The following is a 71,778-nucleotide window of genomic DNA, read 5'->3' on the forward strand; positions in this document are numbered from 1 at the left end:
CGACATAAATGGCTAGTTGAAGGGAAACTAATATGATGTAAAGTAGATCCGGGGGCCATAGGTTTCACTAGTGGCTTGTCTCAAGATAGCAAGTATTACGGTGGGTGAACAAATTACTGCCGAGCAATTGATAGAAAAGCGCATAGTTATGACGATATCTAAGGCAATGATCATGAATATAGGTGACAAGCAGACCGAAACGATTCTGCATCTACTACTATTACTCCACACATCGACCGCTATCCAGCATGCATCTAGATTATTAAGTTCGTAAGAACGGAGTAACGCTTTAGGCAAGATGACATGATGTAGAGGGATATACTCAAGCAATATGATATAAAGTCCATCTTTTTATCCTTGATTGCAACAATACAATACGTGCCTTGCTGCCCCTGCTGTCACTGGGAAAGGACACCGCAAGATTGAACCCAAAGCTAAGCACTTCTCCCATTGCAAGAAAGATCAATCTAGTAGGCCAAACTAAACCGATAATTCGAAGAGACTTGCAAAGATATCAAATCATGCATCTAAGAATTCAGAGAAGAACAAAATAATATTGATAGATAATCAAGTCATAAACCCACAATTCATCGGATCTTGGCAAACACACCGCAAAAGAGTTACATCGAATAGATTTCCAAGAAGATCGAGGAGAACTTTGTATTGAGATCCAAAGAGATAGAAGAAGCCATCTTGCTAATAACTATGGACCCGAAGGTCTGTGGTAAACTACTCACACATCACTGCCCTCCGTGATCGAATCCCCCTCCGGCGGAGCACCGGAAAAGTCCCCAAGATGGGATCTCACGGGTACAGAAGGTTGCGGCAGTGGAAAAGGTGTTTCGTTGCTCTCCCCAAAGGTTTTAGGGTATAAGAGTATATATAGGCAAAAGAAATAGGTCGGTGGAGCTGTGAGGGGCCCACGAGGGTGGGGGCGCACCCTCCTACATCGTGGCCACCTCGCTGCTTCCTTGACGTCCACTCCAAGTCTTCTAGATCACGTTTGTTCCAAAAAAGATCCTCGCGAAGGTTTCATTCCATTTGGATTCCGTTTGATATTCCTTTTCCGCAAAACACTGAAATAGGCAAAAAAAACAACAATTTGCACTTGGTTTTTTGTTAATAGGTTAGTCCCAAAAATAATATAAAAAGGTATATTAAAGCCCATTAAACATCCAAAACAGATAATATAATAGCATGGAACAATCCAAAATTATAGATACGTTGGAGACGTATCAAGGCTGCCCACAACCAAGTTGTGGCCGCCCACGACCAGCTCTTGGCGGTCACCACACAAATCGAACGAAGCTTCTCCGGCAACGGTCGGCAACCCACGGCCGAAGAGCTGGCAATCGCCGAGAGCGTTCGAGCAGCCGTTCGTTCCTCCACCGCATACCTTGCGACGACGGAGCACGTCCAAGCCTAGATCACGTCCGCCCACGCCCAGATCGTGGCGGCCTTTTCCAAAGAGATGGTGGACACGGATGGCGAGATGCTTGGCGAGTATGGTGCGATGGATGCCATGTAGCCCCTTTCCCAGGAGACCGTCGGGCGCGAGCTGGACATGGAGGCGGCGGCAGAGATCGACGAGCACCAGCCGTATTAGTACTCTTTGCTTTGTTTAATTAAGAGCATCAGTCTTTAATTCATTAGAGTAATGTTTAGGTTAGCTAGCTCTGTTTAATTGCTGAACTTGCTCGATTAAGTAGTGTGGCTGTGTTGTAGTCTCCTTTGTGTACCCAAATTATGCAAATGACGTGGATGACCACTGTAACCATGGAAATTCGAACCAAAACTTTTGACGTTCAAACTCATCACACACGGGTTAAGCTATCTGAATTGTTTGTGATGTCCACATATCGTACACAGTTCTGAATAAGGGACCGTGTTTGATGACACTTTGCGCGCCAGTTTTTTGGCTGAAGCGATTCCAAATTTTTGGCTTCCGTGGAAATATCTACCTCCCCGCCCCTCCCCTTACCAAAAGCCACATTTCCCCTCTTTCCGCCTTCCTTTCCAAGTTGAAACCTTCACTCCTCGCTTGTAGCGCTGCCGCCTCCTTGCCGGCGACCCTCCTTCACGCTGCTCGGCCTCCTCTATCCAGGAAGGTAATCCACACCCGACCCCCATCCTCCTCCTCCTTCCACATCCCACATGCCCCGACCGCCGGCGCGAGCGCAACACTTCCACCCAAATCACCGACCCCTCCACCAAAAAAGCGCCGGCCTAAGCCATAGTGCACGTAGTATAGCCAGGACCTCAAGGAGCATTTGGCAGCGGAGAAGCAAATCGAAGCCGCACACGCGGATGAGGTCGCGATGGCTGCCATTCGTGCTGACCCCCAGATCTTGAAGGAGCACCTTGCCAATTGCTAGCTACGCCGGTTAAGCATGCTCGGTTTACCCGCTGCGTGTGCTGCTCCTGACTTTCCTTCACAAATTCTAGTGAATTGTGCTATCTAAGTTCACCATGCAATCTGTTGCTCTAGTGTATATGTTCTATATGACGTGGAGTGTGGTGCTCACTTATTAACTCTTTTATTAATTAGTTGTTGTCTTCAATTTTCTGTTTGGTTCAATTCTGCAAATGTGATGTTCAATTCTTCAGGCTGCAATTTTGTATTGTCTTCCATGTGAGAAATAAATCGAATTTATCTTTACAAAATTGTGGGTGCATTCTGTTATTGTATACCATGTGAGGAATAAATTGAATTTGGCTGTAGTAAATACATGAGAAACAAATACAATTGCTACAATTGGCTGTAGTTAACTGTTTGGTTAACTCTCTGATCTTCTATTGGGAGTATGTTATATTGTGCAATGTGGTGCTCAGTTAATGTTTGGTTCATTTGTTGTGGTGTTTAGTTAACTGCTTGGTTCAATTCTGCAATGTGGTGTCCAATTGTCGTAGGTAGAATTTTGTATTGTTGTGCATGTGAGGAATAAATCGAATTTGGCTGCACTTAATACATGAGAAACATATACAAGTGCTATATTTCCTAGTTCTTAATCATGCTTGGTTTGGGTAAATGGGTTTTCCGTGTGGCTTCAATTAAAATGATGAATCTGTAATGTGCTTATTTTTCATCAACATATTTTACTGATAGCATGCGAACCCTTACTTAACCTGATGACTAACTACCTTATATGTGTTGCAGGGAAACAATGGGAAGATCTGAGGTTTACAATCGAGGTTAGCACGTGCATGGTCCGTTGTCTAATAGCACATTATTGTGCAATTGCAGGAACCATTCTAATATTTTGGTTTTTAACAATTTGGTCTTGCACATGTAGGTCCTGCTGTCAAAGATTTTGACCCACTGTTCGACCCTTTTTGCATATGGGGAAATGAGTTGTCCATGAATATCAATCAAATCAAGAAACTCCGAAAGATTGTTAGGATAAAGAAATTAGCGACAAAAAACAACAAGATATTTGTCTACACAATGAAGAAGACATCAATTCATTACAAGATGGTACTAACTATTATACCTTGCCTTTTTTTATTCCTTTGCCCCATTTTCAATATAGAGAAGATATTTATGCACATCCTTGTTTTCAGGCCTTTCCAAAGCAGTTCACTGATGATTTCCTCTCAAACCACCTCTATGGTCAAGAGGCGAGGAAGGTTTTCATACAACACCCACAGTTCAATATTGAAGTGTTCCTGAAGAGGACGAAGGACAGACGGTCAATCATCCACGGGCACTGGCCTAAAGTTGCGAATACCTTTAACCTGAATGAAGGCTCAATATTCGCCTTCCGCTTCAGCAGTTTTCCAGATGAGATGCATCTGTCTATATACCGTCTATGATGCTAATTTCGAAAGGTTCTACATGTTGCATGTGGAACTTGCTGCCAGTGCAGTTGTGTAATGGGGTGGCTGAGTGCTGAAGCTATATCATGTTGTACTCTGATGTATTTCAATTATGAAATTCTGCTTCCTTAATATGGAAATGAAATATATTGTGTGCTTAATATGAAATGTCAATTAGATTAATAAATTGATTATGAATAATCAGATAATTAGCCTGCTAATGGCGAATTAGCCCGCTAATTGTGTTTTGCTATTGCAAACGATTGTTGAAAAATTATCGTGGGCGATGACCTCAGGCAACGCACACAGTTTCTAGGAATAAACCGTGTTGGATCAATGAACAATCACACACGACTTTCTCTTGAAAACTATTTGCGTTAGGCTACCTTGCGCAAACGTTTACCACATAAAAATCATATGTGATGGACAGCCTTTGCCACACAGTTTCTTCTATGGACCGTGTGTGATACATTCAATATCGCAAACGATTTAACGGGAAAAATTGTGTGTGATGTACCTGTGAACGGAAACGTTTTCCTTGGAGCGACTGTGTGGGATGTGCATACGAACGAAAACTTTTAGCGGGGACTGACTGTGTGGGATGTACTTGCAACCAGAAACAATTTCGTCGTATAATTGTATTTTTAGATCTACTATACATATTTCCGTATTTGAGTGCTCGCCGGTCGTACACGACCTCATTTTGCCGAACGTGTGTGCTAGGAGGGCATATCCCCGACGATTTCTGGGTCGTGTGGGAAGGACCCCCCTATCGCCCACACTCACTTGGCGACGGTTCCAGATGCCATCGCAGAAAGGGGTTTTAAACCGTTTGTTTAGGACCGACGCGCACCAATGACTCTATGTGCTTCACTTAAATCTTTTGAGCTAGGCAGTTGCTCTAGTACTTCACTTATATATTTTTGAGCACGACGGTGATTAAATTTTGAAGAAATACTCTCATTCTTCACTTATATTTTTTTTCAGAGTTGATGTGATTAAGTTTTGAAGAAATACTCTCATGCTTCACTTATATCATTTTGAGAGTTAACATGATTAAATTTTGAAGAAACACTCTCACGCTCCACTTATATCATTTTGAGAGTTGATAAGATTAAATTTTGAAGAAACACTCTCATGCTTCACTTATATCTTTTAGAGAGTTGATAATAGTAATGGTAATTTGCACATGATATGAATTTGGTCCCAATATAATGAATATCCAAGAGGGATATAATAAAAACTTACATATAGATCATTGGATGTGATAAGCTTGATTCCTTGCAATAGTTTTGCGATATGAAGATGATAATATGTGAGTTATGCTAGTGAGTAATTGTGCTTTAGTAATAATGTTGGTGTTAAGGTTTGTGATTCCCTATGCATGCATGTAACGTCAATAGTTATGCAAAGAAGTTACATCCTACTTATGGTGCATTATTCAGTGTTAGTTATGTCCAATGCATGTTTATGACCGTTTTCGTTTTTTGGTTGGTCTCTTCTCAATCTATTTGCTACCCTCCACTTGTACAAAGCGGAAATACTGCTTATGCATCCAATTCCTTAAACCTAAAGTTGTGCCAAATGAGTCCACCATATCTACCTGTATGCTGTATTTTCATGTCGTTCCAAGTCAATTTGCACGTGCCAACTCTAATTCTTCAAAATGAATTTTTGTTTTGTGTGTCCGTACCACTCATGAAGCCGCAGGGGCAGCCAATATTTTCCATGCTAGGTATTTTATTCTCACGATGAATGTTTATTCACTTGTCATTGCATGAGAGTGTGACAGGTAATAAGGATGCCTAGTCCCGAAATCAAAATAAATAAATAACAGTAATAATAACAAATTCCTTGCAAAGTGTTGGTATGGAAGGCACTCGTGGATATGACTAGCCATGGATTGTGTAAGAATGGTGGAAAGGAAATAAATTTTATTTTTGTTTGGGAATCGCCTATGTCTAGCGTTGAAGATATTGGGAATTCTCAGTCGTTTTCGTTGATAGGAAAAGCATGCCTCTCAAAATAATTTTATCTCTAATTTAACCTTTTAGCTCTGGCACCTCTGCAAATCTCTGCTTACCTCTATGAAGGGCCTATCTATTTACTTTTATGCAATTTTTATTTTTTGATTCTCCATCTTCTCTTATAAAGCACCAACTAGGGAACACTATTTTCATACTTGTGCATCGGGTGTAGTTAATGTTGAGTGTGTTTCATGAATGGATCGATGACTAAGCATAATAGGCTAGGCATAACTTTCTTTAGTGTTGATATTTCAAAAGACATAGTTGCTTGTTGGTATACTTGAGTATTGATGTTTTCATGTCCAATTATAGACTATTGCTCTGAATCACTCAAGTCTAAACATCCATGCTACAAAAGAAAATATTATATGATGAATGTGATAGGTAGAATTTCACATCAAAAATTCTGTTTTTATCATTTACCTACTTGGGGTCAAGCAGGAATTAAGCTTGTGGATGCTTGATACGTCTCCAACGTATCTATAATTTTTTATTGTTCCATGATATTATATTATAAATTTTGGATATTTTATATGTCATTAGAAACAATTATATATCATTTTTTGGGACTAACCTATTAACTCAATGCCCAATACCATTTGCTATTTTTTTGCATGTTTTTGTCTTTTCAGAAAATCAATATCAAGCGAAGTCCAAACGGAGAAAAAACTTTCGATTAATTTTTTCTGGACCAGAAGAGACCCTAGAAGGTTCAAGAGGAGGCCGGAAGAGCCACTAGGGAGTGACAAGCTCGAGGGGCACGCCCCAAGTGAGGAGCCTAGGCTTGAGGACCCCTCGTGGCACATCCAACCCTAATTCCACCTCTATAAATACTCAAATATTCCCCTAACATCAAAGAAACACCTAAAATACTTTTACCGCCGCCGCAAGTTCCAAAACCATGAGATCCCATTTGGAGGCCTTCTCCGGTACTCTGTCGGAGGGGGAATCTATCACGGAGGGACTCTACAACAACCTTGCTGCCCTTCCGATGATGCGTGAGTAGTTTACCACAGACCTACAAGTCCATAGTTAGTAGCTAGATGGCTTATTCTCTCTATTTGATCTTCAATACAATGTTATCCTCAGTGTTCTTGGAGATCTATATGATATAATGACTTTTTGCGGTGTGTTTGTTGGGATCCGATGAATTGTGAGTTTATGATTAGATCTATCCATGAATATTATTTGAGTTTTCTTTGAACTCTTTCATGCATGATTACTATAGCCTCGTATTTTTCTCCAATTTATTGGTTTAGTTTGGTTAACTAGATTGATTTATCTTGCAATGGGAAGAGGTGCTTTGTAGGGTTCGATCTTACGGTGCTCAATCACAGTGACAGAAGGGGACATGACACGTGTGTATTGTTTCTATTAAGGGTAAAAAGATGGGGTTTATTCATACGTGAGTTTATCTTGTCTATATCATGTCATCTTCCTTAAAGCATTACTCCGATTTTCCATGAACTTAATACACTACATGCATACTGGATAGCGATCGATGTGTGGAGTAATAGTAGTAGATGCAGGCAGGAGTCGGTCCCATTCTCGGACGTGATGCCTATATATGATAATTGCCTTGGATATCGTCATAATTATTTTCTTTCCTATCAATTACCTAACAGTAATTTGTTTACCCACCATATGCTATTTTCTTGAGAGAAGCCTCTAGTGAAAAGTATAGCCCATTGGTCTATCTTCTATCATATATTAAAACTAAAAATACCTTGGTGCAATTTTCTTTTATTTATTTTATTTTGTATTTTGTCTGATCTATCTATCAAAACCTATACAATTTTGAGGGATTGACAACCCCTCTACGCGTTGGGTTGCAAGTATTTGTTGTTTGTGTGCAAGTGTTGTTTACATAGTGTTGTTTGGCTCTTCTACTGGATCGGTAACCTTGGTTCCATAACTGAGGGAATTACTTATCTCTATTGTACTGCATTATCCTCTCCTCTTTGAGGAAATTCCAACGCAGCTCACAAGTAGCATTAAGCAACCATCTTTCTTCTTGTCCTTGTTCAAGATCTTCTTAGCCTTATTCCTAAAGTCGGTATATTGTTGGACATCATTCCTTCCATTGAGCTTGTGGAAGTTCCTCTATACCACATTAGCGATAGAGGTCCCCTCGTTTCCTTTTTCATGCGAGTCTTCGCTCTCGAGTTCTGTTATACACTCAGATGACCGATGATATCCTCTACTGAGAATTTACATCTCTGATGTTTCAGAGTAGTAGCAAAGTTCCTCCAAGAAGGAGGGAGCTTAGGGATTATGCATCCCGCGATAAATTTGTCCAGTAACTCACACTGTATCTCATGAGCCTGTTCCAATACATAGCGGTCCTTAACCATCCTGCTTCCAGCATTGGTTGCGCCAAATTTAGATTCGAGCACCTCCCGCAAGTTCTTGGCAACATGCATATGTAAATATGCATCAACCAGCTTATCTCTGAACACACTTAGAACGGCTCCGACAAAGACGTCGGCGGCCTCCCTGAACGCCTTCTCCTGTTCATGAACAATCGTCCCCATGTGAGTAGCATGGGTGGCGTGATACGTCTCCAATGTATCTATAATTTTTTATTGTTCCATGCTATTATATTATCTGTTTTGGATGTTTATGGGCTTTATTATACACTTTTATATTATTTTTGGGACTAACCTATTAACCGGAGGCCCAGCCCAAATTGTTGTTTTCTTGCCTATTTCAGTGTTTCGAAGAAAAGGAATATCAAACGGAGTCCAAATGGAATCAAACCTTCGGGAGAGTTATTTTTGGAATGGAAGCAATCCAGGAGACTTGGAATAGACGACAGGGCCCCTGGGCGTGCCCCACCCTCGTGGGCCCCTCGTGGCTCCCCTGACCGACTTCTTTCGCCTATATATATATATACCCTAAAAACATCAGAGAACAGAATAGATAAGGAGTTCCACTGCCGCAAGCCTCCGTAACCACCGAAAACCAATCTAGACCCATTCCAGCATCCTGCTTGAGGGGGGAATCCCTCTCCAGTGGCCATCTTCATCATCCCGGCGCTCTCCATGACGAGGAGGGAGTAGTTCACCCTCGGGGCTGAGGGTATGTACCAGTAGCTATGTGTTTGATCTCTCTCTCTCTCGTGTTCTTGAGTCGGCACGATCTTGATGTATCGCGAGCTTTGCTATTATATTTGGATCTTATGATGTTTCTGCCCCTCTACTCTTTTGATGAATTGAGTTTTCCCTTTGATATTATCTTATCGGATTGAGTCTTTAAGGATTTGAGAACACTTGATGTATGTCTTGCATGTGCTTATCTGTGGTGACAATGGGATATCACGTGATCCACTTGATGTATGTTTTGGTGATCAACTTGTGAGTTCCGTGACCTCGTGAACTTATGCATAGGGGTTGGCACACATTTTCGTCTTGACTCTCCGTTAGAATCTTTGGGGCACTCTTTGAAGTTCTTTGTGTTGGTTGAATAGATGAATCTGAGATTGTGTGATGCATATCATATAATCATACCCATGGATACTTGAGGTGACATTGGAGTATCTAGGTGACATTAGGGTTTTGTTTGATTTGTGTATTAAGGTGTTATTCTAGTACAAACTCTTGAATGGATCGATCAGAAAGAATAACCTTGAGGTGGTTTCGTACCCTACAATAATCTCTTCGTTTGTTCTCCGCTATTAGTGACTTTGGAGTGACTTTGTTGCATGTTGAGGGATAGTTATATGATCCAATTATGTTATTATTGTTGATAGAACATGCACTGGTGAAAGTATGAAGTCTAGGCCTTGTTTCAATGCATTGCAATACCGTTTGTGCTCACTTTTATCACTTGCTACCTTGCTGTTTTTATATTTTCCGATTACAGAAACCTATATCTACCATCCATATTGCACTTGTATCACCATCTCTTCACCGAACTAGTGCACCTATACAATTTACCATTGTATTGGGTGTGTTGGGGACACAAGAGACTCTTTGTTATTTGGTTGCAGGGTTGTTTGAGAGAGACCATCTTCATCCTATGCCTCCCACGGATTGATAAACCTTAGGTCATCCACTTGAGGGAAATTTTCTACTGTCCTGCAAACCTCTGCACTTGGAGGCCCAACAACGTCTACAAGAAGAAGGTTGTGTAGTATACATCAAGCTCTTTTCTGGCACCGTTGACGGGGAGGTTAGCGCTTGAAGGTATATCTTTAGATCTTGCAATCGAATATTTTTGTTTCTTGTTTTATCACTAGTTTAGTTTATAAAAGAAAACTACAAAAAATGGAATTGAGGGTACCTCATATGCTTCATCCTTTTAATATCTTTCATGAAAATAAGGATTCTAATAATTGTGCCAAAGTGTTAGAAGAAGAATGCATTAGAATGTTTGGCACTAAATCTTTGAATGATGAGCATGATTGCAATGTTATTAGTATGAACTCTTTGAATATCCATAGTACTAATGATGATTGCACTAGTAATGATGAAAATGTCTCTGATAAGCATGTCAACTTTTGTGGAATACATAGAGCTTGCAAGCACACGCCAAATAGGGAAGATAGATTTTGCAAGAGGCATAAGTATTTGGAAACTAAATGGTTGCAAGAAAGGCTAGATGATTGTGCTGAAAGATTCAATATTTATTGCCATCCTTGTGAACTTTGCAATGAACATGGTCATTGAAAGCTCCAATGCTATTTGTTTCATGATCAAATCGTGTCCAAAAATTGTGATAACTTGATTACCCTTGAGCATCATAAAGAGCTTAGTCTTCTTTTGGGGTATGAAGAAATGAAATGTATAACTGGGGTATTCCAAAATTTAATCTTGATAGATTTCTTGATTTTGATCTAGAAGAAATGTTTATGTATTGTGCGGTGAATTGCATTGAAAATCCTTATATTCTCCTATTATTTCTTATGATGAATACTGATGAAAGGGAAGAGACTTCCCAATATTCTCCTATTATTTCTTATGATGAATCAGGTAACGAGGAGGAGCCTCCTATTCAACCAATCTCATTAATAAGGAGCTCTGAAAAGAGGATTAAACCCACACATGATGTGAAGAAGAAAAAGAAAAGACGGAGAAGCAAAGGTGAAAAGGTGAAAAGGTATCCCTCCCAAATGATGTTGCTCCTATTACTCATTGTGATGATGTTAATTGCTATACTATTGGTGCTATCAATACTATTAATGATGAGAGTGATTATGCTTATGATATGAAAAGGCCCAAGCTTGGGGATGCTATGTTTGATGAGAATGACAAGTTTGAGAATATATTTGCTGCAATTAATTTCTGTCCCAAGCTTGGGGATGCTATGTTTAATGAAGATGATATTTTTAGTCTCCCAAGTTTTGATATGCAAATTTATTATGATGATAGCATGCCGCCTATCTATGATGGTTATATTGATGAAAGTGGGTTTGGAAGAGTGTAAACTTTAGGAAGTAATGATCCCACTATTTTGGAGGGTGTTGAATCTTATTTTGACAATTATGAAAGTGGATTTGGAGAGGCCATGACTTTATTTAGTAATGATTCCACTATCTTGGAAGAGGTTTCAATCGATTATGATGAGAACAAAGTTGCTACTTATGATGATTATTGTGATGACACTTATGGTATAAAAAGTAGAGATGATTATATTTATAAAACTTTTCATGACTATGATTACCCTTTTTTGAACATTACTCTTTTAATGTGGAAACAGTTTATAGTATTCGAGTTTCTTATGATACTCCCACTATTCTGAATGAGAAGAATTTTGCTTATGAGGAGAATAGTAATTTTCTATGCTTGTAGATCATGAAAAGAATGCTTTAGGTGATGGTTATATTGTTGAATTCATTCATGATGCTATTGAAAATTAATATGATGGAGGAATATATGCTTGTAGGAATTGCAATAATATCAAGTTTCCTCTCTATGTGCTTAAAGTTTTAAAGTTATGCTTGTTTTTCCTTCCTATGCTAGTTGATTATTGTTTCCATAAATTGTTTGCTCACAAAATCCCTATGCATAGGAAGTGGGTTAGACTTAAATGTGCTAGTAATATTCTTCATGATGCTCTCTTTATGTTTCAATTCTTATCTTTTATGTGAGCATCATTGAAATCATCATGCCTAGCTAGGGGTGTTAAACGATAGCGCTTGTTGGGAGGCAACCCGATTTTATTTTGGTCCTTTTCTTTTTGCTCCTGTTTAGTCATAAATAATTCATCTAGCCTATGTTTATATGTGGTTTTATGCTTTTAGTTAGTGTTTGTGCCAAGTAGAACCTTTGGCAAGACTTGGGGGAAGTCTTTGCGATCTTGCTGTAAAAAACAGAAACTTTAGCGCTCACGAGATTTGCTGCCATTTTTTATGGAGAGTGATATTTAGTTAATTATTTTTTAAGATTATTAATAGATAAATTCCTCATGTCCAGCAATTTATTTTAGAATTTTTGGGGTTCCGGAAGTATTCGAAACCTACAGATTACTGCAGACTGTTCTGTTTTTGACAGATTCTGTTTTTCGTGTGTTGTTTGCTTATTTTGATGAATCTATGGCTAGTAATAGAGTTTATGAACCATATAAAAGTTGAAATAAAGTAGGTTTAACACCAATATAAATAAATAATAAGTTCATTACAGTACCTTGAAGTGGTGGCTTGTTTTCTTTTACTAACGGAGCTCACGAAGATTTTCTTTTAAGTTTTGTGTCGTGAAGTTTTCAAGTTTTGGGTAAAGATTTGATGGATTATGGAACAAGGAGTGGCAAGAGCCTAAGATTGGGGATGCACAAGGCACCCCAAGGTAAAATCCAAGGACAACCAAAAGCCTAAGCTTGGGGACGCCCCGGAAGGCATCCCCTCTTTCGTCTTCGTCCATCGGTAACTTTACTTGGAGCTATATTTTTATTCGCCACATGATATGTGTTTTGCTTGGAGCATCTTGTATGATTTGAGTCTTTTCTTTTTAGTTTACCACAATCATCCTTGCTGTACACACCTTTTGGGAGAGACACACATGAATTGGAATTTATTAGAATACTCTATGTGCTTCACTTATATCTTTTGAGTTCGATAATTTTTGCTCTAGTGCTTCGCTTATATCTTTTAGAGCACGGCGGTGGTTCTATTTTATAGAAATAATTGATATCTCTTGCTTCACTTATATCATTTTGAGAGTCCTTTAGAACAGCATGGTAATTCACTTTGGTTATAAATTTTAAATGCTAAGAGAAGTTGGATGCTTGATAGATTGTTTTGAGATATAAAGGTGATAATATTAGAGGTGTGCTAGTTGAGTAATTATGAAATTGATGAATACTTGTGTTGAAGTTGGCAAGTCCCGTAGCATGCACGTATGGTAAACGTTATGTGACAAATTTGAAGCATGGGGTGTTCTTTGATTGCTTTCCTTATGAGTGGCGATCGGGGACGAGCGATGGTCTTTTCCTACCAATCTATCCCCCTAGGAGCATGCGCGTAGTGCTTGGTTTTGATGACTTGTAGATTTTTGCAATAAGTATGTGAGTTCTTTATGACTAATGTTGAGTCCATGGATTATACGCACTCTCACCCTTCCATCATTGCTAGCCTCTTCGGTACCGTGCATTGCCCTTTCTCACCTTGAGAGTTGGTGCAAACTTCGCCGGTGCATCCAAACCCCGTGATATGATACGCTCTATCACACATAAGCCTCCTTATATCTTCCTCAAAACAGCCACCATACCTACCTATTATGGCATTTCCATAGCCATTCCGAGATATATTGCCATGCAACTTTCCACCGTTCCGTTTGTTATGACACGCTTCATCATTGTTATATCACCATGCATGATCATTTGTTGACATCGTATTTGTGGCAAAGCCACCGTTCATAATTTTTTCATACATGTCACTCTTGATTCATTGCATATCCCGGTACACCCCTGGAGGCATTCACATACAGTCATATTTTGTTCTAAGTATTGAGTTGTAAGTAAAAAGAAGTGTGATGATCATCATTATTAGAGCATTGTCCCAGTGAGGAAAGGATGATGGAGACTATGATTCCCCCACAAGTCGGGATGAGACTCCGGAAGAAAAAAAGAGAAAAGAGGCCAAAAGAAAAAAAGAAAAAAAAGAAAGAAGGCCCAAATAAAAAATGAGAGAAAAGAGAAAGGGACAATGTTACTATCCTTTTTCCACACTTGTGCTTCAAAGTAGCACCATGATCTTCATGATAGAGAGTCTCCTATGTTGTCACTTTCATAAACTAGTGGGAATTTTACATTATAGAACTTGGCTTGTATATTCCAATGATGGGCTTCCTCAAATTGCCCTAGGTCTTCGTGAGCAAGCGAGTTGGATGCACACCCACTTAGTTTCTTTGATGAGCTTTCATATATTTATAGCTCTAGTGCATCTGTTGCATGGCAATCCCTACTCCTTGCATTGATATCAATCAGTGGGCATCTCCATAGCCCATTGATTAGCCGCGTCAATGTGAGACTTTCTCCCTTTTGTCTTCTCACACAACCTCAACCATCATATTCTATTCCACCCATAGTGCTATGTCCATGGCTCGCGCTCATATATTGCGTAAAAGTTGAAAGAGTTTGAAAAGGGTAAGTATGAAACAATTGCTTGGCTTGTCGTCGGAGTTGTGCATGATGAGAGCATTTTGTGTGACGAAAATGAAGCATGGCCAAACTATATGACTTTGTAGGGATAAGTCTTCTTTGGCTATGGTATTTTGATAAGACATAATTGCTTGATTAGCATACTTGGAGTATTACTATTTTTATGTCAACAATAAACATTTATCTTGAATCTTTCGGATCTGAACATTCATGCCACAATAGAGAAAAATATATTGAAGAATATTCTAGAAAGCATTCCACATCAAAAATTCTGTTTTTATCATTTACCTACTCGAGGGCGAGCAGGAATTAAGCTTGGGGATGCTGATACGTCTCCAACGTATCTATAATTTTTGATTGTTCCATGCTATTATATTATCTGTTTTGGATGTTTATGGGCTTTATTATACACTTTTATATTATTTTTGGGACTAACCTATTAACCGGAGGCCCAGCCCAAATTGTTGTTTTCTTGCCTATTTCAGTGTTTCGAAGAAAAGGAATATCAAAGGGAGTCCAAACAGAATGAAATCTTCGGGAGAGTTATTTTTGGAACGGAAGCAATCTAGGAGACTTGGAGTAAACGTCAGGGAAGCTTCGAGGTGGCCACGAGGCAGGGAGGCGCGCCCTACCATCCTGGGCGTGCCCCCACCCTTGTGGCTCCCCTGACCGACTTCTTTCGCCTATATATATCAACATACCCTAAAAACATCAGAGAACAGAATAGATCAGGAGTTCTGCCGCCGCAAGCCTCCGTAGCCACCGAAAATCAATCTAGACCCGTTCCGACACCCTGACGGAGGGGGAATCCCTCTCCGGTGGCCATCTTCATCATCCCGACGCTCTCCATGACGAGGAGGGAGTAGTTCACCCTCGGGGCTGAGGGTATGTACCAGTACCTATGTGTTTGATCTCTCTCTCTCTCGTGTTCTTGAGTCGGCACGATCTTGATGTATCACGAGCTTTGCTATTATATTTGGATCTTATGATGTTTCTCCCCCTCTACTCTCTTTTGATGAATTGAGTTTTCCCTTTGAAGTTATCTTATCGGATTGAGTCTTTAAGGATTTGAGAACACTTGATGTATGTCTTGCATGTGCTTATCTGTGGTGACAATGGGATATCACGTGATCCACTTGATGTATGTCTTGGTTATCAACTTGTGAGTTCCGTGACCTTGTGAACTTATGCATAGGGGTTGGCACACGTTTTCGTCTTGACTCTCCGGTAGAATCTTTGGGGCACTCTTTGAAGTTCTTTGTGTTGGTTGAATAGATGAATCTGAGATTGTGTGATGCATATCGTATAATCATACCCATGGATACTTGAGGTTACATCGGAGTATCTAGGTGACATTAGGGTTTTGGTTGATTTGTGTCTTAAGGTGTTATTCTAGTACGAACTCTTGAATAGATCGATCAGAAAGAATAACTTTGAGGTGGTTTCGTACCCTACAATAATCTCTTCGTTTGTTCTCCGCTATTAGTGACTTTGGAGTGACTCTTTGTTGCATGTTGAGGGATAGTTATATGATCCAATTATGTTATTATTGTTGAGAGAATTTGCACTAGTGAAAGTATGAACTCTAGGCCTTATTTCAACGCATTGCAATACCGTTTGTGCTCACTTTTATCACTTGCTACCTTGCTGTTTTTATATTTTCATATTACAAAAACCTATATCTACCATCCATATTGCACTTGTATCACCATCTCTTCGCTGAACTAGTGCACCTAAACAATTTACCATTGTATTGGGTGTGTTGGGGACACAAAGACTCTTTTTTATTTGGTTCCAGAGTTGTTTGAGAGAGACCATCTTCATCCTACGCCTCCCATGGATTGATAAACCTTAGGTCATCCACTTGAGGGAAATTTGCTACTGTCCTGCAAACCTCTGCACTTGGAGGCCCAACAACGTCTACAAGAAGAAGGTTGTGTAGTAGACATCATGGCGCAGAACACGTTCATCGTTGTGAGTGGTTTTAGTCTGCCCACACTTAGCACGGCCTCGTAAACAAGGCCGGTTTCAATGCAATGGGAAAGCCTTGAATTGAAAATTGCCTACACATATTAGGTTTTTGGAATTGTTGAGGAATTTCACGAATCTTCAATTAACTTAATCCAGAAATAAATCATGAGCATGGCAATGACAATATTAAACATATACTGACATTTGATCACATACGCACATACTAGACACATTGCAGAAAGATTTACACAAGTAACTAGGGCAAACACATAAAAAAGTAGGAGTGGGGTAAACGTGTTATACCATCCAATAGGCCAGGATGAAGCGGCGGCGGCAGCAGCGGTCTCCTCTGTGCGACCTTCTCAGCAATGAGTCAGTCGGCTTCGGTAGCGGTGGACAAGGTGATGACAAAGGCGATGTGGACGTAGACAATGCAGTGGACATGGACAAACGGCCGCAAGCAACCACGTAAGAGACGCTCCCCGAAAACCTAATCGCCCCTCTCCCGTACATAATCTCAAGGTGCGAGGTTCCGGAGGCCCACTCCCCGTACATACAGGCATGCGGTGGACGGGATGGGACCGTCGGCGGTAGCATCAGCGAATGGAACAGCAATGGGCAGTGCGCATGGAGGTAGCAGATGTAATATGTTCTTCATGGTGGCTAGGGTTGGCCGACACCTCCTGTATATAGACATGGCCGGGTGGAGAAATGTGGGCTAGACCGACGTCCAAGTCAGCAACAGCCCATGGTTTGATGTCTCAGATCGTGACTCGTCTGTTCCTAACAGACAAAAATTACGAACATTGAGGGGAATTTTGGCTGAGTACGAGATGGCCTTGGGGTGACCCGCTCTCCCCATATTTGTTTCTGTTTTGTGTGGAAGGTTTCTCTGCTCTTCTTAAGCATGCACATCAAGAGAACAAGATCAAAGGAGTGTCATTTGGGAGCACTGGCCCCCATGCAACACACCTGCTTTTTGCTGACGACAGTATAATATTTCTGGAAGGATCTCAAACGACATTACGAACATTGAGGGACATTTTGGCCGAGTACGAGATGGCCTCAGGTCAGAAAGTAAACCTTGAGAAATCTTCCATATTCTTTGGGAAAGGGTGCAAAGATGAGGACAAGGTGGGACTCAAACAAGCTATTGGGATCAACTCCGAGGCGTTGAGTGAAAGGTACCTGGGACTCCCAACACTGGTTGGTAAGTCAAAAGAGGGTATGTTCAAATATGTAAGGGAATGTGCAACTAGGAAGGTGTCTGGATGGAAAGGTCAAGGACTGTCTAAGGCGACAAGAGAAGTCCTGGTTAAATCGGTGCTCCAGTCTACTCCAAATCACACCACGAGTTGTTTTCAACTCACAAAGAAGATGTGTGGGAACCTGAAATCAATCTCTTCAAAATTCTGGTGGGGTGCAGCAAATGGTGAGAGGAAAGTGCACTGGATTTCTTGGGACAAAATGTGCCATGCTAAGAGAGAAGGGGGTATGGGCTTTCGTGATCCGGAGGCGTTTAACTAAGCTTTGCTTGCCAAACAAGCCTAGAGGATTCTGCAGACCCTTGACACTTTATGCGCCCGTGTTCTTAAGGCACGTTATTTCCCGGAGGGGTCTATCATGTCAGCCACGTGCCCAAGTGGGGGCTCCTTCACCTTCAGAAGCATTCTTTATGGGAGGGACCTGCTGCGTGAGGGACTGGTATGGAGGATCCGAGATGGAACTTCTGTCAATGTGCACCATGACAACTGGATCCCGAGGCAAGGAAGTCTTAAGCCGTTAGGACAAATCCACGTCCAGGGCGTCACAAAGGTGGCCGACCTACTTGGTCCAACAGGTGATCGATGGGACGAACACAAGATTCAAGAGATGTTTTCACCTGATGACGCATGCGATATAAAACAGATTGTGATGGGAGGACCGGGCACGGCCGACTATCTGGCATGGAATTTTACGAAGAACGAACAGTTCTCAGTAAAGTCGGCGTACCACCTGCGAATGAGCATTAAGAACGCTCAATCCGGACAGCCGGGCTCGTCATCATCGCTTCAGAAGCACCGCACATGGCTAGCACTCTGGGGCACAAACGCTCCGGGCAAAGCGAAGATCCACACGTGGAGGTTAATGCGCAATGGGTTGGCTGTTGGAGCTGAATTGCACTGGAGAAGGATTAAGGGCGGGGTGTTTTGTGTCGCGTGTGGCAGGGAGGAGACCACCTTTCATCGATTCTAGGGCTGCCCACACTCAAAACTCTTCTGGCGACTGATGAAGGAAGATCTGGATGCCCCCGTCTTCACTGCGCCGGAGATGGACGAGTCCTTCGCCGCCATATCGGCATGGATGCAAGAGTGGATGGCCAAGGCAGGTGAGGAGGAGAGAGAGACGATGGTTCAGGCGCTATATGGACTGTGGCTTGCGCGGAAGGAGGCGCGAGACGGCAAGCGAATCGCGGAGGCGAGGACAGTGGCCGGCAAGGTGATGGCTCACATCAAGGAATGGAAGGAGGTGCACCACAGAACTACCACGCGAGGAGGCCCAAATGTGGTTGAGGCGTGGAGGCCACCGGCTACGGGTTGGATAAAAGCCAACGCGGATGGAGCTACAACGAAGACAGGTCATAGCGGGGGTGGAGGAGTGGTTCTACGGGATCACAATGGTGCATACAGAGGAGGGGCGACGGTGTTTCTCCCAGGCATCTGTGACCCTCAAATACTTGAGGTTATGGCTAGTAGACAGGCGGTCCGCTTTGCAATCCAGCAGAGTTTCCAGCGCATACATCTCGAACTGGATAGTAAGGAGGTGGTGGTAATGATCACTGAAGAAAGGAAGAATCTCTCCGCGGTCAGGCCACTTGTGGAGGAAGTAAAGGCACTCCTACGAACGACTCAGGACTACAAAGTGAGCTGGGTGAGAAGAACTGCTAATGGTGCAGCGCATAAATTAGCAAAGGAGAGGATTATCATTGCTAGGAATAATGTGTGGCCTACTGTGCCACCAGATTCGATCCTGCAGATTGTTATAGATGAGATTCCGGATTTTGTTTAAGGTTAAGTTTTGTTGTTTTGAAGCAGATGAGACTGCTTTCACGACTTGGGAACTTGTGGACCTGTGTGTTGTTTTATTGAATAAATGCTTTACCCCAAAAAAACAGACAAAAATTAAGCACAAGCGCACGAAGCACGACGTTATGCGCGCGCAGTCTAGCTGGTTGCCACCGTGCGACCGGCCGAAAATCATTCGCTGTTTGTTTTCTTTTTTTTCATGAGTTGGGTCTGTTTTGTGTGTCCTGTCATTGGGCACGGTGTGTTCGGCGATCTTAGGTACTCTTCGAGTCACCCGGCTTACATGTTACGTTTCTTATTTTTATATACTCCTTGATCCTTGAAATTCATATATACGTCCGGATCTGCGATTCACTGTTTTCTTTGCCCTGTCTTTTGCAAGAGTTTGAGACTTACAGTCCTGGATGAATGTTTAGACCTGGGAGTTTGCTGGTGGTTGGGGGCTAGTTTGGCTCTCGATCCTTTCTGTTGGATCTGTGTCAGTAGTATCTTGTAGCCCGTGAACGCTGTGGTTTTCCTTAATGAAAATCAGAGGGGTGGAAGGCCTTCTTTTATTAAAAAAAGAGCTAATATTACTGAGAGTTATAGAACTTACGCTGGATGTTCAATTTAGTGTTAGAATTTTGAAAATACGGATTTATAGTTATCAAACTTGACTTAAGCGTGTAAATACGGTCACAACACGCGTATGTGAACGAATCTGGGTGTACGGCCCCAGCTGTCAGTGAGTGTGTGATGTATTTTTGCCCAAAACAACCTTGTATTATTATTTTTGAAAAAAGGGGTCAAATGTTGCGATGATTTTTTGCACGAAAAAGCATCACATTTTTTATTTATGGAGTGCTCATAAATGAGCAAATTAACAAACGCGTCCAACAATCAACAAACGAGCCCCGCTACAGCCACTACAAAAGTCCAGTTCTACTGTCTAAAATGGATAACTATGTCTATTGAACCAAGCCTATTGTGGAGCTTAAATGGTTGCACATACTCCAGCCTCTTTTGCACGCGCTACTTTCTTTAAGATAAACTGTAAAACATAGGAAATAAGTTATGCTCAAATATCTGTGTGTTAAAAATATACTTACAAACAATGATTAGTAAATAAAAATTTAAATATAAACATGTGTATTATATAAAAAAATGTTTAGTTACTATGGACATTTAAATTGTTTATTAAATAAATATGATTAACGTATACAAAAAATAAAATGTGAAGTTAATATGGATTTTTTACTCATGACACCATTGAATATCCCTATCAACAGTTTAGTTTTTTAATTAATATGTTTAATGTATCCTAAAACATTATGTAATTTCAATATTGGACAAGATTAAATATCCATACCAGCAGTTCAAATTTTAGGTTTTGGAATATTTTAATTATACGAACACTGGACTATTGTATTATTTTAAATTATACAAACATTTTTTAAATTTCATAAATATTTTTTACTATATATAAATTTTAAAATAATAATTCATGAACAAAATAAATGTAGGTTATTTCATTGGTGTTTACATTATTTATAATACATGAATATTTAAACAATATTTTTATTACTAAGATCATAATTGTAGATGGTAAGTCAATTATGAAGAATATTTAAATGTCTTATTTACTTATCATCATTTGCATGTATATTTTTAGCACACAAATATATGAGCATAACCTACATTTTACAGTTATCTTAAAGAAAATAGCGAGTGCAAAATAGGCTGCAGTACCTGCAGCCTGTTTTAAGGTCTACACGCCGCTTGGTTCAATAGATTTTGTTATCCTTTGTAGAGAATACAACATGAATGGTGTAGCAGTTATAATGATTCGTTTAATAATTTTTGGTTGCGTGTTGGAAACCTGGCTTTTATGAGCAGATGGGGCCGTACATACTAATGCGTCTATATACGGTGGTAGCTGAATGTTAATAACCACCTTTTATGTTAATTTGCTCTTTTATAAGTAGTACAGTGATCTGTCTTTCTCACAAATAAAAAAGGTGACGGGACGTGCAAAAATTCATCGTAGTGTTTGGCTTTTCTCAAAAAAAGTAATACAAGGGTGTTCTGTGCAAAAATGCATCACTCACTCATTGGCAGATGGGGCCGTACATACTAATGCGTCTGTATACGCGTGTTGTGACCGTATCTGAATGTTTTGTAAAGTTGGATGACCATAAATCCGTATTTTCAAAGTCCTAGCACCAAACTAAACATCCAACACAAGTTTTGTGACTTTTAGTGATATTACCTCTTAAAAAAACCGTACGGATCTGTTCTGATTTGGAGCTTCATGTACGTATATTAATTATTGTTCCTGCCACCGTATTCCTATATGTCTTACACGCACGCCATACGTGTGCCAGCTTTGGAGTCTTCCTGTACGTCTTATTCGGAGTTTGACCAGCTCTGGATCAGCATCGTTTTCCTCGCTCTAGCAGCAGCAGCAGCCTAGTTTGAGGTCATTATGCGAATGATCAAAGCAGATTTCGCAGGCGTTTGCACCTTTTTGCCACTGCGTACTTGAGTCTTGTCAGAACCTGCATATAAGATTTTAAAAGATGAAATGGACAAATAAGAATCCAAGGTAAGATCAATACTGTGATGCTCTTGTTTATTCAGTTAATCAAGAAAATTAGAGAATTACCGAATATGCTTGACTTCGGCGGAAGCCAATTTCCTATTTTCTGTGGTTTTTTCACTTCTAGCTAAATGTCTGATGGATTCTCCCACCCAACTTATTCTCTTATTTGATTTTGCCTCTTTCAAGTGCAATATTTTCTGTGTTTTTTCACTTCCAATTGAGTGTCTGCTGGATTCTCCCGCCAAACTTACTCGCTTCTGTATCTTCTCCTGATATATAGCTGGTGGAGAAAGTTTCAACAGAAGTACACTTTCAATATGAAGAGACTTCTCAGCTTTCTGGAGACTTCTTAGTATTTCAAACTACAAAAGAAAATATGGCAAAAACTTTAGCATGTACTCCCTCTCTATCCTTTTATAAGAAGTTTAGACAATTCAAACAACGCCCAAAACAGTTCAATGTCAGTTGTTCAAAACGTCTTATAAAAAGAACGGAGGGACGAAAATGCCGTTTGGAGGACGAGCTCCATGCAGCTCGCTATCAGGTTCGTCAGTATCCCCATCGAGACGCTGCAGCGCTGCATTTATGGCATGTATTTTAGCTAGCAGCTTCAACCACACCACCGTATTCTGTATTTTCCTACAGTGACATCCCATGTCGTACAGGGCTCGCCAACAGGCTGGTTAGACGTGCGATCCACCCCCCATCATGGCCATGCAGTGCCAGCATAATTCACAGACGCTCACGAACATGGGCACGCCAACGCGCTCGTGTTCATCACGGGCTGCTAGCCGTTGGAGCCAGCTAACCTGAACCCAAACGTTGCAGCTGCCCGTTATGGTATCCGAACGTTGGTGATTGGATCAGACCGTTGGGAATCATCTTTTTATACCGCACACGAACAGGAGCGGTTGTGTCCATTTAGCATACCCAAATGGAGCAGCAAGGAGATTTCCTAGGTGCCTTTGGCACATCACCCACCCAGCTGTTCCATTTAGCACATTTTGAGCAGCGAGGAGATTTCCTAGGTGCCTTTGGCACATCACCTCTGGCAGGGCAGGTTGTGCTCTTGTGCCCCTGAATTCTACATATAGAACAGAACCTGCTCCTCTTCGATGGTTTGTTCATATGGGGCCTTGTCGCGGCTGGTTGTGGGCCGCCCAGCCGGTCGTTTCTTTGATGGCGCTGGAAACATATCTGTCCCTTGTGAGATGGTGTGCTCAGACTCAGCTCTATCAAAATGCTGCTTGTTCCCAACTCCAGAGCCGGCTGAATCTGCAGCAAGCTCTCTATCTGACAAACCCAGGCCATCCCGCACGGCGGCAACTGGCTCTAGGAGCACTTTGACATCTCGCATTTTCTCCATTGCAAGTGCATGTGATTCGACATTGCTGTCACCTAATTTAACAAGATCCAGCGCCAGCAAGTATAAAGTGTTGTGCCGACGAGACGAGTACTTCAGTGGGCCATGATCCTTCTGGTAGCGCAAATACTCCGGCGGTAATATGTCTCTTGCATCTCTAGTCCATCGCTTGAGCACATGTTTAGGCGGGAGCTCATTCAATTTTAGATGTATCATGACCTGGCAAAACAGCAAACAAAAAATGTCAGTCGTTGACCTGAACCAGCACCACACGTTTTTTCAGAGAACACATACAGAAAAGGATTTGTAGATATTGGAGAGGATATGCGTCACGCACCTTAAGCACATGGCTGCAAACCATTCCATAGTGCTCAAACGTCCCACACTCGCAAATGAACTCATCAGCTGTCTCACTCATGGAGACAACAAACTCGTTCTTGCACCATTTCTCCCTTGCCTGGAATTTTATGTGCCTAGCAATATACTCTAGTCGGGGGTTGACCTCTATCAGATCGTACGACCCACACTCGTACAATGCTTCACCAAATTTCTCAAACATTGTTCTCGTGTAAACCTGCGATGCATGTACCTCAATTGGGATATTTTGCTTCAAGACAATCCCGCCCTACATATGACAAGCGCAAACAAGATGAATTCAGAATTTACAAGTGGCATCTATGGCAACGGCATAGGGATACATTGAAGACTGAACCAAACTTACTAGTTTTGTCCTTTTCTCCTGGTAACTCTCCTCTGAGTCGCGGTCAAATTGCATCTTCTCGTATTGCCGAATGAACAAATGCATTGGGCAGCCTGGCGGTACATAGCCTTTGAGAAGGTGGTTTGCGCTCTCACTTCGCTGCGTACTTGTCATCTTTGCACAGAAGACACCCATGAAGTATGGCTTCGCCCACTTCCCCCTCACCTCGTAAAGTTGAGTCAGGAAAGTATGGGATTGGAGGCCATATTTCTCAATCATGGATGCCCAGCCCTTCTCAAATTCATCAATACTAACTACATGGTGGACTAGCTTGCTGAATTCTGGCTTGAACTCGCTCCCTTTTGCAAGCAGTGCCCCAAGGCTCTCTTTTGCCTTCTTCAGGACGTGCCATTTGCACCACCGATGCGCGGTCCGTGGCATGACGTCGGCTATTGCAATTTCCATTGCGCAAGCTTGATCTGTCGCAGCCACAACAAAACCAAGTAATAGCATCAGAATTCAAGACAGCAAGCACTCTAACAGGATATAGTTTTTTCATATCTTTGTATCAGAACATGCAATACCTGTTAAGATAGTTCTTGGCTGTGGTGCTGCTAGCATTTGGAAAAACTCCGTGAATATCCACTTGAAAGTGTCCACCTTCTCATCGCTCATCAACACGCCCCCGAAAATTATGCTCTGAAAGTGATTATTGACACCAACAAATAGCCCAAATGGCATGTCGTACAGGTTTGTCTTGTAGGTTGTATCAAAAGTTACAACATCACCGAAACACTTGAATTGCTCAATCCCTCTGCCAGCAGCCCACATCAATGTCTTAATCCTACCCTCGGTGTCAACCTGAACACTGTATTTAAATTCCGGGTCCTCCGCCCTCATCTCGTTGAATACATCTATGGTTTTGGTTGCATCATTGAGAGACTGCTCCCGGTTAAGTTTACCACACAGTGTTTTTAAGGATCGTTTCGTGAATGGCACGTCCTTAATCGTGCCGAAGAAACTCCCTATCACACTGTAGACCTTGCTAATGCTGATATTATTTTCTCTCAATTGCCTAACCAGGTCTCTTGTATAGCTATCTATGTGTCGGTGGGACTTCCAGTGCAATTTCTCCCCACAATCAATAGATAGATCATGGTTGTGATCAGCCCTGTGTTCGCATACATACCATCCACCGTCGTCCGATCTCAGCAGTCGTATCATGGCATTGCAGCCACACCTCGTCGACCTACTGTTGGCTTGCAACGGTTTACCCTGAAAATCAAGAGTAAAAAGAATTGTAGATTAATAACTACACTTTTTAAACGTGGCTCTCAATCATAGAGAATCAGTTGAAGCTAGCAAAGCATTGAAACGTAATAGGAACGACATGTTTCCGACTCACCGCACAGGCACAAACTATCTCTTGCATGCACTTCTTCCGGTGTACATTTTAAACGACTTTTTGCATAGCGCACACCAAATCCAACCTCCCATGAATAAAGATTGTAAAACTCGTAGCCCTCTTCGACCGAATCAAAACTAGTTCCAATAGATGGATTGACAACATTTTTTGACTTTTTATCGACAAATGCACGGATAGAAGCTTCGAGCGCAGGCATCCTTGAAGAGTTGTGCTCTCTCTCATCTGCCGCTTTTCCAACTCTAACCCTGGCAACAAACGACACACCAACTCATCAGTTGATTAAAACAGGCAGAAGGACGCAAAGTAATTTGCTAGATATACGTGTGTCACCGTGCTAGTAGCAGTACGAGATTCAGAAAATTTTCATCTTTAACAAAACAAAAAACGGCAGCTAGCATCATCATTTTCCTGTGTGTGCGAGATCAGAGTCTCCTTTTTTGCGACACGGTCGAACAGGCATGTCTCGAAAATTGGCTTATTCCTTAGTTCTGAACATGTTTCTGCCACGTACTGCAACACAGCTGACCCTCTCATATAACATGCAGAAAACTTCCATAAAATTCAGCACCGACCACACGAATCAGCTTTTTTTGTGCAGCCAAACTACGACTAAGAAGATGATGATGCATATAGCCGAGCAGAAAAATAGTTGACAGTAAATAGAGGAGATGCTTCAAGGTGAGGGATAACTGAATATTCACCTCCTGGTCCAAGATGATTGTTTTGCGTTTGACACTCCCACACCATCTTTGTCTGCATCCTGGGGCATGGCGTTATGGACTGTATTTGCACAGCCCGTCTCGCAGGAATCGCCCATCCCTTCGTCGCCAAGACTATACGATGCGCAGCCCATCGTACCAGCACCTTGCCCCTCTTGGCAATCCATGCCGCCTTCAGCTCGCCCCATGGGCAGAGATGAAATCAAGGCCTCGTCCGCATCCTCTGTTCCGCTTGTGCCCCCTTCAGTCATTTGCTCCCCGGCATCTAGACCCCTTAAGAAATCTCCGCTGTCCAATCGCGGCACGAACCTACACAGACAAAGGAGAGCCAGCCAGATCTGGCGGTTTGAGGAACAGAGCGAGAGAAACTCCAGTCGATAGAATCCCAGATCAAAAAAATGAATCGCGTAGCGGGAACTTGCGCGAGTTTTCGGAGGAACATTACCCTGATGGAGATTCCTCAAAGAAGAACTCCATGCCATCCATGGCGAGAAGCGGCGCAGCCCTGGTCCCGGCGCCGCCCACTTTCCAGTCGAGTGGCCAAACAGGGACAGGCAGCAGCTTAATGGTCGCCTTGGTGGCCGAGCGGAAGCAGCAACCTCACATTTATTTCCCCCACCAACCAACCTTGCCGGCCCGCGAGGTGGGCCAAATTCAAAGCCGCACGGGGAGAGCATCCTGTGCGTGCGCGGCAGTACAACAATCGTAGGCCCATGTATAGAGCGGGAACAGGAGTTGTCAGCACCGCTGTATTTGTACCATATAGCAAACGATAAATAAAAAAAGGAACAAAGTCCACGCATCGCGACGCCAGGCCGACGGAAACAGATACCGGCCTCCATGCAGCTCGTCCACCAAAACGCCCCTCTCCTTTGTTATTTGATACAAATTTTCCAACAGTAATTCTCTCTATTATATATTGCGCACCATGGTAAAAGAACAATTGCATACAATGCAGGGATGATGCATGCATCAAGTAAAGATGAGATAAGCATAACGCTCATCATCATCATAATTAATAGGTCCGTAAAATTATAAGTAGGTGCAGGGAGGGCTCGCGAAGCGGCGTTCCGGAGTATGTGTTTATTGCCTTAGGATTGAACACTTTCATCGTGAATAAGTGGATAGCATGATTATTATTGGCAACGATGGTGAAGAGGAGAAGCGATAATACGGATAGGTCACCGCTAGGCACATGAAAAAATTTGTTTTTTCCGTTACAACGTAGAGGCATATTTCCTAGTAAGAGACCTACGTGCAACGTGGCAAATAGAAGTGGCCCGCCGCTAGACCGCGGTCCACTCTCGGTCTCCTTCTGTCCTGAGCCACCCCCCGTGTGCCGCTCCCAATGTTTTCGCCGCTCCATTCCACGCGCCTCCACCCTTCCGCTTCCGCGCACCCACCTCGCCACCCCCACGCCCACGCCCACGCCGCGTAATCAATCGATCGATCGATCGAATCAACGAGCAGCCGCCCGCCGCCTCACGCACCCCGGGCCCCCTCCCCCCGCGTCCCCGCGGCAAGGCGCGACGGGGAGCGGAACGCCGCCGCGATGAAGCCGCACCCCCCGCCGCCGCCGCCGCCGGGCAGCCGGGGGTGGGGCGCGGGCGCGACGGGCCGCCGCCGGGCCTTCGCGTGCGCCCTCGCCGGGGCCGCCCTCGCGCTCGCGCTCCTCTGCCTCTTCCACGGCGCCGCCTTCGGCCCCACCCTCCGCCTCCGAGCCTCGCAGGTCCAGGCCCAGGCCCCGCTCCCCGACGGCCTCGCGCTCTCCTCCCTCCCGGTACGTAACGTTCGCACACCTCGCCGTCGCGGTTTCCGTACGTGCGTGCTAACGGCGGGTGGTTCGATTCGCTGACTCGATCGGCCCGGGGTTGCCGCGCAGGTGTGCGACGCGAGGCACTCGGAGCTGATCCCGTGCCTGGACCGGGGCCTCCACCACCAGCTCCGCCTCAGGCTCAACCTCTCCCTCATGGAGCACTACGAGCGCCACTGCCCGCCCGCGCCCCGCCGCCTCAACTGCCTCATCCCCCCACCCGATGGCTACCTGGTGAGATGAACACGGACGATGAGTCCACCATGCTGTAGATTGTTGCATTTTGCCCTTCTGTTGGTCGATCATGCTGATGTGATGTGGGTGGCAATGTTTAGGTGCCGATCAGGTGGCCGAGGAGCAGGGACGAGGTGTGGACGGCCAACATACCCCACACGCACCTCGCCTCCGAGAAGTCAGACCAGAGGTGGATGGTGGTGAACGGCGACAAGATCAACTTCCCCGGCGGAGGCACCCACTTCCACCACGGCGCCGACAAGTACATTGTGAACCTCGCGCAGGTTCGAAACGTTCCAAGCTCCTATAGCAGTTAACCCATCACCTTTTGGTTACATTTGGAAGCTAACGAATAGTGCCAATGTTGATTGGTGTGATGCTAGATGTTGGGGTTTCCAAATGACAAGCTGAACAACGAAGGCAACATCAGGAACGTGCTCGACGTCGGCTGCGGGGTTGCTAGCTTCGGGGCTTACCTCCTACCGCTGGATATAATTGCAATGTCGCTTGCTCCCAACGATGTGCACGAGAACCAGATTCAGTTTGCCCTTGAGAGGGGGATCCCGTCGACCCTTGGTGTGCTGGGCACAAGGAGGCTGCCATATCCAAGCCGCTCATTCGAGCTGGCGCATTGCTCACGCTGTCGAATCGACTGGTTGCAGAGGGATGGGATCTTGTTGCTGGAAGTGGATAGGGTTTTGAGGCCTGGAGGGTATTTCGTTTATTCCTCACCAGAGGCTTATGCTCATCATGATCCAGTTAACCGGAAGATATGGAAGCAGATGAGCAATCTTGCTCAGAGGATGTGCTGGAGGATTGCTTCAAAGGAGGGCCAGACGGTGATATGGGTCAAACCATTGACAAACGGGTGCTATATGAGGAGAGAGCCCAGAGCACTTCCTCCCATGTGTGCCCATGATGATGACCCAGATGCTGCTTGGAATGTCCTCATGAAAGCATGCATAACTCCCTACTCCAAGAGTAAGCTCACTTTCCTGATTTGCCACAAGATTACTATTGAATTACCATAGTCTGTTATCTATTGTATTGTCTCTTGCTTTCTTCTAGTGTTCTGCTTGAAATATACTTCACCCTGGCAAAAGTTCGCACATGTTAGAGCAGACAAAGGGTCAAGATTATAACCATTAGCCATAACCCTTTGTTGAGCACTGGCTAGTCATAATATAGAAGGGTACTTTGGTTAACCTCTTACCTGAAGGGAATACCCCTTGCCAACCCTGTTTGATCTGCCTTACCGCCCACTAACAGGATCAAACCACCTGTTGCCTGCTCTATCACTTGGCATTAAGTCATCATGTGCCCCCTTATTCTGCAATTTTTGGCCTCCACAGATCACTCTTTGCTGGCGATGACAATTTGCCTGCATGCCACCACCATTGATTACCTTTGCTTTGTTTGCACTATATCTGGTTTGAACTGTAGTAGAATATTGGTGTATATGGTTTGATAGTTTCCAATTTCTGCAGCAGAGTTTCCTGCAATTAACATTTCTAGTTTGAAACTGTAGTAGTATATTGCCATATTTGGTTGAGTTCATCTGTTCATATATGTATATTGCCTGGTGCTGTAACTGTTAATAAAGAAAATTTCCATTACAAGTTTCTGTAAAGAAAATCCAACTTCACTTGTAGTTCTTCCATAAATTACTCTAATATGGAACATTAAATGTTGGCTAGCATACTTGTGCCCTGATGGTGTAATGTTCTTTTATTTAACCAGGAGTTAGCAAGGCTAAAGGAGCCGAACTGCTTCCCTGGCCACAAAGGCTCACAGCACCACCCCCTCGTCTGGAAGAGATTGGAATCAGTTCAAAGAATTTTTCTGAAGACAATGTGAGTGTTTTGATGATTGATTTTGCTATATGAAGCCGCACCCTTCCCAGATGATGATCTTAAGTGTCTAACCTTGGAATACTGTCTGCAGGAAATTTGGAATTCTAGAGTTGCTCAGTACTGGAAACTTATGAAATCTGAGATACAGAAGTATTCCTTCAGAAATGTTATGGATATGAATGCTAACCTTGGCGGATTTGCAGCATCACTGAGGAAAAAGGATGTCTGGGTAATGAATGTAGTCCCTTTCATGGAATCTGGAAAACTGAAGATCATATATGACCGTGGTTTGATAGGGACAATCCATGACTGGTAAGATGTTTGTGAAATACCTTCTGTACTATATGTACTTCTCATCTATTCATTTTAGATTCAATTGTTTCAATGCTGCCTAAGTGACTATGCATACCTAAATTCTTAGATTTAGAATGTTTTTTGTTTAGTGACACACATGGTATAATTTTATAACTATATCAGAGGTTTTAATTGCATAAAGAATAGGTCAATATTTTGACAAGTGCTCATACGTGAAACTTGTGTTTTAGTGGTTATCTATATGAGTACCACATTTTGGTGCTTCACAAAGCAGTTTATGTTTCCCTATATGTTGGGTGTAGCAATAGTATTATGTTGTTTCAATTTTATGTCATTATACTGAATGCACACTGTTAATATATAATCCACTCGTCACATTCCAGACATGGTGTCATGAATGGAATCAGAGTTCTCTCATTGAAATTTTTTCCTTCCTAGCTGCTACAGAAGTACCCTGCCGTTAACTGACGGGCACTGGAAAAACTGTATAGTAGAATTGCACAAAGATGAAAAACCAGATGCCTGTCTCCACACCAGCGGCTCCTCTGCTGCCTAATAGTTTCCATTCTTGATTCATATTTACTCGTATGCCAGAACTTGTTCCTTAACTAGCAACATGATGCTTGCCATCTCGGGCTTGTGGTTATTGATGAAATAAATTTCCTGTGCATTGTTCTGTGTACTTCCGTACCATACTTGATGCTTCCTAGTTCCTACGACTGCTCCATACGACTGGCTACTGCTTGATTCTATTTATTTATGGTTCTTTGTTACTGAAGGTGCGAGTCATTCTCGACATACCCTCGTACCTACGACCTCCTTCACGCGTGGCTCCTGTTCTCTGAGATGGAGAATCAAGGCTGTGGCCTGGAAGATCTGCTGATCGAGATGGACCGCATCATGAGGCCTCATGGGTACGCCATCATCAGGGACAAAGCTGCTGTCATAGACTACATCAAGAAGCTTCTACCCGCGCTGAGATGGGACGACTGGTCATCTGAGGTGAAACCAAAGAGAGACGCACTTTCGTCAGATGATGAAAGAGTCTTGATCGTGAGGAAGAAGCTATGGGATCAGGCAGCGCAGGCGGCTTCCTAGCAAGCAAGCGCAAAACTGCTCTTGTTCTGATCTTATTAACTGTCGTTTCCCAACTCGTAGCTGTATTATATGGTAGTTCTCTGCCTCTTCCATTGGAACTTGCACACACTATCCTTTCTCCGCAGTTTTGTGTCTGTGATGGAATGTTCACAGAAGAGATAGGAGGAGTATGACATGCAGAGTTGCAGACTTCAATGGTTCAGAATTCACAGGACAATATGGTCGTCGAAAAATGCTAATCTCACTTTCGTAAATTGATGCCATTTTAGAATTGACACCTGGAGATTTGCCATTGGCCATTACTTTTCACGTCAGTGTGTTAGTAAAAAGCATAAAACTATGCTATTATATGCTACAGTATTTTTTTTGTCATGTCAAAGCTTAAGTTCATGTCTTTTTTTGTCTGATATGTTTTTTTTCTTTTTTCTTGGAATTTTGATGAAATTTCCGCTTAATTAAGTACATGGTCTCTAACTCACACACGTACTCCCTCCGTTCAGAATTACTTGTCGCAGAAATAGATGTATCTAGACGTATTTTAGTTTTAGATACATCCATTTCCGAGACAAGTAATTCCGAACGGAGGGAGTAAGACGTAACCAATCTGGTCTGGTCTCGTGCAACAGGCATGCTGTCACTCGGAAGATCCCGCAACCGTGACACGCTCTCCTTGCACCGACACCGCCATGGCTGAGCTGCGAAGGAGAAACTAGGAGATGCCGAGGTGAACCAGCAAAGTACATGAAAGGAGTTTCTCCTCTTTTTTCAAGAAAAGAGCTAGGTCTGAAGTAGATATTTTGAATAATACTCCAAAATAACAAGAATACCCGGGATACCAAAAGTTGTTGAAATTACAATATTTATTTGATTTAAATACCTCACAAGATTTAAAACTGTATTTTTTCTAGAAAACTATATGCTAAGGAAACCGTAACATTTTTCAGTGGATTTCCTTCACCAAAAAATAAATAAGTAACGGCCGATGGTTTAGCGAAATAGGAAAAAAACCTTTCTCTTGGTTTCTGAGAAGTGGGCCGGCCGGCCCACTCGCTCGGTTGTGGCTTCCTTTCCCCTACCCTCCTCCTCCGATGGCGGGCGGCGATTTCCCTCCCGTGGCGGTTGCCCCGGAAAGGGATCGGGAGGCAGACGAGCGGCTGTTGAAGAAGAAGAAGAAGCCGGAGCCGGAGCAGCCGCAGCCGCAGCCGGCGGCGGAGGAGGCGACGGGCGTCAATCCTCTCAGCCCGAGGTACAGCGAGTACGACCCCAAGCAGAGGGAGCACGTGTACACCCGCTTCTGCTTCGATCCCAGGCTCGATCTCTACAAGGAGTGTAAGTCCCCGCTTCCCCATCCGATTCTCCTGCCGGGTCGCTGTGTTGAACTGAATGAGCATCAGTGCTTGCGTTTTCTAATTTTGCACATAACACAGTGAATTCTACTACCCTGCATTGCACTTTGTACTGGTGAGTGGGTCGGTTCAGAATTCAGAAACTCGCTTAAAGGAGTAATTATTCATAGTCGAGTTACCCGGTGTTATTGGGAGTAAAGGTATCCATCATACCCTGGTGTTTTGCACAACCAGGGTCAGGTTTAGTGGTGCAAAATGCAGTTTACTGTAAAAATCCTGCTGGCCTTTTCAACCGTGATAGCTTTACCGGTTCATCCACCATCCAGTTCATTCTTGGATTTTGTAACGCTAGTAAATTTTACTGCAACGTAAAAGGCACCGTTTCCTTCAATTTGCAGTTGAACCATGCACCACACGAATACAATGCATGTTACTCCATTCAACTTTTACGGTTTTACCTATTCTAGACTGACAACTAACTGTCTGATGATTGCATAGGTATTTGAAATGTGTGTTCCTCTCTTTTCGCAGCCCCTTATGGTCCAACGCGCCATACTCACAAAACCTTCGGAGAGGGATTCCCATTGTCTAACTCAGCAAATATTCTCTCTGTCAAGATTGTTTCTTCTGACTATGGCTACCCACTTGATGTCTATGGCACGGTCATAGCCAGGGATGATCTGGATCGCAAATGTGTCTATCTATTCTGGCACGACAAGGACAATCGCCAGTTCATCACCTCAGAGGTATTACTTATATTTTGCTTGCATGATAGCCAATGCACTTCTATACACGTATAATTTCCCAGTGGTGTGTTCCTTGTATTGCTCTTGATATCTGTCATCTGATACAGTTATTTGAAATAGGAATAGTGAATTCGTAATGGAGGGTTTATATGCATATGTTAATCGTCAATGGATTGTTGGCACATGAAACATATTTGCAACTTTGTGTGGTTGAAAACTCCAATAAGATTATCCAACAAAGAATATATTCTATCCGGTACTATATGGGTGCAGATACAGTATAGAGTAGAGTAAAATATCTTTTATACTTGGACCGTCATACAATTCTTGTACTCCCTCTGTTCACTTTTGTAAGTTGTTTAGGACAGCTGAAATTGAAGTGTTTTAGGTGTTGTCTTAAATGTCTAAAAGGTCTTACAAAAGTGAACGGAGGGAGTATTTATGTATGGGGAACACTATTCAATGATTTTTTTTAAATGTGTTCCACATGAAAATTCCTTATTTAGGCTCTGTATATTATATACTTAAACGATGGACCTCATAGATGGGCATGTCATGTTTGCTGTGCTGATATTATCAGTTTAATATATGTTGTTTTTAAGGTCCACCAAATACTATAAAGGCTTCCCTTTTAGCGAATAATTTTAGGTGGCCTATGATTTCCCAATACTCCAGCATTTCAGTTTTGCTGTACCACAGCCTTTGTGTCATTAAGAAGAGTAGACAAAATGCATGCAAACGTGAAACGTCCTGAAAAGTATATATATATTCTGGTAATATTGTTTCCTCGTTCAAACTCAAGCAAAGAAACTTAAAAGCTTCGATTTCAAACATAGACATTCCAAAAGATACACCAGCAATTTATCTATCTGTATTCTGTACTTGTTTTGAAGGACAATTCATTGATTTTGACTGGTCCAAAGAGAGGACTTGCGCTCTGCGGTTCGCTATTCTTTGAAATCGATCTGAAGGTTAAGGATGTGCATGGGAGGGAGGTCAAGGATGAAAGGCTCAGCAAACGGAAAGTAGTGGCTACTCTCAGGTGTAGTACACCCGTGTTAGCAAAAGATTGAAAAAATGTGATCAAACATTGTCCAAAAAATTTGAACTTTTGGGACATGAAACATTATCAGATGTGTGAGGTTCTTGCAAAATATCATCTAAAAATAACATCTGGCGAGCTCTCACCAAAAACAACAAAATTACTGCTCAAACAGTGCACAAAACTTTCAGCAAAGATTTTGTTTTTTTCGTTGAGAGCTCCTCGGATGTTATTTTTCGATGAAACTTGGCAAGAACCTCAAACATATGATAAAGTTTGATGTAGCAAAATTTCAGATCTTTTGGATTTCGTTTGATAAACTTTTTTCAAAGTTTTTTCTAACTCGGGTGTAGTACACCCGAGAGTAGAAAATCCAGTAGCAAAGGCACGCTGGTTGTTAATGGCATCACAAGACAGGCATCAAACTTCGAATATGGGGTTGAAAAAAACACGCTTGTCAGCATGCACAGCACATTGGAGATGAACTTTGCATTCGTTAGGGACGCCGTGGAGGGCACGGTTGAGATCAGGATCCTTGAGGGGCTTGTTGATTTCCATGGTAAGATCATTGCTACCACCACCAGAGTTCCATGTGAAATTGTGCTACATGATAGCAGAGTGAATGGCTTGCTCACTGCCGGCGATGATCAAGTCATGCGAACAGCGCGCCGCGTGGTATGTCTATCTGCAGGTGAGATGCTCTTGGTGACTGTTGCTCCTGAAGGTGGCGATGAGCTCTCTTGCCACACTGTTAGTTTTGCTTCAAGGCTCAACGGTTGTGCCGCCGAGAACATGGTGTGTGGTAACTATAAGATGCAAGTGAAGGTCACTTGGTCGATTGTGGTGTAATTCCTGGTTTACTAGTTGTGGTAGGTCAGGTTTTAGAGAGTATCCCTGGATGATTTGCAGCATCATCACTGTCGAAAAAGCACGTCCGGGTAATGAATGTAGTCCTTTCATGGAATCTGGAAAGCTGAAGATCATATATGACCATGGTTTAATTGGGACAACCCATAACTGGTAAGATTGTTGTGTTATACCTTCTGTCCTACTCTACTTCCCATCTATTCATTTCAGATTCGATTGTTTCAGCGCTGACCAGTGACTGTATACTTAAATTCTTAGAATCTTTGATATTCGGGGACACACAAGGTATAATTTTTATAACTATACCGGAGGTTTTAGTTGCAGAAATAGGTCGACAGTTTGGCTAGTCTTGATGAAAACCATACGAGAACCACATTTTGGTGCTTCACAAAGGGGTTTAACTGATGGTTGCAGGATACATTGTATATACAGATACAGTATATAATCGCACAAAGATGAAAACCAGATGCCTGTCTCCACATCGATCGGGTGCTTCTGTCTCGCCCAACAGTTTCCATTCTTGATCCACATTCATGCCAGAGCCTCTTCTTTGAGTAGTACGATAATGCTTGCTGTCTCGGGTTCGTGGTAATCGCGGAAACTTCTGCATTGGTCTGTCTGCGTGCTTCCATACTGGATGTTCTTCCTACTACTGCTACATACAATTGACCATTGCTTGATGCCTTGATTTATTTACTTATATGGTTCTTTGCTATGCTATAGATCCTGAAAGAGCGAGTCATTCTGCTGGTCCAGATGGACCGCATCATGAGGCCTCACGGCACGCCATTATCAGAGACGAAGTTGCTGTCATAGACCACATCAAGAAGCTTATACCGGCGCTGAGATGGGATGACATGATGACTCCGAGGTGAAACCTAAGAAAGGCGCGCTCTTGTCAGGTGATGAAAGAAATAGTCTTGAACTCTTGATCGTGAGGAAAAAAGCTATGGGATGCAAAATGGTTCATGTTCTGATCTTATTCTGCTGCCGATTTCAAAAATCCTACTCCCTCCGTCCCACAATGTTAGAGTTTTTTGACACGTCTTACATTATGGGACGGAGGGAGCAGGTGTTTTTCTTAATTTCCAAAATCCTAGCACCTTGGCTATCCTTTCTCCGCAGCTTTGTGCCTGTGATGGAATATTTTTGTGCCTGTGCTGGAATGTTCACAGAAGAGATGAGATAGGGGGTGTATGACATGCAAAATTGCATACTTTGATGGTGCAGAATTCATAGGACAGTAATAACAGTATGGTTCTTGGAATGCTCATCTGTAGCATTTCACAGGACAGTAACACTACAAGCGAAATCAAAGGATCAACGACGCCAGGCGCCGGGTGTTCTCTCTACAAGCGAAATCCACCGGGCTCTCGCTCAGCATCAGCAGCCCTTGCGCAGCCTCCAGCGTCCTCTCGTCCGGCTCGCTGTCACTGGCAATCGGCAATGGCGGCGGCATCGCCGCCCTGTTCGCGGCGGCGGCAGCCAGGATCTCCGCGATGGCGGCGTCGGCGTGTGGGGCGTCTCCCTGGCGGTAGTGCAGGATGACCAGCCCGAGCGGGCCGCGCGGCTGGCCGGCGACGCCCACCTGCAGCGCCGGCGACCGGAACGCCCACAGCTCCACCATGGCCGGCTCCAGGTCCTCGGCCCTGGCGTCGCCCGCCACGTCCAGGCCGTTCTGGGTCAGGAAGCTGCCCCAGCCGGCGATGAGGCGGTAGGCGTCGTTGCAGCCGAGCTTCTTGAGGCCGAGCACGTAGGGCCTGCCGCGCCGGTCGTAGGCCTGCACCTGCACGCTCGGCTTCTCCTCCGCCGTCAGCGCCTCGTCCAGCGGGAACGGCTCGCCGCGTCGCCAGCTCTTGCGCGACATGAGCAGCCGGTGCTGCTGCAGCAGCCGGTCCGTCTTGCACAGCAGCTTCCCGTAGACGCGCACCGGCCGGGACGCGCCCAGGCCGCGCAGGACGTCCCGCAGCGCGCCGTCCACCACGCCGATCTCGTCCAGCGACGGGTCGTCCGCCGCCGTGGCGGGCGCGGACTCCATGCCGACGCCGGCCCAGAACACGCCGTCGAGCAGCCGACGACGCTTCTTGCGCCTCTTGCTTGGGGAAGATTGGGCACGGCGGCGGAAGGCGACGCGAGGCCGGAGCGCTGCGGCGTCTGCGGCCGCGCAGGGCGGCAGGCTCTGGTCCGCGGCCAAGATCCTCCCCTCGCCCTCGCGCTCCCCTCCTTCTTCCCCGGCTTTCCGTTGCGCCGCCGCAGGGGCAACGGACGCCGCGGGGCAGCCGCAAGATCCGCCGCCGCCCTTGGCGTCCGTCGACGCATGGCAGCCAATGCCCGTGGCGGCGGGAGGAGGCTTAGGCGCCGTCCTCCGCCGGCGAGGCACGCTCCCGACCTCCAGCAGCGTCATGGCGAGAAGGGCGCGGTGCTGGCAGACATTTGTAGGTCGGGGAGGCGGCGGCAGGAGACGAAAATGAATACCTAGCTGCTACAGCTCTGGGTTCTGGAACATAATATACGCGTGGATACTAGTACTAGAACTAGAGTTTGGTACGGGCTCCTCACCAGACTCCAGTACTACTGCTGCTAGCAGGAAACTTATCAGTGATGAAAGCTTTCTTTTTTTAGAAGAATTTTATTTAGGACAGTAAAACTAAACCTAAACCCTAGTCCTCTCACGCGTCCGCGGCCTTTGACCGTTAGATCCCGCGGCTTGGCCATGCCTGACCGTCCGATGCATCATTTCCTCATTTCCTCCCGTGTGGGCTGCTTTTTGGGTTGAGTGTCCTTGGACTGCTATTCCAGGGGTCAAATCGGATGCCTCCCGTTCACTGCTACGGGTTAACGTCGGACTCCGAAAGAACGGTGGTGATTATGCTCCATATCCACTCCCCTTTAAGAACCCTGTCCCTGCTCTGCGAACCCCGACCCCTCCTAGTCCCGCCCTAGGTCAGAGAGAAAGGGAGAGGTGATTGATGGCAGCAGCGGCGTCCGCTGCTGAAAGGTGTGCCTGTGTGGAGGATACAGAGATGGCTAAAAAACGAAAACAATCGCCAGTCAATGTGGTCGCAAGGTTGCGGACCAGGCGTGGAGGCGGGCAAGTAATGGCGATAAAGCTCATCCGTCCGCGATGTGTAACTGCCGCGACAGTGGAGGAGGTATGTTATTGTCGTATTTCCTTCCTTTTTTGCCATCCATATTTTTTGCTCCCTTCTATGTACCTTCGGCAGCCATGTTCATTGCGTTGGGTTTGAATCCTTTCCACCTAAACTCTTGAAACATTTGGCAGGGATTGATGTTTTGTTGATAGATAGAGCTGATCTTGCATCGTATCACAAACTATGTTCTGGTGGTGTTTACATGGGTGATTGATTGTCGTCGTTGGTCATGCTTCATGACCTAAATAAGGACCTCGTGTATATTCAGTGGCAACTGGGATTATGCCAAGTTTTCCATGGTTTGATCGTCTTTCATCCTACTCTCACTGAAGTTAAGACATGGCTCCAGGGCAGGTTAACCTTTGTTTATTCATTGTATCTTTCTACCTATTTCTCCTAACTGTGATGTGCTTTGCCTCGAGCATTGCTAGAGTGTAGAGTAATGGTGTATAAGTATGATAGTTTAAAAGGAGTATTATTGTGTGTTGCAGTAATAATTTTAAATTTTAAAACTACAGACCTTGCATCATTTATTTGTTGTGAATGTGGGCAGTGCGTTCAAGTTGATCTAGAGCAATTTGAAGGGTTTCCTCAACACAAAAAACTTCAGCCAAGTTCACTTAAGCACCTGGAATTATGTATAGAAGTTTAAAATTGTAATTTGTTTCAACTGCTTTGCCACTTTTATGTATGCTTTGGTACAAAGTTTAATAATTGGACCTATTTGCTATGTGGAACATGTAGCATTTATTTGATCCTAATCTAATTCAGTTCGTCACCATCGTCTTTTGGCTCCCGCTTTCAACAAATGCAGTATCATTTATCTATTTTCTTGACATGATACTTTGGGAAACGGTTTAGACTTCTTGAGTCATTCTCTATTTATTGTCGGCGTATCTTTGAAAATAAACGAATAACGTTTCCTCCATATATGAATGACAAACTAATATTATGGAGTTGTCCGGTCAAATGATCAGCCTAACCCTCATCTTGCATTCGGTACATTTATGTTCCGTTGCCAATTAACGTTCATTTGTGATGCCTTCCTCAGAATGGGAACGTTTTTTTTTGTTGTCGTTTTGTATTGTCGCTGCCGCAAGGATTACATGTACACTGAGCCGTAGTGTGTTTAAAAAAAATTACATCATCCTTTTATGCTTCATGATGCTATATATTGCGAAATATGTCTTGGTTTATTGGACAAGTCGATGGACACCGAAACACACACATTATGGTCTATTATAATTATCATCTTACACTATAAATGCACATAAAAAATAAGATCAATCATAAGTAACAACTTACACTACAAATACACTCAATATAATGCCCCTTCAATTTGCCATTTCCTAACTCTAATTACCCAATCAAAATGTTATGAGGTCTTGACCAAGGGATTAGGTGGTGTTATTGTTATGAAACATACCCCACCTAGAGTCTTCCCTGTTTCTCCTGACCGAGCAATGATGACCATGATCCCCGAATGGCCGTTGAGCTTAGCAAGCACATATATAGTCGTTGACCTTCAAGCACATATGTCGTGGTGGATGGTTACCGTTTATTAACTAATTTTTTGGTACTCTTGTGTATATTGATTAGAGGCATATGTTTTTCTTAAAGAACAACCACAACCATTTTTTTCATAATCACATCGACAAATTTGTGAACTCTATGATTTGCAAGTTACATCCGCAATGGATTGAATAAAATGCGTCTATAGTCATTATACTTGTATCTTATATACACATTCGTCAAACGTATTGGGGAATTGAACTTATGGCAAGTGAATACTTCCGAGTGTGACAATATGGTCACCAAGCTTAACATTTTCAGCCTATGTTGACCATTTGGCCACACTAGTTGGGCGCATGCATGCAAAGTGGGGCTGCGTGCGTTTTTTCCTACCTTGCCACAATATTGGGGCACCGTATGCTCTCCCATTCCGCATGTATTCGCCTGATCGCCTATGCAGCTGCCGGCTCCATCGCCTCCACAACTATTCACACCCCACTTGATGGTTCATAGGACAATATGGTCATGTAAATGGCAATCTTCGTTCGTAGATATATGGCATTTTTTAGTTGACTTGGAAATTTTGCTTTGATTATTTCTTTTCGTTACAACGTGTTAGTATGAAGCATAAAAACATAGAGTTAAAAAAGGCATAAAATTGTGATATTATCAAAATGCCTGTCATTAGTCATTCACTTTTCACATGATCCAATAAAGACATTTTTATTATATTATAATTAACACTATGACGTTACTAAACATCCAAGTCACAAGAACACCTTTGAAAGAAACTATAATTACAAACTAGTCTTGGGGATTCTTCGTCTCCTCCATGTTGTACACACGATAACGTGAAAATTGCTTCCCACCGCCGGAACGAGAGAGCAATCATGCACGTAGTCGAGGAGGCCATCTAACTCTGCTAGGAAGCGCCGGTGAGGTCAATCCAACCCAGAAGGACCCATGCCCCTTGGCTTTGCCGCCAGGGGCGGCGCTAGGGGTATTCTTAGGTTTTCATGTGAATACCCATGATTTTTACAAAACAGTGTTGATTTTGGCAAAAGAGTGACAATTTTCAGAAAATAGCAATGATTTTGGCAAAATGAATACACATGAATACCCGGTTGCAAATTTCTGGAGCCGCCACTGTTTGCCGCCAAATTTAGTCGGCTAGTCAAATGACACGAGTGCCAATTTTGGTCGCGTATACTCCTAATCAATCAAATGCCACGAGTGCACAATCGCTACAAAAGTCGGGAACAAAGGGGATTTCTAGTTTCAGACATAATTGACGCCATGGTCATACCAAAATATCAGTTGTGATGTTGATACCAGTTCACCCAAATAACCCAAATTCAGCAATAGTTTCTTTTTTTTTGAGGGAAAATTCAGCAATAGTTTCTGGGAGCATGATCATCTTCCCATTTCGGTTGTGTAAATATTTTTGATGAACTTTTCGAAAATTTGACGAAATTTCCGCTGAAAATGAGAACCTGGTCGCGAATTCGCGATTACCCACACCGCCACACCGGTGGAGGGGCAACGAGCACGTCACTCGGGAGATCCCAACAGTGCCCACTACCCGCAACCGCGGCACACTCTCCTTTCCCTCCTCGCACCGACGCCGCCATGGCCGAGCTGCGGCACGGCACGGTGGCGGCGGCGGCGGCCCGCGCCTCCTCCGGCTCGCCCGCGAAGCGCGACGCGGAGGCCGCCTCCGCCTCCGCCTCCTCCCCCTTCCTCTCCTCCCCACGCAGCGGCGGCGGCGACGGCGGCAAGGACGGCGCGCTGCGCCCGCCCCCTCCGCTCCACCAGAGGTACTCGCTCCCCGCCGCCGTCCGCGCCCTCCTCGCGCTCGAGGACCCCCGGTCGCCCTCGGCCCCGGCCTCCTACCGGATCCTGCTCGCCGTCCTCGCCTGCGTCGCCCTCGCCGCGCTCGTCTCCGCCCCCTCCGTCTGGTCGCGCCTCGTGAGTCCTCGATCCGGTCGATCTTCGTCGCGTCTCGTCGGGATCCCTGATGCTTGCTGACATTTGTGTTGTTGTTGTTGGACCTTAGAACGCGCCCTACCTGTGCCGCAAGGATGGGATTCGGCTCCAGTGCCCCGGGGTAAAGTGATGTTGATCTCAGCCTGCATCTGGGTGGATGTTTGTGCGTGCAATCTGTTTTAACGTTTGTTTGTTTGGCTTGGCTTGGTGTTGCTGTTCAGGTGAGCAACTCTCTGTGGGAGAATCCGCATGCCGCCGCCACGTCTTGGAAGCCGTGTGCCGAGCGACGCAGGGACGAGATCTCAGGCAAGTGCCGAATAGAAATGCGATGAAAGCTGTTTCATAACTGTGACGGTATCTTCTCAGTGTACCATTTTTTTTTTGCGGTATCTTCATGTATCTTGATACTGCCGCAAAGCCGATATGTTGCCCGGGTAGTTGATAAAATTTTCTCAAGACCATAAGTAAATTTAACAGCTGACCTGCTAGATATAGTATGTTTGGTTAGAAGATATTCCAAGCCCAAGTTGTGTGGTTGGAGAAATAAAACGTGACTGGTTGATTTTGAGATGAGGATAAATTGTGATATTATTTGCAAGAGCACAAGTGGAAAGGGAACCCAGAAACAAAATACTCTCTCTACATTTCTTCTTTAACGGCTAGTTTAATTCTTGTTACCCCTCTTTCTGCCCATAGCCTAACACAGTAGCACACAAGCTTTCTTCATGAAACAATAATTCTTGTTGCTTCCTCTTGGGGAAAGGGATCCCAAGTTGAAGCTGTCTTGGTGCTCACCCGCTGTTTATATTCATCACCATGGCTTACGAAAATATGAAAACCATTCACCTTAAACCATGGTTGCGTCCTGATGAGTATAAATTTTGTCTTTTTTTCCCTACTATTCTGCAGATCTTGTGCCAGAGAACGAAACTTCTGGGTATATTTTTATTCATGCCGAGGGAGGATTGAACCAGCAACGAATAGCTGTACGTACGTGCCCTATTCCCATTTATCAATTTGTTGAAGGACAATTTTTTTGACTTGTTATGCGACATTTGCTTATGTAGTATAAATGGCACCTTGCCTAATTTTTATCAAGCACTATCAGTTGATTGCACTACTTTGATATATTCACAGATATGTAATGCTGTTGCAATTGCTAAGATAATGAACGCCACACTTATTTTGCCTGTGCTGAAGCAGGATCAAATATGGAAAGATCAAACGTAAGTGATAATTCTGGCCTCCTTTCCGAATTGGCTCCTGCTTGCTTATGCCCCTTTGTAATTTGTGTTTGTTATCATGTTAGCTCCTGGCAAAAGTGTTTAATATTTGACAACCTTGTATTTTCTATTCAGGAAATTTGAAGATATCTTCGATGTAGATCATTTTATAAATTATTTGAAGGATGATGTCCGCATCGTTCGAGATATTCCTGACTGGTTCACAGAAAAAGATGAGCTGTTCACCAGTATAAGGTTGGTTGCTTCATTTCATCTTTTGATCTGTCTTAGCTGCTGTCAGCTTAATAGCTTGATGCTAAAGTCTAAACACATGAATGATATTGATTTTTAGAGCACTGCTTTCTTTTGTAGTAAAATCAACACCAATATTGTTAGAGAGGGAACAATTAATCTTAGAGCGTATTAACTTGAACAAGCCAACTAACTAGGTGTCTTCTGCTGCTTGTTTGTGCTCTGCAGTTTCCATTATTTACAAAGTTACATGCATTTCTCATGTATGCAATATATTGCTAATGCAATGCCAGTGCAACTAGAGTTGTCTCTGCTTCAAATGTCATCAATTTCTCCCCAAGTATAAGTCTGCTTGTCCAATTCAGATTATTATATTTTGCGACCTGAGTTTTGAGGATGCAATAAGATTGTACTGCTGGGGCATTGCAATGTTTTTTTTGCTTCTGCTCATTTTCTCTTTGTGACAATTTTATCAATCATTAGGTAATGTTGCCATGCTAGTCGATACTGTAATCCTAGTTCATTATAGCGCTTTAAACTACAGTACCCGCTGTCATATGTGTTATTCATAATTGGTTGGCACTGGTACGTTTTTTGGCATGATAGTTTGCTGGCGGACATAGCTATAGACCTATATGTGTTATTCTGGTTTATCTGCCGGATAAGATCTTCGTAGTGATTAAAATTTTGCCAATTTCCGTGACTACCATCTGTGAGTTTTTTTTTAAATGCCAGCAATACCGCCACCTACAAAATGGTTCCTATATGTACATTTAATTCTATGGTTAGATAAATGTGCTTATGTTGTTTCTTGTTTTTGCTTGTTGCATATGTTGTTTTTCCTACATGCCAACATATTTTCATACTTAATTGTAACTTCTATAATTATTTATGTTGATTTTAACAGGCGTACTGTAAAAAATATCCCAAAATATGCACCAGCGCAGTTTTATGTCGATAATGTACTTCCAAGGATCAAAGAGAAAAAGATAATGTCTATCAAACCATTCGTTGATAGATTGGGGTAAGTCTTAATATCATTTTATGAAGATATTTCCATGACTCTATTCTGTTCATATATCTTCAGACTTGCTACATAATTGTTTAGCACAGTGACTAGTTCTTCACATTAGAGTCTTTGTGGTCAAGTAATATTGCTCTCTGCTACTCTCCCTTTCCCCCTTGGCCCTACACCCCACCCAGTTTATTCCTTGCTATCTTGTTCACTTCCATTGACTTATGGCCATAGTGTATTGTAAACTCATCATTGCAGGTATGATAATGTTCCAATGAAGATTAACCGGCTCAGATGCAGAGTTAATTATCACGCCTTAAAGTTTCTACCTGGCATTGAAGAAATGGCTGACAAACTGGCAACAAGGATGCGGAATCGAACTGGGAGTGTAAATCCATACATGTAAGTGTAGCTCATGATCTTCAGAGTAACCTGCCTTGGAGTTGGCAATTTTTTACATGTCTCACACTGTTATTCCTGCTTTTGAAGGGCTCTTCATCTTAGATTCGAGAAAGGAATGGTGGGTTTATCCTTTTGTGATTTTGCTGGAACCAGAGAGGAGAAAGCAATGATGGCTGAATATAGACAGAAACAATGGCCAAGACGCTTCAAGGTGATATACTAATGTGAATTGTCTAGACAATGATTTTAGCCTGAAGAGAATAAGGTCACAAAGTACAGTGCTTAGATATATTTCTCTTGTATATATGCAGAATGGATCTCACCTTTGGTCTTTAGCACTGGAAAAGAGAAAAGAAGGCCGCTGCCCGCTTGAGCCTGGGGAAATAGGTTTCATTCTGCGTGCAATGGGATATACGAAGGAGACTCAGATATATGTTGCATCAGGGCAAGTGTATGGTGGAAACAATAGAATGGCACCGCTGAGGAACATGTTCCCTAATTTGGTAGGTGTTCTACTGCAAATCCTGTTTGTTGCCTTCAAACTTCAAAGTGCCTTTATATGGACATAACGCGAAACTACAGATCCAGAAAGGAAACTAAGACAGTTACCTATGGATGGGCAAGCAATCATCAGCAGGTGGATTTGTTGTAGAGACAACTGACCCATTATCTTTGTTGCTTGCAGGTTACCAAAGAAGATCTCGCAAGCAAGGAGGAGATAGAACATTTCAAGAAGCATGTAACCAGCCTCGCTGCACTGGACTTCCTGGTATGCCTGAAGTCAGACGTGTTCGTCATGACCCATGGCGGCAACTTTGCGAAGCTGATCATCGGCTTCCGGCGCTACATGGGGCGCCATAGGCTCAAGTCTATCAAGCCGGACAAGGGGCTCATGTCGAAGTTCTTCGGCGACCCATACATGCCATGGGCGAATTTTGTGGAGGATGTGATGATCACTCACCAGACACGAACAGGCCTCCCCGAGGCCACCTTCCCGCACTATGACCTCTGGGAAAACCCTCTCTCCCATTGCATGTGTAGAGCATAAACTATATAGACTACAAGTGATTGTGCATAGCTTAATTAATTCCTTTGTTCATACAATCCATCCTATAACTGTAAGTTCATATAACTTTTTTTTCCACTTCCAGTTTTGTTTGTGTAGAGTTTTTCATCTAGAAACACTATATGTGTATGAAAGTTCAGCTGATGCATATGAATTTCCCAAAACTAGTTTGTGCATAATGATTGCATGATTGAACAAACAATTTTCACTTCAACGGTGTAGTTACAGAGATTTGTTCAAATCAATTACAGTTGACATGATTCATTCATTGATGAACTGACCATGAAACCCAAGAATGCTAATCCTTCAGCAAAACAAATAATTTCTGGAGAACAGCTAGTTGCACATTTGTACTACTACTTGCCGAACGTCGACTCGACGTACAGCGTGTGCCTGCAAATAGGGCACGTCTTGCTGTCCACGAGGACGCTCTCCAAGCACGCGCCATGGAAGACGTGGGGCTTGCCGCACCCCGGCCACGCGGCGAGGTCGTCGTCGCCCTCGAGCAGCTGCAAGCAGATGGGGCAATCCTCCCCAGCGGCGACGACCCTCCTTCGCTTCGCCGGCCGTTCACCGGCGTCCGTGTCATCGTCGTCGACGGCGGCTTCGTGTTTATCATGGTCGCGCGGCATCGGCTCCGGCAGGTGCAGCTCCATGCCGGTGAATCGCACGGGCCACGGCTCCTCCACCGTCTCCTCCAGCACGGAGCGCATCCACTCCATGCGCTCGGGCGTGTAGTACGACCTCCGGAGGATGCTGTCGTCGACGAACACCGACCTCCGGAGGATGCCGACGTCGACGAACACCTCGACACGCGCGGCGCGCGGCAGCACGCTCACCTGCGACGCCAGGCTCGACCATAGCTCCTGGAGCTGCTCGCTGAAGTCACCGGGGTATATCAGCCGGATCAGAGACGACCCGGCCCACGCCAGGGACCTCGCCGTGTGGTCGCCGGTGGCCATGAACCGGAGCAGGTGCGCCCTGGTGCTCCCTCGCACCACCACGCCGTCCGATGATACCGAGAAAGGGGCGTAGCGGTAGAGCACCAGGATCTCCTTGCAGTCTGCTTCTTCTTCTTCTTGGTCCTCCACGGCGGCGACCCGCATGCAGCCGGCCGTGCTCCCCGCGGCGGAGAACCACGGCGCCGGGCCTCCAAGAAATCGCCGGCCCTCGGGGGAGTACTCCATTTCCACCAGCTCATCGTCGCCGGGGCAGCTCATATCGAGCTCGTCGTCCGCCGTCCCCGGTTCAGGCGGCACTGTGAGAAGGAAACCGTATAGCCGAACAACGGCGTGGGCAGCGGAGCGGACCTCCAGCGAGAACTCCTGGTTCATCACCGGGGACCTCAGCACCAAGATGGGGCTCTCGGCCGACAGCACGAACGTCTCCGTCTCCTCGCCGGTGTTGGCGTGTACGGCTACGGCCACGCGCACGCTCTCGTCGGCTCCGTCAGCTGTCGCCCAGTCGACGAGCTCGGCGATGGCGACTACCGCCTGCTGGCTGGCGCTCAAGGGAAACCTCGTGGACTCGCCGCTGCTGAGGTCCCTGGTCCAGCTCTGCGGCCGCCGCGCCATGCCGGCGGATCGACTTCAGGGATTAGGGTTTAGACTTTGGAGAGAATCTCGCGCGCGGCGTGTTAAGGTAAGCAGCCATGCATGCCTGCCGCCGTGCTATGATTATATTTCTGATCTTTTGCCGACTCCAAAATGAGTTCCGGGAGCGATATATAGCCTGACAACCCGCCGATCCCAAGTCCAATTCGGACACAACGCACAAGGCAAATCTCAGTTCAATTCAAAATGGACAGGAAAATTCCTTTTTTTTAAGAAGGGCAGCGCTAGGCGCCGATGTCGCATGCCAGCCACCCAATTCAGTAGGGTCAACGCCCGTACACACCGCACGATCTGTTTCTCTTCCTCCCCGACGCCATCTTCTTGGAGAAAAACTCCAACTGCCATTGACGATCGACATGCCCCGCCTCGAAGCACCGCCCCCTGATTCGTCTCGCATGTTGCTGCCCTCGCCGCCGGTCGCCGCCCTCACTGCCGGTCGCCGCCCGCGCCACCGTCGTCTCCTGCGTTTTTCATCCGCTACACCAGTGCAGCAATGTGTGCCCGTGGTTGTAGCTCCCCGTGGCGACGGCCCAGCACCGATGCGATGCTACGCCACAACTCCGGTGCCGACGGTCCCCGGTGGAGGCACACTCGACGACAAGCTCGCAAACTGTACTCTACTCAGGTTGCCGGAAGTAGCAAAAAAGTCCGCTGGTCGAGCAAAAAAACATGCAGGTTGTAGCAAAAAAAAACTCGTTGGTGTTGCCGCACTCGTCGCTCACCGAAAAAGGCTCACCCGTTGCCGTCGTAGCACCGCGATGCCGTCGCCCGCAGCCCGCACCATTGTCAGCATGTCGCACCGGTTGAAGCTTTTTTTGTGCCGGTTGAAACTTTTTTGACGGTTTGAAGCTTTTTTTCCACATCGATTGAAGCTTTTTTTTTCATGGTTGAAGCTTCCTCCTTCGCCGGTTGAAGCTTTTTCACACAGCGGTTGAAGCTTTTTTCTGTTGTTGAAGGCTTTTTTCCACACCCCATGAAGCTTTTTTCCATGGGTTTGAAGCTCTATCCTTCGCCAGTTGAAACTATTTTACACATTGGTTGAAGCTTTTGCCGCGCCAGTAGTTGGTGTCGCCGGTTACAACTCCTGCTTAGCCGGTTTCAGCAAACGCCCTCGCCGGTTGCAGCTCACAAAACTTCCTGTTGTCTCGCAGGCCATGGCCACACCGTGCAACATGCAGCCTCCCTGCGTACTAGCTTCACCACACGCGCTGTAAATAATATGAACGGGGCTGCTCAATACATGCCTCCTATTTCCATTGCCTCATGTATATATAGTACAGGTACAAAGGTTAGACGTGATCAACACGATTACAAATTAGGTAGGCTAACCAAACGTTGGTATGTTGAAGACGTGATCTCCAAGAAGAGCAGCAGCCGTCAGCGTACGATTGCGGGACTCTAACACGCCCCCGCAGTCTGAACTCGGTGGTGCGCCGATGTGAAGACTGGATCAGAATTCCTGGAAGAGTGATGTCGACAAACCTTTTGTAAAAATATCCGCAAACTGTAAGTTGGATGGAACGTGCAGAACTCGGATGGCTCCAATGGCAACCTTCTTTCGGACAAAATGTATATATGTTTAGTTTGCTTGTGCTGCACGGGATTAGCGGAGAGATAGACTGCACTCACATTGTCGCAATACACAATGATAGCATCATTAATAGGCCGGTGAAGTTTCATGAGCAGCTGGCGGACCCAACATGATTCGGCGACCGCGGTGGCGACAACTCTGTATTCTGCTTCTGCACTAGAGCAAGACACAGTAGTCTGACAACGTGACGACCAAGAAATCAAATTATCTCCAAGAAACAAGCAGTACCCCGACGTGGAACGTCTGGTGTCTGGGCATCCGGCCCAGTTGGCATCCAAATAGGCAATCAGTTTATGAGAGGAAGAAGAATGGATGGAAAGACCAAAGTGTAGTGTCCCTCTAAGATAACGTAATATGCGTTTGATAAGGGAGAAATGTGGCTCTCTAGGGTCATGCATATGAAGGCAAACTTGTTGGACTGCATATGAGATATCAGGGCGAGTGAGACACTAGTAGAAAAAGGGTCACATGTGAAGCACATTAGTGCCGGTTTGAATTTGAGCCGGCACTAATGTGACCATTAGTACCGGTTCCAACGGTTAGGCGGGCGGGCATCATTAGTACCGGTTCGTGGGCAACCTTTAGTACCGGTTCAAGCCACGAACCGGTATTAATGAGGATGTGTCAGGCTATGGTCAGGCTGGGGCCCCCACGAAGACCTTTAGTACCGGTTCATGCCATGAACTGGTACTAGAGTTTCTTAGTAACCTGATTTTTAGTCCCACCTCGCCAAGAGAGAGGCAGTATGAGCGGTTTATAAGCCGTGAGTGCACAGACAATGACGAAGAGGTGCAATGCTCACCTGCATGTTGATTAGCTTCAAGCCTTTCGAAATAGTATAGATTGCACTGAGCTATGTGCAGTGCAGTCTACACTATTCTGAAAGGCTTGAAGCAAATTAACCAGCATTGCACCTCTTTTTTTATTTTTAATAACTTATTTGAACTCCGGACTTTTTTTCTGTTCAGTATGCAGCATTCAAAGCGACGTCATCAATTTCCAACATGTTCTGACATCATTTGTTGTTTTTCGGTCATTTACCTAATTGTTTAGAGAGCTAAATGACCGTGAAATTGAAAATCAGTACAAAATGAATTCTGAAAATGTTGAAACTTGGCATTGTATTATCATTTCACCCGCATAGCATGTGCGAAAGAGTAGAGAGGGTCACGGCAAAAACTGGACGCACTTCGTGTACAAACTGGACAAACTCTTTCGGAGTATCAGGGTTTCGGACGAGAACTCATCTGTTACACGGGCACTTCAATGTTTTAATAACTTATTTGAACTCCGGACTTTTTTTGTGTTCAGTATGCAGCATTCAAAGCGACGTCATCAATTTCCAACATGTTCTGACATCATTTGTTGTTTTTCGGTCATTTACCTAATTGTTTAGAGAGCTAAATGACCGTGAAATTGAAAATCACTACAAAATAAATTCTGAAAATGTTGAAACTTGGCATGGTATCATCATTTCACCCGCAATGCATGTGCGAAAGAGTAGAGAGGGTCATGGCAAAAACTGGACGCACTTCGTGTACAAACTGGACAAACTCTTTCGGAGTATCAGGGTTTCGGACGAGAACATATCTGTTACATGGGCACTTCAATGTTTTTTAAACTTATTTGAACTCCGGACTTCTTTTGTGTTCAGTATGCAGCATTCAAAGCGACGTCATCAATTTCCAACATGCTCTGAGATCATTTGTTGTTTTTCGGTCATTTACCTAATTGTTTAGAGAGCTAAATGACCGTGAAATTGAAAATCACTACAAAATGAATTCTGAAAATGTTGAAACTTGGCATGATATCATCATTTCACCCACATAGTATGTGCGAAGGAGTAGAGAGGGTCACGGCAAAAACTGGATCCGTGTACAAACTGGACAAACTCTTTCGGAGTATCAGGGTTTTGGACGAGAACTCATCTGTTACACGGGCACTTCAATATTTTTTAAACTTATTTGAACTCCGGACTTCTTTTGTGTTCAGTATGCAGCATTCAAAGCAACATCATCAATTTCCAACATGTTCTGACATCATTTGTTGTTTTTCGGTCATTTACCTAATTGTTTAGAGAGCTAAATGACCGTGAAATTGAAAATCACTACAAAATGAATTCTGAAAATATTGAAACTTGGCATGGTATCATCATTTCACCCGCATAGCATGTGCGAAAGAGTAGAGAGGGTCACGGCAAAAATTGGACGCACTTCGTGTACAAACTGGAAATAGAAGAAAAGAAATAATGCAGAAAAGAAAAAAACTATACAAAAAAATTACTCAAAAATAAATAGAAGAAAATAAATAATGCAGAAAAGAAAAAAACTATATAAAAAATTACTCAAAAATAAATAGAAGAAAATAAATAATGCAGAAAAGAAAAAACTATATAAAAAATTTATTGGCGCCCTGCCCAATGGGCCTGCCAAACCTAAGGTGTGCAAATGCAGGCCTAGAAGGGCCAGCAGACTCACAGGGCAGGGCGCCCTAGTTAGGCCCAGAAGCCTGCTATATAGAGAAGCTCGAAGGAGCAGCCGCGGCTGGGTTTATAAACCAGTGCGGCTGCCCTTCGCTCGGCGAGGTGGGACTAAACATTATGCACCGCCGGTGGCAGCGCACAACCATTAGTACCGGTTGGTGGCTCCAACCGGTACTAAATGGGGGTCTTTAGTACCGGTTCGTGCCATGAACCGGTACTAAAGGGGTCGTTTCCCGCCCCTTGGCCTGGCGAAAATTGGCCTTTAGTACCGGTTGGTGGCTCCAACCGATACTAAAGACCCCTCCTATATATATGGCACTTACAAAAAAATCAGTTTCATCGACCACCAGTACTTCTTCTCGATCCAACTTCTTCGCCGCGCCGCCCGTCGCCCATCGCGCGCCGCCCTCGCCGCCCCCGCCGCCCGTCGTCACCGTCACCGCCGTCGCCCACGCCACCCGTCGTCGCCGTCACCGCCGTCGCCCCCGCCTCCCGTCGTCGCCGTCACCGCCGTCGCCCCCGCGCGCCACGCCCGTCGCCGCCGCCTCTCGCCCGCCGCGCCCGTCCCCGTCGTCGCCCGCCGCCGCCCGTACGCCGCCGCCCCCCGCTCGTACACACACAGACACAGACACACACACACCACACACCACACACACACACATTGTTTTTACTTATTTTCTATTTTCTGTTATTTAGATTAATGTTAGATAAATTACGTAGATAATAATGTTAGAATGTTAATGTTAGATGAATTATATGGAAAATATGTTAAATATCAATGTCAATATATTTTACATGAATTAGAACTAGTTGAATTAGTATAGCTAGATATTAATTAGGTATATATATGAGATTTAGACTAGTTGAATTAATATAACTAGTTTATTTTTAGTATGAAAATTAATAGAACAAGTTTATTTTTAGTAAGAAAATTCAGGTATATGAGATTTGATGATCTAATCAAAATATTACTATATAGAACTACCTACTTTATTTTAGTAAGAAATTAATAGAACTAGTTTATTTTTAGTAAATGCTTAGTTGAATTAATAGAACTAGTTTATTTAGTTGAATTAATAGAACTAGTAAGTGTTTAATGTTTCACCTATATATGAACATATGTTAGATATTAATGTCAAATGTTAGATGAATTAGATATAAATTATATGTTAGATATATATTTAATTTAGTTATATGAGATTTCATTATCTAATTAACATTTTATTATATAGAATTAGCCACCTTATTTTTAGTAAGAAAATTAATAGAACTAGTTTAGTTGAATTAATTAGTTGAACTAGTTAGTTGAATTAGTTCAATTAATTAGGTATATTCTTCGTAAGTGCTTAGTTGAATTAGTTCAATTAATTAGTTGAACTAGTTGAATTAACAGAATTAGTTGAATTAATAGAACTAATAAGTGTTTAATGTTTCACCTATGAACATAGGAATGTCGTCTGACGACGAACATGATTTCATTATGTGCGAATACTGCGAAGACCAGCGCGGCCTGTGCGGCAGAAATTTTCTAGTTGATGATAGACGCTTCAGTATCAAGCTGGATGAGAACTTCGAAGTGGATACAGTAAGTCACAATGACAAGTCTTTTTTCGTAATTAAGCATGACTTATGCTTCATTTGCTTCAACTTTTAATTTTAATTTTTCACTATTCTATTAGCGTATCCCCTGCCATGCAAGAATTTTTGTCTTGGATAAGATAGGTTTCAGTCCTAACGAAACTATGGAGGTAAAAAGAGTTTACTTGAAGACCGAGCATGGTTATACCTTCAACGTCAAATTATACAATGCAGACACATACACTTATTTTGAATGCAAAACTTGGCAAGCACTATGCAAGGCTTATGCATTTGAGCCTGATATGGTTATCACCTTTGATATTCGTCTGGAAGATGATATTGAAGGTAATAGAGACATCTGGGTCGATGTGCAGACGCCTCCAGTTCTACCATTATGTGAGTTTCTCAACCATATTTATGTCTTCGATATGAGATTATTTGAACCAGTTGAATAATTAATAGATCTCAATTTATATTGACAGCTTACTTCCAATCAAGCAAACATGTCCGGCGCTTGGTAGACAGGACCGTCCACTGTCCCGGGGCTGAACTAAACTACGAGGAGACAAGTCATTATGTTTCATGGCTTGAGGATCTTGATGCTGTCAAGACAAATTTCTTTCCTGCACTTAGAAATGTTAGTACTCAAAACGTGCGACCAATAGTGTTCGTACTGAACTACGGTCACATATATTTAGGAAAGATGGTAAGATTTCTACTATTTCTCCTCAGTGCATCTTTTGCATACATTATTTTTTTTAAGCTAAACTTCATTGCTAAGTATGTTACTATACGATGTTCTTCAACAGGGACTCCCGATGAATGTTGTGCCTGATTGGATCGAGACTAAAGGTACCATGAATATTGTTAGCTTACGGTTAAGATATCCTACAATGCACTTTAGTGCATTCAGGATTTCTAATAGCGAGGAATGCTTAATAGTAAATGATTGGAGCAAAATTGTGAACGATCACAGAGAAATACTAGGGGGCAGCAATCAGAAGCGCAACCCATGATTAGGAGACAGGTTCATCTGCATGCTCCAATATGATGAATCAGCAAAGCTATACATGTTCTATGCTATTTTATCTGAGAGAGAGCAGCAGGAGTGATTAATTAGCTAGTTCATGCTCTTAGTACTTGTCCTCTCATGTCCGTGTTCTTTGTCCTGAACTTAATCTCAAAGAGTGATTTGCTTTTGTGGTGTTATGAACGCTTATAATATCATTACCATGTTGAACTCGATGATATCTTTGCTATGAAAACCGTTGGTGATGATATATATGATGCAAGAGTTTTTATATTAATTAATATGATGATGATGATGAGTTATTATATCATTTATGAAATAAATTGCATATTAGTTTCAACTGGATGGATTCTAGCTAAGTGATCAAGTATATGCCATATCCATATTACCTCGATCACTTAAGTAGGTGATCAAGTATATATAATATGGATATGACATATACTTGATGACTTAGCTAGGATCCACGCATCCAGTCAAACTAATCACCTAATGATTTAACAACTCATTATAATGCAAAACAATCACTAAATTAAATTGAAAACACAAAATTAAAGTAAAAATAAAAAATAAAACCAAAACACACCCAAACATTTAGTACCGGTTGGTGTTACCAACCGGTACTAATGTCCTACGCGCCCACGGAGCTGGCTCGTGCCACGTGGTTGCCCTTTAGCACCGGTTCATGCTGAACCGGTACTAAAGGGGGCTTTAGTGCCTACAATTTAGTGCCGGTTACCGAACCGGCACTAAAGGGCCTTACGAACCGGTGCTATTGCCCGGTTCTGCACTAGTGAGAGTTACATATTGTAGAGCACCGGCAAGGCTCCTATAGAAGAAAGGATCTGAAACAGGGGGCCAACAGCGGCCGGAAGCTTAGCCTTAGTATTGATGGGTGTAGGTACAGGGTGACAATCACGCATGCCGGCACGGGACAAGACGTCGAGGATGTATTGCTCCTGAGAGAGGTGAAGCCCAGAAGGTGTAAGTGATACAGAAATACCAAGAAAGTGGTGTAATGGACCTAAGTCCTTCATAGCAAATTCATTACTGAGAGAACGAGTGATAGAGGCAAGAAAGGAGGGTGTGGAGGCACTGAGAATAATATCATCAACGTAGAGGAGAAGATAAGCTGTGTCACGACCACGTTTGAAGATGAAGAGGGAAGTGTCAGATTTAGACTCAGTGAAACCAAGGGATTGGGCGAAGGTAGCAAAGCGTTGGAACCAAGCGCGGGGTGCTTGTTTAAGGCCGTATAGAGATTTTAGGAGTCGACAAACATGATGTGAACGTTCTGGGTCGATGAAACCCGATGGCTGCTGACTATAGACCACTTCATCAAGGTGACCATGGAGAAAGGCGTTTTTAATGTCTAGCTGATGAATAGGCCAAGACTGCCCAATGGCGAGAGAAAGCACAAGACGAATAGTGGTGGGTTTAACCACAAGACTAGAGATCTCGTCAAAATCGACACCAGGTTGTTGGGAGAAGCCGCGTACAACCCAACGAGCTTTGTGACGGGCAAGGGTGCCATCGGAATGATATTTGTGTCGAAAAATCCACTTGCCTGTGACTATATTGGCGCCGGAAGGTGGAGGAACTAGTACCCATGTCTTGTTGTGCATGAGCGCATCATACTCTTCTTGCATGGCAGCACGCTAGGAGGGATCTCGAAGTGCAATCAAATAGTTAGAAGGCAGAGGAGATGAAACAGTGGCCGAGAGATTGAGACGATCTATGGGAGGCGGAAGGTGGCCGGTGCGGAGGCGTGTGCGATGCACTGGAGATGTTGGGGCAGTAGCCACAGGTGGGGACGGCTGCGTAGACGCGGGAGGCGAGGGTGCCTCTGTCTCAGGATTGGGAGAATGCATAGGTTGAGCTGGATCATGTATTCATGTACGGTAGTTGTTATTGGTGTGCTATGCATAGTGCGCGGCTGGCCAGAAAAACCATGCATGTTGGGCTGAACTGGTACGTGAGTTGTACGTAGTTGGTAGGACAGTAGTGGAACGAGTGTGTGCAACAGGTAGAAGAGGTGTGGGATCGAAAACATCTGGGCAAGTCACCGGAGGTGTAGTAGATGGTAGCTTGTATGGAAAGATGGTTTCCTCGAAGACCACATGGCGAGAGATAATTATGCGGTGAGATGTGAGGTCAAGGCAACGGTATCCACGATGTCGAGATGGGTATCCCAGAAAAACACAAGCAGTAGATCGAGGTGCTAGCTTGTGGGGAGAGGTGGATTCCGTGTTAGGATAACACAAACAACCAAACACGCGAAGATGATTGTATGATGGAAATTCGCCAAACAAGAGTTGGTGGGGTGTGGAAAAATTTATGGTTGAAGAAGGTCTTATGTTCAGGAGATATGTGGCTGTATGGAGTGCCTCGGCCCAAAGGGAAGGGGGCATGGATGCTTGGAAAAGTAAAGTATGAAGGACATCATTAGTGGTTCGAATAGCGCGTTCAGCTTTGCCATTTTGCTGGGACGTGTATGGACATGAGAAGCGAAATTGTATGCCGTGGGTGGAGCAGAAAGTATCAAGTTTGGTGTTATCAAATTATCGGCCATTATCACATTGCAAGGATTGGATGGGAAGGTTAAACTAGGTGCGGGCATAAGCATAGAACGCTTGAAAGGTGGTGTATACATCTGATTTGCGACGGAGGGGAAATGTCCAAAAATAATGAGTAAAATCATCCACAATGACAAGATAATAACAATAACCAGAGGTGCTTGGAATAGGTGATGTCCACATATCACAATGAATAAGTTGGAACGGTTGAATAGTAAAAGTTTGAGATGCAGAAAAAGGTAATCTAACATGACGACCTAACTGACAGGCATGACACAACGAGTACCCATCTTTATTGAATGTAATATTTCTGGACTGATGAAGACGCGACATGGTATGATGGCCGGGGTGTCCGAGGTGTTGATGCCAAAGGGTGGAGCTGGCGGCGGCGGCAATGTGAGCTTCGGCGGTGGTGGTGGAATGGGATGGACGACACAATGGGTAGAGAGGTCCGGGGCTATTGCATTGAAGAATCTCTGTCCGAGTGGGAAGCACCTTCACAGAAAAACCAAAAGGATCAAATTCGACTGAACAATAATTATCAGTAGTAAATTATCGGACTGAGAGAAGATTTTTGATTATATTCGGAACAACAAGAATATTACGAAGGTGAAGTGGTTTATTGGAGGAATAGAAAGACTGGGAACCGATGTGAGTAACCGGGAGAGAGGCACCATTGCCGACAGTGACAGTATGAGAAGGAGAAGGTGTGAGAGAGGAGAGATTGCCGGCATCGGAAGCCATATGGGATGAAGCACCGGAATCGATATACCGGTCGTTGTTGCCGGGGAACTGCATGTTGTTTAACGCGTTGATAAGGGCGGGGTCGAGCTGCTTGATACGTCTCCAACGTATCTATAATTTTTGATTGCTCCATGCTATTATATTATCTGTTTTGGATGTTAATGGGATTTATTTTACACTTTTATATCATTTTTGGGACTAACCTATTAACCGGAGGCCCAGCCCAAATTGCTGTTCTTTTGCCTATTTCAGTGTTTCGCAGAAAAGGAATATGAAACGAAGTCCAAACGGAATGAAACATTCGGGAACGTGATTTTCTCAACAAACGTGATCCAGGATATTTGGAGTGGGAGCCAAGAAACAATCGAGGGGGCCACGAGGCAGGGGGGTGCGCCCACCCCCTGGGCGCGCCCTCCACCCTCGTGGGCCCCTCATTGCTCCACCGACTTACTTCTTCCTCCTATATATATCCACGTACCCCACAAACATCCAGGAGCACCACGAAAACCTAATTCCACCACCGCAACCTTCTGTACCCGAGAGATCCCATCTTGGGGCCTTTTCCGGAGCTCCGTCGGAGGGGGCATCAATCACAGAGGGCCTCTACATCAACTCCATGGCCTCTCCAATGATATGTGAGTAGTTTACTTCAGACCTTCGGGTCCATAGTTATTAGCTAGATGACTTCTTCTCTCTCTTTGGATCTCAACACAAAGTTCTCCTCGATCTTCTTGGAGATCTATTCGATGTAATGTTCTTTTGCGGTGTGCTTGTTGAGATCCGATGAATTGTGGGTTTATGATCAAGTTTATCTATGAACAATATCTGAATCTCCTCTGAATTATTTTATTTATAATTGGTTATCTTTGCAAGTCTCTTCAAATTATCAGTTTGGTTTGGCCTACTAGATCGATCACAGAGGGCCTCTACATCAACTCCATGGCCTCTCCGATGATGTGTGAGTAGTTTACTTCAGACCTTCGGGTCCATAGTTATTAGCTAGATGACTTCTTCTCTCTCTTTGGATCTCAACACAAAGTTCTCCTCGATCTTCTTGGAGATCTATTCGATGTAATGTTCTTTTGTGGTGTGCTTGTCGAGATCCGATGAATTGTGGGTTTATGATCAAGTTTATCTATGAACAATATTTGAATCTCCTCTGAATTATTTTATTTATAATTGGTTATCTTTGCAAGTCTCTTCGAATTATCAGTTTGGTTTGGCCTACTAGATTGATCTTTCTTGCAATGGGAGAAGTGCTTAGCTTTGGGTTCAATCTTGCGGTGTCCTTTCTCAGTGACAGCAGGGGCAGCAAGGCACGTATTGTATTGTTGCCATCGAGGATAAAAAGATGGGGTTTATATCATATTGCATGAGTTTATCCCTCTACATCATGTCATCTTACTTAAGGCATTACTCTGTTCTTATGAACTTAATACTCTAGATGCATGCTGGATAGCGGTCGGTGTGTGGAGTAATAGTAGTAGATGCAGAATCGTTTCGGTCTACTTGTCTCGGACGTGATGCCTATATACATGATCATACCTAGATATTCGCATAACTATGCTCAATTCTATCAATTGCTCGACAGTAATTTGTTTACCCACCGTAATACTTATGCTCTTGAGAGTAGCCACTAGTGAAACCTATGGCCCCCGGGTCTATTTTCCATCATATTAATCTTCCGTCAACAAGCTATTTTCTGTCGTTTTTTATTTTTGCACTATTTACTTTTACTCTTTATCACAAAAATACCAAAAATATTATCTTATCATATGTATCAGATCTCACTCTTGTAAGTGACCGTGAAGGGATTGACAACCCCTTTATCGTGTTGGTTGCGAGGTTCTTATTTGTTTGTGTAGGTGTGTGGGACTCGAGCGTGGTCTCCTACCTCCTACTGGATTGATACCTTGGTTCTCAAAGATTGAGGGAAATACTTACCCTACTTTACTGGATCACCCTTTCCTCTTCAAGGGAAAACCAACGCAGTGCTCAAAAGGCAGCACTGCTGCTGCTGGTACAGGCTTGGTGTAGTCTGCTGTATTGGCGGTGCCTGGCCGTACGCAGTGTATGCCTGGGGCTGTGTCATGCCAGGACATGGTCCAAGGAGGCTTGGAAACAGGCCACGCCAGGTCTGGCGCTATTGCATGTGTGGCTGAGCCTGCCACTGCGGTGCAGACTGTTGGTGCTGGAGATGCGCTCGAGTAGGGAGCCCCGTCCATGGATTGTACATCCACGGGGTGTCACGCCCACGACCACCACCGCGGCCGCGGCCACGGCTGCCTCCCCCGCCGCCACGATTGTTGGGCATGCCGTTGCCGGTGTTGGAGAAGCCGCCGGTGGTGCCGTTGCCGCGGCCAATGGAACGGTCACCGCCAGAGGAAGAAAAACGCTCGCCACTAGCACTAGGCAGCACACTATTGCCGCTGGCCCAAAGTGCAGTTGCGGCGTTGTTCTTGGCGTCCATCCTTTTCTGTGCTTCCTCAAGCACCAATGCCGATCTAGTCTGCAGGAAGCTTGGAAACGGAACCTGAAACGGAAGAAAAGAGCGAAGGTGTGCGTATTGCTCGTTGAGACCCCGAAGCATGGTGAGGATGAGGGTTTCATCAGTGACGGTCTGCCCGACATCGGCGAGAGCATCGACGAGACCTTTGAGCTTGGCACAGTAATCAGACACCGTCATGTCGCCTTATGGAGTGTTGCGGAACTCGGCGTCGAGGGCGATGGCACGACTTTTCTTGTTGTCGCGGAAGAGGTTGTCGATGGCGAGCCAAATCTGCCGGGCGGAGGAGCCGGGCGCCATGATGATGCCGAAGAGCTCGGTGGAGATGGAGCCGTAGATCCATGAGAGGACGGTGTAGTCATCACGCACCCAATTGGATGTTGGAGATGTGTCGGAGGGAGTCACATCATTGTCGCTGCTGACATGAGCGGTAAGGCCGTAACGACCAAGGGCGACCAGAAAAAGCTCATGCCACTTTGCATAGTTGGAGTCTTGGAGATCTAAGGTGATAGGAACATGGACTTTGATGGAGGCTACGTAGGAAGCTGAGGTGTTGGAGGGGTTGTCTACGGGCGTTTTGCCCTTTTCTGCAGCGTGGCGAGTGAGCTTGGCCTCGCGAGATTTGAGGTCTTCCTCACGGGCGCGGAGTTCTTCCTTACGTGCTTTGAGTTCATCAGGAGTCATGGTGGATGGGAAAGACGAAGTAGGAAATATCGGATCTAAGGCTGGTGGAGACAGGAGAGGATCGACCTATCTAGCTGATACCATGTAAATAATATGAACGGGGCTGCTCAATGCATGACTCCTATTTCCATTGCCTCATGTATATATAATACAAGTACAAAGGTTAGACGTGATCAACACGATTACAAATTAGGTAGGCTAACCAAACGTTGGTATGTTGAAGACGTGATCTCCAAGAAGAGAAGCAGCCGACAGCGTACGATTGCGGGACTCTAACACGCGCGAGAAATCTGAACCTCACGACCAGACAGGAGGAGAGAGAGGCCTGAGAGGAGGAGAGAGAGGTCAAGGAGGAGGAGGAGAGAGAGGCTGTAACACCCACGATGCGGCTATATCTTCCACGTGTCGAGGCATGACTTAGAGGCATAGCCGCATGGTTGGTTTGTCGTAAGAGGGGTAATCTTTACACATCCCATGTACTGAATAAGAAAGGGATAAAGAGTTGGATTACAATCGCCACTTCACACAAAACATAAGTAATCCGTACATCATCCAGAATACAATCAAGGTCCGACTACGGAACCAAAATAAAGAAAGACCACCCCAAATGCTAGATCCCCGATCGTCCCGACTGGGCTCCACTACTGATCAACAGGAAATGAAACAAGATAATGATCATGATCTTCATCGAGCTCCCACTTGAGCTGGGTTGTGTCACCTGCACTGGTATCATCGGCACCTGCAACTGTTTGGAAGTATCTGTGAGTCACGAGGACTCAGCAATCTCACACCCGTGAGATCAAGACTATTTAAGCTATGGGTAGGAAAAAGGTAATGATGTGGAGCTGCAGCAAGCACTAAGCATATATGGTGGCTAACTTACGCAAATAAGAGCAAGAAGAGAAGCAACGCAACGGTCGTGAAGCTAGAAGTGATCAAGAAGTGATCCTGAAACTACTTACGTTCAGACATAACACGAGACCGTGTTCACTTCCCGGACTCCGCTGAGAAGAGACCATCATGGCTACACACGCGGTTGATTCATTTTAATTAAGTTAAGTGTCAAGTTCTCTACAACCGGATATTAACAAATTCCCATCTGCCCATAACCGCGGGCACGACTTTCGAAAGTTCAAAACCCTGCAGGGGTGTCCCAACTTAGCCCATCACAAGCTCTCACGGTCAACGAAGGATATTCCTTCTCCCAGGAAGACCCGATCAGTCTCGGAATCCCGGTTACAAGACATTTCGACAATGGTAAAACAAGACCAGCAAAGCCGCCCGATGTGCCGACAAATCCCGATAGGAGTCGCACGTATCTCGTTCTCAGGGCACACCGGATAGGTCAAGCTACGAGTAAAACCAAACCTCGAGTTTCCCCGAGGTGGCCCCATAGGTTGCCCGTTTCGGACCAACACTCAGAGGAGCACTGGCCAGGGGGGGGATGGGGTTAAAATAAAGATGACCCTTGGGTGGCCGACCCAAGGGAAGGGTAATAGGTTGTTAGGCAAATGTAAAACCAAGGTTGGGCCTTGCTGGAGGAGTTTTATTCAAAGCTAACTGTCAAGGGGTTCCCATAACACCCAACCGCGTAAGGAACACAAAATCAAGGAACATAACACTGGTATGACGGAAACTAGGGCGGAAAGAGTGGAACAAAACACCATGCATAAGGCCGAGCCTTCCACCCTTTACCAAGTATATAGATGCATTAATTAAATAAGAGATATATTGTGATATCCCAACATAACCATGTTCCAACATGGAACAAACTTCATCTTCACCTGCAAGTAGCAACGCTATAAGAGGGGCTGAGCAAAGTGGTAACATAGCCAAACAACAGTTTGCCAGGAAAGGTGGGTTAGAGGCTTGACATGGCAATATGGGAGACATGTTATAGCAAGTGGTAGGTAGCGCGACATAGCAATAGAGCGAGCAACTAGCAAGCAAAGATAGAAGTGATTTCGAGGGTATGGTCATCTTGCCTGAGATCCCGCAAGGAAGAAGAACGAGTCCATGAAGAAGACAAACGGACGAAGTCGAATGAATCCTCATAAACGCGACGTTATCGGAACTAGCTCGAAGAAGCAACACTAGAAAGAAGCAAACAACATAGTAAACAACCAAGCATAAACATGGCATGATGCACAATCAAGTATGATGCATGTCCGGTTTAATGAAACATGGCATGGCAAAGTGCACAAGCAAAACTACAAGTTAAGTGGAGCTCAATATGCAACGAGTTGCATATTGACAAAACACCACAACAATTATTTAGGTCTCTCCCGTTTAAGTACTGAACAACATTAAATGTTTGCTAGCATGGCAAGGGGTGAAGCAAATGAAAACTACCTATATAGGCAAGTTTAAATGAGGCCGGAACAACAAACAACAAGTCCGGAAACTCCTCATGTGCATATTTTAGTTTTGGTATTGTTCTGTCCCAAACCATATTTTAGAGTTATTAAACATGCAAGATGAATGCACCATGTTAAACTAGGCATTTTTCTACCCCACTTACATATAAAGTTTGTTAAGTTTGGAGCTACGGTTAATTAGTTATGAATAAAGCATTTTAGCATGGCATTATGCAAAATAAACACAAACATCATATTACACATTTTAAACATGTATGAAAGTTGGATATTATGAAACTAGAAGAAGTTCTAGTCATGTTTCATATATAAAGTTTCTACATACACTACAAAAAAATACACTTCCGTGATGATACGTGTTTGTCACAGTAGGTCGCGTTTTTTGTCATGCATGTACATCCATGACAAATTTATGACAGAATCAAGATAGTCATACCTGTGCTGTCGTATAAGTGTTCCATGACATTACCAAAATTATCATCACGGAAGTGTCCACTTCCATGACGATAAATCGCGCGTCACAGAAGTGCTTTCGTCAAGGGTGACCGACACATGGCATCCACCGTAACGGAACACCGTTAAGCTATCGGGTCGGGTTTTGGATCCGATAACCCGTTAACAGCCCCGACCAATGGGGATTTTCCACGTGTAAAATCATCATTGGCTGGAGGAAACACGTGTCGGCTCATCGTTGGGACAGATGTCAACCACTCATTGGACGGAAGCCGCCTATGATACGTCGACACATGGCACGGCCCAACAGAGGCCCATTCCTGTGAAAAGGCCGGCCCATTTGACTTGGTCAAAAACTGGCAGGCCGGCCCATGAAAAGCCTGTTAACGGCCTGTTCGAATATAGCCCATTTACAGCCTGCTAACCCAAGGCCCATTACGCCCTATCCGAATTAGGCCCAGTAGCGTCATCTGGGCCATCCAATATGATTCCAGCCCGTTTTCACTTCTGGCCCATGTATGGCCCATGACGTCTTTCGGCCCATACGAGGCCCTATGTAACTCTTGGCCTACTAACGGCCCGTGGTGAAACTGGCCCGTAATGAACAGTGTATCACTTTACACCCATTAACGGCCCCTGGTGAAACTGGCTCGTAATGAACAGTGTATCACTTTATACCCATTAACGACCCGTTATTCCGTTGGGCCATTTCCAGCCCATGTTATCTTTTGGCCTTCTTAGAGCCCATTTATTCTTGGGCTCATTTCCAGCATTCGTTTACTTACGGCCCATTACTGTCATTTTCTGCTTGTGGGCCAAATTCAGCCCGTGGTTACAGTCGGCCCGTTTGTGGTCCATTAATATGTTGGGCCGTTTTCATAGCGTTATCAAATACGGCCTATTAACGATGGCCCGTTATGGTCGGCCCATGAACGGACGATTCCAACTCTAGCCTGTTTACGACCATAATGCGGCATGTTATTGGCCCATGTTTGGCCATCGATCATACTGCCCGTATAAGGCCCATTGATGATACGGCCCGTAGAAGGCCCATTGTTTCTACGGCCCGTAGAAGGCCCACTGTTTCTACGGCCCGTGGAAGGCCCACTGTTTCTACGGCCCGTAGGAGGCCCAGTGTCACTACAATAAATATTAGCCCATGGTTATTGTGGCCTAGTTTTAAAAAATAGGTTATTGCAGCCACTAGCAAACCGCAGAAAAAGAACTGCAATGACTAGAAGCAAACAAATAAACAAGACAATAAGGAAATAAATAAGCAAGCAACTTACGCTAGGCTATCACGGCTATCACACATTACATCCACTGGGCATGAAAGTTCGCCACCAGTGCAAATAAACGCGCCGACAAAAGAATATACAAAACTGAGAGCACTTCAGAAGGCACTAGGCCTGGCCAGGTCGCCCCCCCCAAACAGCTAAAGAAGCTGAGTAGACCTCAGTTGTGTCAATGATAGATGCATCAACACTAGATTTAAGGCATGATGGTGCGCACGGCAATCCTCTGACATCTTCATTGCATCTTTGACTTCAAGTTGGAGCTGAGCTGAAGCAAGCCTTCCTGCTTTAAGTCGATACTGAAGAAGTCGAACTGATTGAGGCAGCGACTGCACAGAGGTTGTCTCACACCTGCTGGTGAGTAGCTTCAACTCACTGTCTTCATCAAGACAGGACCTTGGGGTCATCTCGCTGTCCTCAAGATGGTTTGGCTCACTATCTTCCCTAAAGTTCTGCCTGGCGTAAGAGATACGAGTCTAAAAGAGAAACAAGGAGACACGTAACAGGTTTCAAAATTATATAAGAAAATAAATGGATCTGTTCTGCATAAGGAACATGTTTTTACAACTACAATTTGAAACTGGTAGTTGTTGCAAACATCCAGCCAGATGTAAACAGCAAAGCAAACAACAGTGGAGGAAATGATGCCTATCCAAATCTATACTAGAACAAAGTTTGAAGGCTTGAGAAGGATGAACTTACATTACATGTTAACACGGGCTAGACAAAGCCCTTCTCCATGTTGATGGAAGGATAATTCAATAAATTCCCCAAAGAAAATTCTTTATAAGCGTTGCCATTATTCTACATTTTGCAAAGAGTAAATATAGATCAAATAATATTGGAAGAAACAGAGGATAATGAAGCTCAGGTGCAGACTGATGATACATAATCAAATAGCAATTAATTAAGTACAGTGTTACAAGGCAAAAGGGAGAGAGGTACTGACAAGAGCAATGCAGAGCCCATTATTGTTTTGAGATCGTATGATCTTTTGAGCAAGGAGATTCATTTGAAATTAGTTTTCATACAAGAGAGAAGGTAAGGCACAAGCAAAAATTTAGGAGTTCAAATTTTGAATTGATATCATAGACAATACCTGATGCTGGGCTCCCAGCAGTTCTAATAGGAGTTTGGCCACTGGAGTAGGGGTAAAGTGTGGTACAGTTGGGCCTGTGTTTTCTGTGGCCGCTGATCTATCTGATTTAATAGGTATCACTACCTTTTCCAAATACCTAGTTTGTACTCCTTGACGACCTGCACTCACCCTCTTCCTTTTGGACACCTATTACATTTGACTGGAAAAACATAGTGTGATGACACATGGAATAGGTACAGAAAATGGATAGGTATGTCATATACTCATATATGATGCTTAAACTAAGCAGATGGTGTAACAAAGTAGAAGTAATGCAAGAGGTCAGAAGCAAAATATGTGCAACCAATACAACTTTGCAAAGTTAGAGCAAGCACCTTGATGGGTGAATAAGATAGGCCATCCTCCACCATGCCAAGTTTGTTAGGCAGTGGATCATTCTGCAATATTCCTCTCGTGCGCCCATTCTCATATTCATTTTGATAATGTTCAATATCTGACATGCATGAAAACATAAAAACAAGTGAGATTTTCTTTGTAATGCAGAAGTGATTCTAATCCAATACTGCCTCCCTATAAACCCCTTTGTGCTATCTCTGCAATTCTTTTAAAAGATTCCATGCATGCTGTAATTTGTTGTGTGCATTAATATAATGTGGCCTACTACTCAAAATATGAGAGCTCCAGAAGTGATGACACTTCGCAGATGATAGCTTCAACATATAGTAAAGAAGAACAAGTCGACCTGACCTAACAGATTCAAAATATACTAAGGGAGAACAACTCAACCTGACCAGTCGACCGCAAGAGAAGAGTATCATATTAAAGAAGAGCAGAAGAGCAAGCAGATTGAAGATATTACAAGTCTTTTAATACAATGCCGGTTGGCCACCCATGATGAACCAGAGCGCACAGAGAAATACTATTCTTTCCGGTCTCTCCATATGTGGCTCACATGCATTTCGAAACTAAAGTAGGAACATTTAGCTAACCAATTAAACATCTCTCAGTTTTACTAATATCAGCAATAATATCATATATGAATTTGTACAACTAAGCTTGTTTAGCTCGATGGGTGGAGCAGTGCTATTACGACACGAACCACGTAGGATGATTGTGGTCATCATAAAATGGGGAAAACATAAGCATGATGAGTACAGTGTTGACCGTGGCAGTGGGATGACAGATCTGAAGCTGCAAACCGCGCAAAGGGTAGTTAGCAACCGATGTTTGCTTTGAAATAACAACTAAGATTTGGTATGGACAAGAAAGTACGGTCAACAAGTGACAAAGAAATGCAATTATGCTGTCTCTCTATATGTCGCGACATGCATTTGGAAAGTGGGACCTTTAGGTAACCAATTAAATGTGTCGGTTAACTAATATCAGTATCATATCACAATCATATTTGAACAACTAAGCTTTCGAATTCTGAGTGTTGTGTTGTTTAGCTTGAAGGGTGGAGTAATGCTAGTACAACAGAAAGAACCTACGCAGATCATAGTAGAGTAGATAAAAAGGGAAAACCCTAAGCATCAAGAGAAAAATCAGGAAAGTGGAACTAGCTGGACCAGTGGGTGGCGCACATGCTTTTCAAAATGAATATAGGAACATTATGTGACCAATTAAACGTTCTCTATTTTAGTGATATGAGCATCATATCAGATTCGTATTTCAACACGTAAGCTTTGGGTTGAGGTCTTGAGGAGCAGCGCTAGCACGACACGAAGCACCTATGATGATGGTAGTGAATATAAAGGGGGGAAACCATAAGCTTTACAAGTATAGTGCCCGTGCCATGGCGGATCTGAAGGTGCAAACCGGACAAAGCTACTTCGCAACCAATGTTTGCTTTCAACTAGCCACTACGATTTGGTACGGACAAGAAAAGTATAGTAAACAAATTACGATCTATTTTCCAGGTGAGAAAATTACTTAAGCACATATGGAAGAGTACCACCTCTATTGCGACGCCGTGTAGGCCTATGCTGATACGTTGAGGGTGCTGCGGGTGCGATGGCTGTCGGCGGCGGGGAAGAAGACTTTAGACGGCAGACGGCCAGGCCGGGGGATATATCCTGTTGCCGTGGACGAGGCGGTCGTAGGAGCGGCAACGGCAAGGTGGACGACGGCGCCGATGAAGCGAGAGGAGGCGATGAAAGGATGCTGGTCCAGCGTCGTGGATGAGAGACGTCCATCTCTTGTAGTGGACGACGGGGTAGGGGTAGCGGCTCCGGCAAGGTGGAGGATGGGGTGGCGAACGGAGGAGGCTGGCCGCAGTGCGGAGGTTGTCGTGCCGCCGACGGTGTATGAATGGGGAAATGGAGGGGAGGGGGGTCTCAAACTTTGGGACGCGCTTCTCTGAAATGGGGGAAAGTTACGAACTTATCCCCCGTTTAAAATTTCAGACATCGCGTCGGTTGGGGATAGGACGGTAATCTCGCATCTCCCAAATATTTGCCGGTAACTATTTTGGGCGAGGAGAGGGTGTTTTGCCGCCCACGGTTGGCGCCCATGGTGTATGAACGGGGCTGACAGGTAGGGCGGTTGTGTCACGTCTGATGGAAGTTACACATCTGCCCCTATTTAAAATATAAGCCTACATCAATTTCGGACGAGGAGAGTTTGTTTTGCCGCCCACCGTGTATGAATGGGGAAATGGAGGAAGTTACACATGTCTTTCGGACGAGCTTGAATCAAATGTGTTTTTCCGCCCACGTTTGGCGCCCACCGTGTCTGAATGGTCTCAGAGGCCGTCGTGTCATGTCTGATTGAAGTTACTACTCTACCCCTGTCGACAACAGTGTAAATCCTGTCGATAAGGATGTCAAGTGTTAGGGGTAGACAGTAATTTCCATCTCGCAAACACTTGTTTCGAGCAGCCCACAAATTATAGTGGGTGTTTAGCCGCTTCATTCAAAACTTGGGAGAATTAGCATTCACGTTTGCCCTGGGACCTGGCAAACTAAATTCAAATCCAATTTGTATTCGATTACGAATATCCACAAGTAATTATACGTTTTGTTATTTATTTCTTCAAAACCACAACAAAGATTTATTCCACCTTTATATATGATTATGATTTAGAAATGCCGTGATCTTCGAATTCAGTAGGTTGGATACACTCTGAGTCAAACAGTTATTTCATCCAATACAGTATGCTCACACGACAAACAGTTCACCTTATGTCAATCATACAAGTTCTGAGGATTACCTCGCCTAAAAAATTCGGATCATTACAACACATGGACAACATAGGGGGTCTTGCAACATAATCCATTCAGAGACATGACACAACATGCAAGTACAATAATCTAATGAAAATTTGAACTGGTATCTAAAGAAGAACCGGGATTATCTTGGGTTTCAGATAGCAGAAACAACAGGACCTCCTCCGTCTTCAAATGCAACATTCTTACTTCCTCCAATTCTTGGGTTGCTTGCATAATGCGTGCCGCTAATTCCGTAATTTCCAGCCTCAAGATAAATATTACCTCATTCATGGCAGCCACACCATCTCTTTCTGCCTCTAGTAGAGCCTCAAGCACTATAATATCTGTGCTCAGACTGCTCTCCGGCGGTGTTGCCTCTGAACTGCTACCATCTGGTAACATGGATGGCGCACTACTTCCACAAATAGATTCTAGGGTTGTACATTGTGTCCTAGTGTGAACGGCATCCTGAAAGGTTTCCACTGGACATCAGTAAGAGATAGTTATTGTGTGATCCAGGCAGTAAGCTTACATGGTAAACGACGGACGAATTATTGCCGAGCATGAAAAACTATATTTAAATGGTTCGAAACAGCATCAGCCGAAAAGAAATTAAAATGGTAAGATGAAACTAGGGATGTAAGTGGCAAATAAATGAAATCCGCTAGTCCCATCTAGTTAGTTTTTGCTACCTCCCTAGTTCATTTTCCTAAAAAAACAAAAACTCTTTTGAACTATCATACCACTAGTGGACTTTAATCGCGATTAAATCGGACCCAATTGACATCCCTAGTTGAAAGGGAGTGTACAACCGCTATATTTAAGTTGCCAAGGCATCTAAGCAGTTAAAATAATCTAAGAAAGCACTTAACAGTGTGGCCTCATATAAACTACGAAGACAGTCTTGTGATGAAGTTGAGAGGAAAAGTTAAGGACTCAAATGAAATAGGCATGCATTTCTTTACGATAGTACAGCAGGCACTGCTGACATATTGGCCAACTCAGGTATAGCGTAACAACAAATAAGCATTCGAATCAAGCAATACAGCAAAGCAGACAACTGAACTATTTGTAATTCGGTAGGATTACACGTTGAGGGCACAAGCCAAGAAAGCAGCCCACTCGCATTACATTTCACATGTACTAAAACACACTGGCTTACCATATGTTGCTGTGAAGCCTAGCTACTGTTGCAATGTTCTTTGAAGATATTGTCAGCATCCCGTGGTTGCAAATCTAGTTGTTGTAGTTTATTCTGCACCATCTATTTAGGTAAAATTAATTTTAATCGCATGCACTGGTCCGAATTGATCATCAATGGTTCATCTAAACTAATGAAAGAATGGTGTGTGCATACACGACAATACTCCCTCCGATTCTTTTTACTTTGCGTATAACTTTTTCTCAGTTTTCTCGTATTAGTCTGCGCGTTGCCGATTCCTAGCGCTGGTTTCCTTTTGTGCCCCGCCCATCCGCCTCTGCCCTAATTAATTGGCAAATTAGTCCAGAAAAATTAAACCAGTGCCCTCCTTGGTATGCGGGTCAAGAGTTATGGGCAGAGTAAATAGAATCGGAGGGAGTATATCTGCTTCCCTCTATTTTTATGCTTGTTCGAGGTGCCAGCCCCAAAAGAACAAATATTTTGCTTGATGGGGTTGGCAGCTCCATAATTAATAGAAGCATCAAATTAGTCATGCAACTTGGGAAGATCAAGAACACACAAACAAGTAATGAACAGAGGCTCGGAGCAGTGATGTAATAGCTAGCATCAGAAAATGTAGGGTAAAACGAACAAAAAGCAGCGAAACCACATGCTAGTTTGCTGATGTGTAATTAAGCATAGAGAACATTAAGCAGTCTGATGGAAGCAACAGGTGGCATCAGAACAAAACTAAAGCATATTAACTATATGCGCACTGGTATGTAATTTAGCACATGTAACATGTTCACTGCCAGAAGTATGGCCCTACAGGTGCAAGCAGAATAACGCGTCTCATGAAAAACTGAATGATGCCCTGAAGAAATTCAAAGGTGCGGTGCTTATGCTAGGAAAGTGAACGTAGGCACCGGCCGTTGGATAATAGTACCTGATTCTCGGCGGCGTATGGGTATCGTTGTCATACTTGATAGCTAAGGATCGTCGATGGTGCTCGTGTTGCGGTTGAGTTTGGGCCGGCTGTCGCCGTCACTGAAGTGGCTCCGGTGCTACGGTTGCGGCGCCTGTCGACATACAAGAAAGCTCATCTGTGGTAAGTGAACAGTTGCACAATAAAGAGAAAAACCGAAGGAGTACAAATCGAAATAACCTGATGAGGCTATGGCGTCGGTAAAGCAGGGCCGGTGGAGTTGAATATGGCG

The 71,778-nt window shown here is 44.1% G+C and overlaps 4 protein-coding genes and 2 pseudogenes across 4 annotated transcripts; 3 read left to right on the forward strand and 3 right to left on the reverse strand.

Annotated features, from left to right (window-relative positions):
- Positions 1-21,951: 21,951 nt before the first annotated feature.
- On the reverse strand, positions 21,952-26,752 carry LOC147960955 (protein FAR1-RELATED SEQUENCE 5-like; annotated as a pseudogene).
- An 878-nt stretch (positions 26,753-27,630) lies between these two features.
- On the forward strand, positions 27,631-31,854 carry LOC125524467 (S-adenosyl-L-methionine-dependent methyltransferases superfamily protein). The gene is made up of 7 exons (XM_048689519.2): positions 27,631-28,046; positions 28,149-28,313; positions 28,415-28,597; positions 28,697-29,294; positions 30,054-30,166; positions 30,258-30,478; positions 31,261-31,854. The coding sequence occupies exons 1-7, from the start codon at positions 27,819-27,821 to the stop codon at positions 31,577-31,579; spliced, it is 1,827 nt and encodes a 608-aa protein (XP_048545476.1). The 5' UTR covers positions 27,631-27,818; the 3' UTR covers positions 31,580-31,854.
- A 767-nt stretch (positions 31,855-32,621) lies between these two features.
- LOC125519217 (uncharacterized) lies at positions 32,622-36,654 on the forward strand. The gene is made up of 5 exons (XM_087533601.1): positions 32,622-32,908; positions 33,457-33,671; positions 34,565-34,738; positions 35,059-35,733; positions 36,304-36,654. The coding sequence occupies exons 1-4, from the start codon at positions 32,668-32,670 to the stop codon at positions 35,560-35,562; spliced, it is 1,134 nt and encodes a 377-aa protein (XP_087389727.1). The 5' UTR covers positions 32,622-32,667; the 3' UTR covers positions 35,563-35,733; positions 36,304-36,654.
- A 5,124-nt stretch (positions 36,655-41,778) lies between these two features.
- On the forward strand, positions 41,779-46,352 carry LOC125521041 (protein PECTIC ARABINOGALACTAN SYNTHESIS-RELATED). Its single transcript, XM_048686095.2, has 11 exons — positions 41,779-42,212; positions 42,301-42,351; positions 42,452-42,536; positions 43,140-43,216; positions 43,368-43,456; positions 43,589-43,708; positions 44,613-44,729; positions 44,979-45,122; positions 45,210-45,333; positions 45,434-45,625; positions 45,808-46,352. The coding sequence occupies exons 1-11, from the start codon at positions 41,874-41,876 to the stop codon at positions 46,168-46,170; spliced, it is 1,701 nt and encodes a 566-aa protein (XP_048542052.1). The 5' UTR covers positions 41,779-41,873; the 3' UTR covers positions 46,171-46,352.
- Positions 46,353-46,528: 176 nt separating this feature from the next.
- Positions 46,529-47,800, reverse strand: LOC125521042 (uncharacterized). The gene has a single exon (XM_048686096.2). The coding sequence runs from the start codon at positions 47,760-47,762 to the stop codon at positions 46,545-46,547; it is 1,218 nt and encodes a 405-aa protein (XP_048542053.2). The 5' UTR covers positions 47,763-47,800; the 3' UTR covers positions 46,529-46,544.
- Positions 47,801-57,512: 9,712 nt separating this feature from the next.
- Positions 57,513-60,989, reverse strand: LOC147960956 (uncharacterized; annotated as a pseudogene).
- Between the last annotated feature and the right edge of the window lie 10,789 nt (positions 60,990-71,778).

The sequence above is a fragment of the Triticum urartu genome, chromosome 7A, assembly GCF_056163025.1.
Source record: "Triticum urartu cultivar PI428250 chromosome 7A, HENAU_Tu73, whole genome shotgun sequence".
Classification (NCBI taxonomy): Eukaryota; Viridiplantae; Streptophyta; class Magnoliopsida; order Poales; family Poaceae; genus Triticum; species Triticum urartu.

Excerpts from the sequence above, each read along its gene's own strand:
- LOC125524467 (XM_048689519.2), top strand. The coding sequence starts at position 27,819 with ATGAAGCCGCACCCCCCGCCGCCGCCGCCGCCGGGCAGCCGGGGGTGG. Across the intron at positions 29,295-30,053 it reads CATAACTCCCTACTCCAAGA|GAGTTAGCAAGGCTAAAGGA; the intron begins GTAAGCTCACTT and ends TTATTTAACCAG. Across the intron at positions 30,167-30,257 it reads AGAATTTTTCTGAAGACAAT|GAAATTTGGAATTCTAGAGT; the intron begins GTGAGTGTTTTG and ends TACTGTCTGCAG.
- LOC125521042 (XM_048686096.2), bottom strand. The coding sequence starts at position 47,762 with ATGGCGCGGCGGCCGCAGAGCTGGACCAGGGACCTCAGCAGCGGCGAG.
- LOC125519217 (XM_087533601.1), top strand. The coding sequence starts at position 32,668 with ATGGCGGGCGGCGATTTCCCTCCCGTGGCGGTTGCCCCGGAAAGGGAT. Across the intron at positions 32,909-33,456 it reads GCTCGATCTCTACAAGGAGT|CCCCTTATGGTCCAACGCGC; the intron begins GTAAGTCCCCGC and ends CTCTTTTCGCAG. Across the intron at positions 34,739-35,058 it reads GTACACCCGTGTTAGCAAAA|GGGTGTAGTACACCCGAGAG; the intron begins GATTGAAAAAAT and ends TTTTTCTAACTC.
- LOC125521041 (XM_048686095.2), top strand. The coding sequence starts at position 41,874 with ATGGCCGAGCTGCGGCACGGCACGGTGGCGGCGGCGGCGGCCCGCGCC. Across the intron at positions 42,213-42,300 it reads CCTCCGTCTGGTCGCGCCTC|AACGCGCCCTACCTGTGCCG; the intron begins GTGAGTCCTCGA and ends GTTGGACCTTAG. Across the intron at positions 43,457-43,588 it reads CAAATATGGAAAGATCAAAC|GAAATTTGAAGATATCTTCG; the intron begins GTAAGTGATAAT and ends TTTTCTATTCAG.